We start from the raw sequence: 54,417 nt of genomic DNA, 5'->3' as shown, positions 1-54,417 counted from the left end.
GCTGTGGGGCTCTCACAGGTCCCCTAAGGAAAAGCTAGGTCTCTTCTCTTCTCAGCCGGGGACACTGAGGGGCAGGGAGGACCCGGCCGAGGCTCTCCAGGAACCCCTCCGCTCCAGGACGCTGGAAGCAGGCACTGCCTCTCCGCATGCATCTCCTGTGATCACCAACCCAGTGCTTGTCGCCCCCCCAGGCCTGCTTTCTGAGGTCTGTACCTCGGATGGTCCCCGCCCAGCCCGGGGGGGCGACAGTGCTGACTGGGTTACAGTTCTGAGAGCAAATCCTTCCAGGGAGACCACTGCTAGACACACATTAGTCTCCTGGCCCCGGAGCTCAGCACTGCCAACCGATTCATTCTAAGATGTTATTGCTTATGTGTTGTCGATTCGTCAACTATAATCACCGGGAAGACTGTAGAAAGACCGAGAAAGCTTGCCATCGTGCCACACGGGAATCAATCCTGTGGCTGTCACCTTATATAACTCTGGAGACAAGTGACTGTGGATTATATGAGGACAGACAGAATTAAAATAATTGTGTGAGGGCCGGGAACTGTGATTTCTCCTTCATAAAATATTCTTTAATATTTAATTATCTTTCAGTGTACAGAGTGAACGTTTGCGAGACAATCTGATGAGGAGGATGAGGACTCGTCAGCAGCGAGCCCACACACCGCCTGCCGCCCTCGCTCTGCCCGCCGCGCCTCTGAAAGAGTCAGCTCAGGGGGCTTGGGTCTGCTGCCCCAGGAGGAAGGACCCTACCTGGGTGGGGAGGGGGGAGCAGATGTCACTTGAACAAAGCCCTGGGCTGCTCGGGGAAGCTTACTACCCAGCCCCCGCAGCTGGCTGTCTCTTTGCAGGGCACACACTTCTGGTGGAAGCTATGGGTGAGCTACACGCGTCCCGACACCGCCCTCCTGTGGCAGAGGCCCGACTCCAAAGACAGGAGCCAGAGAAACAGGCCAGAGTGCCCGCAACACCAGCAACTGCTTTTAGGCTTAAAACTAAACCAACAAAGTGTGAGAATGAGTCACACCCAGTATTTACATGTCCTGAGAGATGGGTCCAGCATCTGAAGCAAGACAAACAGTCTGGGTGGGCTGAGTGTCTCAGGAGCAGCAGGAAGTCAAGGCCGGGATCTATCCTAAGTTAGGGTCCACGGACGGAGCCCCAACGGCAGGCGGCGGTACACAGCTCAACGTGGCTTTTCAAAGAGGTATTCCAGATCTGGGGCGCGCAGTCTCTGCTCTTTGTTTTTATTTTTAGCAAAGTCTCTCAGCAGTGCCATGACTTCGTTTTCAAATATTTCTGGGGCTGGTTTTGCTTCTGCAAGAGAGGAATGGGCAGAAAGAATGATGTCAGTTAATCCTCAGGCATAAGGACCCTGACACTTGAAACTCTGGCCTTTGCAAAGAACCAGGAGATATACACACTGTCTCTAGTCTTCCTCTAAAGCACACAGTGGCCTGGAGCGGGAGCGGGTGACCCACGGCTGCCCGCCTGGGTAAACAGCTCTATTGGAACAGCTGCTCCCATCTGTTTACATACTGTCCACAGCCGCTTTTGCACGAGGATGGCAGAGTTGAGTAGCTGCAACAGAGACCATATGGCCACAAGACTGAAATATTTACCGTCTGGCCTTTTATGAACAAGTTGGCTGACCCCCAGGCCGGTCCATACTTGGCAGCACGATTTTGCTCTGCACTCGGTATTTCTGTGTTTTCTGGGTACTGTGTTTCCCCTTCCAGCCTATACGTTTCCCGAGGTGGAAGTCCTTGGTTGTACAAGGCAGACTAGGAGCTCCACTAACTTCAGCAAAAAAGAATTCATTAGAAGACCGTCAGAGGCGCACAAAATGGACATGACCCCGGAGAACCAGATGCGGATGGAGAGGCCCCAAGGGCATGGGCAGCAAAGCTACAGGAGTGTCCTCTTGGGGGTGCGCGAGGGGGCCCCGTATGCCTGCCTACCTCCCACCTCTCTCGCCACCTGGAGGTACTTGCTTAAGATTCCAGTTACAAGCAAAGCCTCCCACCGGGGAAGCTTAGGTAACGTGCTCGAGAAAGACCCTCCTACCAAGACTACAACATTGGGAGAGAGAATTCCTCAAAGCTGAATTCCCCCTCACTCAGCACAGAGCCCAGCATCTAGTGGGCTTGGTGTCGGGTTTTGTTTTGTTTTTGTGATCACTGAAGGCCAGGCAGGAGGTTGAGTGCAAGTTGGAAAGAACACTGGGCTCATCCTAACAAGAAAAGCCAGAAAAACTACAAAGAGCATGACTTTCTGTGAAGTCATCCGAGAACAGAGGTCATGGGGGAACCAAGTAGAATAAAATCTAAGGGAAGAGAAGCTCCCCCACAAAGGAGAAAGTGCACTAGAGCACCTGCCTGCCTGAGACAGGGCCCAGGAAGAAGAGACACCGGATACCACCCAGACAGGTCAGAAGAGTTCGGCTAAAATGTTTAACCAACTGCTACAAGCCAAGTGGGGGCTAGCCACAGACGCCGGGGGAGTGCACGCCCTGCAGGCTGTTCTCAGGAACCTTCCAGAGTGCGCTCCTGACCAAGACTAGTTCAGAGCAAGAGGCGGGAGAAAGTCTCCCTCACCGGTGCAAGCTGGGAGCAGCGGAGTGGCCAACACCGCAAAAAAAAAAAAAAAAAAAAAAAAGAAAGCGCATAAAGCCCAGCCCAGCCCTTCTCCTCAACGAAATAAAAGCCTTAAGAGCCTGGGTGTAGGTCTGCAAATCCTACTTCCTACTTGTTCAAGGACCCATTTGGGATGGTGAAAAGAGAAAAGGGAAGAAAAGAAAAATCTCACCCTGTGGGACAGGCAGGGCCACAGGGACTGAAGGTGAACCGGATAATGGAGAACGCCCTCCCAACCTTCCTTCCCCGAAGTGGAAGCAACAGGAATCTCCTGCTGGGGAAAGGCAGGAGCAGATTCCCTTTGAGGCACAGAAATAGGGGGAAGGCTGAAAAGCTGAGGGGAGAACAGGAACACTGAGAAGTACCTTCCGGAAACTCAGCCCCTCCTGTCCGCGGATGGCAGCAAGAGGCTGGAGGCGCAGGGAAGGGAAGGGGCGCAGGAACAGAATCCAGGCGAGCCTAACTCCTAACTAGACCGACTCAATCCATCCTAGCAACTTACCGGAAGCGCGCCCATTTCTAGGCATAAATACCATTCACTTCCCTCTTTACTGTCCTACTCGTAATGTCCAAGACTCAATTAAAGATTATGAGATACGCATGTGCACAAAAGAAGAAAAACACAACACCCTGTGAAGAGACAAAGCGATCAACAGAAAAAGCCTTGGGGATGACCCAGATGTCAGAACTGTTACGGAATTTAAAGTAACTAATACGTTAGGGGGTCTGGGTGGCTCAGTCATTTCAAAGCATTTACCTCAGTGCAGGTCGTGATCCTGGAGTCCTGGGATCCAGCCCCACACATGGCTCTCTGCTCAGTGAGGAGTCTGCTTCTCTCTCTGCCCTTCCCCCTGCTCACATGCCCCCCTCTCTCTGATAGATAAAATCTTTAAAAAATAACTAAAATATTAAAGACTCTACCAGAAAAAGTAGACAAAATGTAGGAACAAATGAGCAGCTCGACTACAGAGCTGGAAACATAAAAGCCAAATGTAAATGTTAGAACTAAAAACACAGTAGCAAATAAGCAGATTGACCTCAACAAGTTCATCAAGAGACTCAACACTGCAGTGTAGGAAAGAACTGGCAAACTAGAAGACCGATCAGTCTCACCGCTACAAACTCCCCAAACTGATACAGAAAAAGAAAAGAGGGCGCCTGGGTGGCTCAGTGGCTTAAGCCGCTGCCTTCGGCTCGGGTCATGATCTCAGGGTCCTGGGATCGAGTCCCGCATCGGGCTCTCTGCTCAGCAGGGAGCCTGCTTCCTCCTCTCTCTCTCTCTCTGCCTGCCTCTCTGCCTACTTGTGATGTCTCTCTGTCAAATAAATAAATAAAATCTTTTAAATAAATAAATAAATAAATAAAAAGAAAAGAATTAAAGACACAAAACAGAATCTGGAAGCTGGAGGGAACAAGTAAACAGTGTATGGGAGCCTACACGCCTGGAGAACCCAAGCAGGAAAAATACCAAGAGCAAACATCGAGACACATCATATTCAACACCAAAAAACCAAAGATGAAATGGTGTAAACATTCAGGAAGAAAAGAGACATTACGTGCATGGGAATAAAGAGACACAGTAGAGTTCTTGTCAGAACCTACACATACCAGGAAACAGCTCACGGTAATGCTACAGGAATTGGAAGGTGAAGGTACAATACAGGTAACTGAAACAGCAAACCCAGACCCAGGGCCGCTCCTGACCAGACGGCTTCAACCCCGCACACTAACAGCCAACCAAACAGGCCCCTGTAATGTGCTGAAAGAAAATCCCGTGAACCTGTAATTCCACACCCAGTGAAAATATCTTTCAAAAATGACAAAAACAGAGATAATTCATAAGAGCAGACCTGCACTACAAGAAACATTAAAGGAAGTTCTTCAGGCAGAAGGAATAGGATACCAGATAGAAACATGGATCTATACAAAAAAATGAAGATCTCCAGCGATGACTAAAATAAAGGTTAATATAAAATATATTTGATACAGTTATTTATTGTTGTACATATATAAAATATACTATAAAAATTACAATTTATAAAACTATGTATATAAAATATAACATTCTCTACCTTATTTTAAACTGCTCTAAAGATAATTGTCTAGGGTGTCTGGGTGGCTCAGTCGGTTAAGTGTCTGCCTTCGGCTCAGGTCATAATCTCAAGGTCCTGGGATCGAGCCCCGCGTTGGGCTCCCTGCTCAGCGGAGAGCCTGCTTCCCCCTCTCCTTCTGCCAGCCGCTCTGCCGCTTGTACACTACCTCTCTGTCAAATCAATAAATAAAATCTTAAAAAAAAAAAAAAAGACAATTGTCTAAAGTGAAACAAGAGAAATATAGTATAGGCTCACAACGTAAGTAAAAGCAAAAAGTGTGACAACGGCAGGATGGGAGGGAAGAACTGGGAGTATATATTGTAAAGTTCTTGTATCTTATGTGATACAGTAAATATAACTTGAAGAGAGACTAATTCATTACAGACGTATATGGTAAAGCCTAGGGCAATCACTACAAAAAATGATACAGGAAGTATAAACAGTAAACCAACAATGGAGGTCATATGAAATTTAAAATATTCAATTAAAAAAATGGAAATAGAGGAGAAAAGGAAAAAAGAACAGATGGAAGACACAGGAAACAAAAGGACTGCAGATTTTAATTCAACCACATTGCTCAATTAATAAATGCAAATGGCCAAACATATCAATGGAAAGGTAGAGACTCTTAAGACTGAATAAAGAAGAGATGACATATGCTATCTAGAAGAAGCTTGATCTGAGCATAAAGACAAAGATAGGTCAAAAGCAAAGGGATGGTGTGGGGGGCAGATTTGAAGCTGGCCCTCAGTATTTCCCACTCCCCTTGCATACAAGTCCTGCGTAACCCTCAGGACTGTGAACATGACGATGCCGACCGCAATTAGGTTATACGGCACAGCTGACCTCAGCACAAGGAAATTATCCAGGTCGTTCTCACTTCATCACATGTGCCCTTTATTTTATTTGTTTTTTAAGGGAGGAGAGGGAGAGAGAGAGGCTTAAGCAGGTTCCACACCCAGCACGGAGCTCGATCTCACAACCCTGAGATCATGACCTGAGCTGAAATCAAGAGTCAGATGCTTAACTGACGGAGCCACCCAGGCGCCCCACATGTGCTCTTTCAAAGCACTGTTCTCCAGCTGGTGGCAGAAGGAAAGTCAGAGAGATCTGAAGTGTTCAGAGGGATTCCACGTGAGGGAGAATCCCCGTGGCTGGGATGGAAGGAAGCCTGCAGCAAGGACCTGCACGTGGCTTCCCGGAGCTGAAAAAGATCAACAGGGAGCAAGACAATTGTCCTCAAGCCCCTAACCCTAAGCACATGAATTCTAAGAACCTGAATGAGCTTCCGGACAGGAATGCAGAACAGCTGACACCAATTTCAGACTGAGTTCTAGGCCTACGGAACTTCTCACTTATAGAACTATGACTGTATGTCATATGTACATACAGTCATATGTATGTCAAATATGTACGAACCATGCTGTCTAAAATCACTGTTTCTCACAGTTCTTCTAGATTTTATTTATTTATTTGACAAAAAGAGAGAGAGAACACAAGAAGGGAGAGTGGGAAAGGGAGCCTGATGTGGGACTCGATCCCAGGACCCCGGGATCATGACCTGAGCCGAAGGGAGATGCTTAAGGACTGAGCCACCCAGGTGCCCGTTTCTTGTAATTTACTATGTAGCACAGAAAACTAACACAGATGGGAAAAACTGTCGGGGACTGCCTCCGGCCGGGGAAGTCCCCGCCATTACAAGAAGGTGCTTGGCTCACTGCTAGCAAAGTACGCTGCAAGTATACAATGAACTTTCTGGTGAAGCCCGCCTAAAGGAGGACATAGTTATTGGCTGTATCAAATTTAATCAGCATAGTAACAGGACTCTCATTGGCTCTCCCCATTGCTTGACCCCTTATTGGTCACCCTGCTGTATATAAGCTAAGGAAGTTGATTAAATAAACGGAAATGAAGCATTAACACCATACCAGGCTCATTGTCGTCCTTGCGGGCCGAGGGCGACAAATGGTGCTGAGACCCGGGAAATATTAAGAAAAATAGAAAAACCTTGCAAGGGAGAAGTCCGCAGGTAAGCGGGGAAGGGACCATGATCAAAGTGGTGGGAATCTTGTACAAGACCGCAATAAGAAGCGGGGCGGCCTTAGAGCCGGGATTTAATAAGTCCGCAATAAGAAGCGGGGGCGGCCTTAGAGCCGGGATTAAGCAGCGAGTATACATGGGACAGCCATTAGGTTGGGATTCTAATTATGGGTTCTGGACTGTCAAAGTCGAGGTTAGAGGGTTCCCTAAAGGACCTTCTAAAGGCCAATGGCACGCCATTAAAAACGAAAACTGCTAGGACATTCTTGAATACAGTTGAGACAGTGGCGCCTTGGTTTCTGGACGAGGGCTTGCTAAATATCCCCCAATGGGACCAGTTAGGTGAGGATTTTAAGAAGAGGGATAAAAACAAACCATTGCCGCCGGGAACGTTAGTTATATGGACTCTAGTCAGAGGGTGCCTGGGAGGATATAAGCCGAAATGTGATTCAGTTATTCAGGAGGGCGCTGAGGCGCTCGAGGAAGTGAAAGAAGAACGCTCATCTCGTGCTTCGGAAAGGAGTAGTTCTAGCGAAGGGGAAGAAGAAATGTCGGGGGAGGAGCTAGAGTGGAAGTTCAAATTAAAACCAGACCCTCCCTGTTCAGCAGTGACCCCTAGTGCTCCGCCTCCTTACAATCCCCTGGCGGGGGAGATAGCATGTAAATGTCATCCCTCTGCTAATGAGGATTGGAAGACCGCATGGAGGGGGGCCAATAGCAGCTCGATTTTCCCAGTTCTAGAGGACCAAAATCATCAACGGTATCACCAGCCCTTGGACTTTAAATTAGTTAAACAATTAAAGGAAGCGGTCATGCAGTATGGCCCTCAGGCAGCATTTACTATTTCTCTAGTGGAGTCCATAGCAGGCATGAATTTAATCCCCGAAGACTGGGGGAATTTAGCAAGGGCAGCCCTCTCTGGAGGGCAATATTTGGTCTGGAAGACAGCATGGCAAGAGCATTCCCAGGATGTTGCACGGCGTAATGCCGCGGCAGGCAATCCACAATGGAATCTGGATATGCTTATGGGCATGGGGCCATACACTGGTAAACATGACCAACTGCAATACAACCCTGCCGTATACATGCAGATTGCGGCTTCCGCTACCAAAGCATGGAAAACCCTCCAGGGCAGTGGGGACTTGCAGGGTCAACTATCTAAGGTGATACAAGGACCAAATGAAGCATATGCTGATTTTGTTGCAAGATTGATGCAAACAGCTGGGAGAGTATTTGGGGATGTTGACACAGCCATGCCTCTAATTAAACAACTGGCCTATGAGCAAGCCAATAAATGGTGTAAAGAGGCCCTTAGGCCATGGAAGGCTAAAGATTTAAGCACATACATTAAGGTATGCAGGGATATTAATGACAGTGTTATTCAAGGACAAGTACTTGCTTCAGCCATTACTCAAGGCCTTCAGGGCATTCAGCTATCCCAACGTAAGGGCGCTAAAGGAAATTCTGGGGAATGCTACAAATGTGGAGCTCAGGGGCACTTTAAGAGAGAATGTCCTGACAGCAAGGGTCCCCCAACAGTAAAGCAACCTGGCATATGTCCTAGGTGTGGCAAGGGTACACACTAGGCGAATGAATGTCGCTCAGTAAAAGATATTCAAGGTAATCCACTACCCCCAAGGAATTCAAAAAACGGGAAATGGGGCCCATCACCCCAGGGCCCTCAAATGTATGGGGTGCTTCAACAGGTAGCCCGCACGCATTACCCGCCGACGAGCCAAGGCGGGCTACAAAAGGAAGCGCCGGATTGGACATCCGCGCCACCACCAGACTTGTACTAACCCCCGAGATGGGAACCCAGGTGGTGGAATCGGATTTTAAGGGCCCACTGCCTGTGAATACTGTAGGCCTATTATTAGGGCGTAGCTCCACAGCCCTTGCTGGATTAATAGTACACCCCGGAGTAATTGATGCTGATTATACAGGAATAGTCAAAATATTAGTGTCTTCCCCTCGTGGCATTACAGTTATCAGTCCAGGTGATAAAACAGCACAAATTATAGTGTTACCAAGCTGTCATAAACTATTCCCCAACACAGAAATATCCCGTGGAAGAGCAATTTATCTTCACTTTATTCAACAAGCAAAACAATTTCACAAGCTATTTCATGTTAATGCTCTTACTCTCAGACTTAAATTCAACATAACAAAAGCTCAAGCCAGGGACACTGTAGTCTCTTGTAAAAACTGTGTTACCCTCTTGCCATCCCCCTCCTTAGGAGTTAACCCACGAGGCCTGTTACCCAACCATATATGGCAAATGGATGTTACTCACATCCCTGAATTTGGCAAACTGAAATATGTGCATGTTTCCGTGGACACATGTTCTGGTGTCATATTCGCCTCTATCCATGCTGGGGAAAAACCCAAAGATGTTCTTTCCCACTGCCTTCAAGCCTTCGCCGCTTGGGGTAAACCTCGACAAATAAAAACAGACAATGGACCTGCATACACCTCACAAGTATTCCACGGTTTCCTTACTCAACTAAACATTACCCTAAATCATGGTATTCCCTACAATCCTCAAGGACAGGCCATGGTGGAACGTGCCCATTTAACCATCAAACAAACTCTTTTAAAACAAAAAGGGGGAATAGGGGACACGTGCCGGTCCCCTAAAGACAAACTAAATACAACTCTATTTATTTTAAATTTTTTGACGCTCGATAAAAACGGTCAAGCAGCAGCTGAAAGACATTCAGCCCGTATGGATTCTTCCCCCAAGCCCTTAGTTCTTTGGAAGGATATCCTTACAGGACAATGGAAAGGCCCGGATCCTGTATTAATCTGGAGCAGAGGCTCCGTTTGTGTTTTCCCACAGGACAAAGAAGTGCCGATTTGGATTCCAGAGAGATTGGTCCGGAAGGCCCCTGAGAACGAGGATGAGGACAGAGGAAGCCGTGATCCTCCTACTGTCGTGGGGGACTCTGATATTTCTAATTCCCCCGACGGCGACACGTGAATTATGGGCTATACTGAAGGCTTGGCCCTATCCTTTACCTTTAACTAATTCTTCCTTTATCTTCCCCCCATTCTTCACTAGCTGATGTACTGAGTGTTGGTTCTATTGTTCCTTTTTCTGCGCTTTGTGTTGCCCCTGTAAAATTCTCTCAATTTAATAAGGCCAGCAATTCCTCCCAACAGCTCTCTTAGTTTTTGCAGGGTACTTGGTCTGACGATTTTCAAAATTTCACATGAATCCTTCTGGCTGAGATAACTTGAGTAAATAGTATGCGTGTGCAACCAGCTTCCCTTCCAGAGCTATTTCCAACATTCAGCAATATGTTCCAGTTCACCAAACAATGGGCTGGTACAATTGGTCATCTTGTCCTCCTCCTTATTGGCATTCTGCTTCTATTCGGAAACGTTCACCAGTGGAGAACACAGCAGCGAGAGCAGAGCCGAGCTATAGCACAAGCCCCTATGTCAATAGAGGCTGGGACATCTCCCCAGATATGGCTAAGCATGCTAGATCGGTAGTCAAAGACGGGTAAGATCAGTAGAGAAACATACCAACCTAAGACAGGACAGAGATCATCGATATCTTGTGTCTGATGACGGGTAAGGATGTTTTCTGCTACTGACGACCTAAGACAGGCACGATCTCTGCCATAAAACAAAAAAGGGGGAGATGTCGGGGACTGCCTCCAGCCGGGGAAGTCCCTGCCATTACAAGAAGGTGCTTGGCTCACTGCTAGCAAAGTACGCTGCAGTATACAATGAACTTTCTGGTGAAGCCCGCCTAAAGGAGGACATAGTTATTGGCTGTATCAAATTTAATCAGCATAGTAACAGGACTCTCATTGGCTCTCCCCATTGCTTGACCCCTTATTGGTCACCCTGCTGTATATAAGCTAAGGAAGTTGATTAAATAGACGGAAATGAAGCATTAACACCATACCAGGCTCATTGTCGTCCTTGCGGGCCGAGGGCGACAAAAAATATATATCATGCAAACACTAATCAAAAGAAAGCTGGCCTAAATTATTATCTGACACTTCAGAACAAACAATATTATCAGCAGTAAAGAAAGACATTATATATAATGGTAAAGGAGTCAATTCGTCAAGAAGATAGAAACCCCTAAGTATGTTTTCATAAGACAGAGCTTCAGGGGCACCTGGGTGGCTCAGTGGGTTAAAGCCTCTGCCTTCAGCTCAGGTCATGATCCCAGGGTCCTGGGATCAAGTCCCACAACGGGCTCTCTGCTCAGCGGGGAGCCTGCTTCTCCCTCTCTCTGCCTGCCTCTCTGCCTACTTGTGATCTCTGTCTGTGAAATAAATAAATAAATCTTAAAAAAAAAAAAAAAAACAGAGCTTCAAAATATATGAAGGAAAAACAGAGAACTGAAAGGAGTTAATAGACAAATCCACAAGATAACTAGAGATTTCAGCACTTTTCTCTTATTCATCAACAAAGTACAGAGGAAACCGGTCAGAACATCGAGACCAGGAAGAACGGCATCAACCAAGCTGCCTGAGTTGACACTGAAAGCGCACTTCATCCACAGGTGCAGAAGACATGTTATGTTCAAAGAAGGGCACATGAGACATTTATCAAGTGTACGGTCATAGTTCAGGCCATAAAACAAATTTTGAGAAACTTAAAAGAACTGAAACTACACAATCTAAGTTCTGGGGTCCTAATGGAATTAGTAAGTTTCATTCTTTTTTTTTTTTTTTAAGATTATTTATTTATTTGACAGAGAGAGAGAGAGATAGATCAGTAGTGGCAGAGAGAGGGGGAAGCAGGCTCCCTGCTGAGCAAGGAGCCCGATGTGGGGCTCGATCCCAGGACCCTGGGATCATGACCTAAGCCGAAGGCAGAGGCTTAACCCACTGAGCCCCATAAGTTTCATTCAAAATGAATGAACCTGAATGAGCCTGAGGGGCACCTGGGTGGCTCAGCTGTTTGAGTTCCAGGTTCCTGGAATCAAGCCCTGACTCGGGCTCTCTGCTCAGCAGGGAATCTGCTTCTCCCTCTCCCTCTGCTGCTCCCCCTGCTTGTGTCCCCTCACTGTCAAATAAATAAATATTAAAGAAAAAAAAAAAGAAAGAAAGAAACTTCTAAACAACTCATGGGTCAAAGAGGAAGTCAGAAGGGAAATTAGGAATTGAATGAATGAGAAAAATCCATCCAAATTCGCAATGTGACACTAAAGCAGTGCTTAGAGGGAAATTCATAGCATTAAATGCTTACAGTAGAAAAGGAGGTCTCAAATCAATAAGCTCAACTCTCACCTTACAAAACTAAAAAAATAATAGCAAACTAAGCCCAACACAAGGAGGAAAAAAGGAAATAAAGAGCAGACATCAATGAAATTAGAAAAAGAAAAACAGAGCAAAAACAATGTAACCAAAAGCTGGTTCTCTGAAAAATAAATAAAATCGATAAACTTTTAGCTACACTGACCAAGAAAAAAAAAGAAAAAACCCCACAAATTACCAATATTAGAAATAAAGGAGGGACCTTACTACAGCTCTTCAGACATTTAAAGAAAAAGGGAATATGACCATAACTTTATATCCATAGACTTAACGCCTTATGTGATGTGGCCAAATTTCTTTCTTTCTTTTTTTTTTTTTTTTAAAGATTTGTTTTATTTATTTGACAGAGAGAGATTACAAGTAGGCAGAGAGCCAGGCAGAGAGAGAGAGGAGGAAGCAGGCTCCCTGCTGAGCAGAGAGCCCGATGCGGGACTCGTTCCCAGCACCCTGAGATCATGACCTGAGCCGAAGGCAGCGGCTTAACCCACTGAGCCACCCAGGCGCCCATGTGGCCAAATTTCTTAAAGACACACTAATAAACAGACCTCATCTAAGTAAGAAGAAACAGAGAACTTGAATTGTTCCATAGATATTAAAAAAAAAAAAATTAGACTTTACAGTTAAAACCTTCCAAAAGAGAAAACCTCAGATCCAGGAGGCTTCCCTAGCAAATTCTACCAAATATTTAAGTAATACCAACTTTATATACCTTCCCAGAAAATGGAAGAGAAGAACACTTCATAACTCATTTTATGAAGCCAGCATTACCCTGATCAAAACCAGATAACCTGGGACACCTGGGTGGCTCAGTTGGTTGGGCAGCTGCCTTCGGCTCAGGTCATGATCCCAGCGTCCTGGGATTGAGTCCCACATCGGGCTCCTTGCTCTGCAGGGAGCCTGCTTCTCCCTCTGACTCTGCCTTCTACTCTGTCTGCCTGTGCTCGCTCTCGCTCGCTCGCTCGCTCTCTGACAAATAAATAAATAAAATCTTAAAAAAAAAAAAAAAAAAACCAGATAACCTTATAAGACAACTACACACCAGTACCCCATGAAGACAGATACAAAGATCTCCAAAGTACTGGCAAATGAAATCAATCAAGCAAAAGACCAGGTGATGTTTACCACGAGAAGGCCAGGTTGGTTTAATATCTGAAAATCAATAAAAAATTCATCATATCAATAAACTAAGGGGAAAAAAGCATATGACCAAACAAATGACAGTGTCTACAGAAATGCCTAGAAAGCACCTGACAAAATTCAGCATCTATTTATGAAAAAATGCTCTATATACAAATGGAAGGAAATTTTTTCAATCTGATAAAAGGCATTTATGACTAACCTACAGGTAACAGTATATTAATAATGAAAGAGTGAATACTTTCTCCCTAACACTAGGAACAGGTCAAGGGTGCCGCTCTCACTGCTACTACCCAGCATTATACCAGAGATCCTGGACACTGCAATAAAGCAGACTAAAGATACAATGAGCATACAGACTGGAAAAGAAGAAAATCTTCCCTGTTCACAGATGACACAGCTGTCTACACAGAAAATTCCAAAGAATCTACAAAACAGCTTCTAGATCTGAGTATACAGAATACAAAAATCAATTGTATTTATACATTCTACCAACAATGGGAAATTGAAAATTTCTCTTAAAGTACCATTTATAATGGCACAAAAGTATATGAAATACCTAGTTACAAACCCAGCAAAATATCTCCAAAATACGCTTAAACTACAAACACAGATTGTAGCAGTTAGGCTTCTAGATGGCCCCCAAAGACCTGAACCTCTACCGTGCTCTTGCTTGATTCTCATGCCTACTCCCTGCCCTGGGCTGGACCTAACAACTTGATTCTAACCAACAGAACACAGCAAGGACAATACAATGTCACTTCCGTGACTAGGTTACAAACCACGGAGACTTCCTTCCTGCTAGGAGACTCCTCTCTTGCCTTCTCGGCTTGAATGTTTTGAAGAAGCAAGCTTCCAAGCAGGAGAGGCCCTTGTGACAAGGAACAGAAGGCAGCCTCTAGGAAACAGCCAGCAAAGAACTTGGGCCTGCAGGTGGGGAACCTGTGAGGAACTTAACTGTGCCAACACCAGAGAGAACTTAAAGCAGATCCTCCCCTGACTGAGCCTCCAGATGAACTCCCAGACCCTAGGCTGACACCTTGATTGAAACTTTGTGACAGAGTAGAGCACAGCACCCAACTAAGCCATGACTGGATTCTAGATCCACAGAAAGGCTGAGATAATAAGGGCGGGTTTATTTAAAGCCAGTAAGTTTTGGGGTAATTTGTTATACAACAATAGATAACATGCTAATTAAAGAAGTCAAAGACCTGAGAGCGCCTGGGTGGCTCAGTTGGTGAAGCATCTGCCTTCTTTTTTTTTTTTTTAAAGATTTTATTTATTTATTTGACAGGCAGAGATTACAAGTAGGCTGAGAGGCAGGCAGAGAGAAAGGAGGAAGCAGACTCCCCGCTGAGCAGAGAGCCCGATGCGGGGCTCGATCCCAGGACTCTGGGATCACGACCCGAGCCGAAGGCAGAGGCTTTAACCCACTGAGCCACCCAGGCGCCCCGAAGCATCTGCCTTCTGCTCAGGTCATGATCCCAGGGTCCTGGGATCGAGCCCTGCATGGGGCTCCCTGCTCAGCAGGAAGTCTCCTTCTCCCTCTCCCTCCGTCCCTCTTTCCAGTTCATGTGCTCACTCTCTATCTGAGAAAAATAAAATTTTAAGATATTAAATGTAAAAAAGAGAGTCAATAATCTAAATAAATGGAGATACAGAATGTGAGAGATTAGACAATTCTCAATGCTAGAAGAATTTGATCTGTTGTTCTAACACAACTCCAATCAAAACCCAAGTAGGTTTTTGTTTTTCTGGTTGTTTTTTTGTTTGTTTGTTTGTTTTTTGAGAAACTCAAGAGGTGATTCTAAAACTATAAAATTCCGAGAAGAAAAACAGAGAAAATCTTTGTGACTTTTGGATAAAACAGATTCTTAGACACAGTATCAAAAGCGCGATCCACTAACATACCAAAGAAAACACTGTACTTCACCAAAATTAAAAACTGCTCTGTGAAAGACAACGTTAAGAAAATGCAAAGACAAACCATAAGCAAGGAAAAAGAAATTTCCAAGACACGTACCTGATAAGGAATTTCAATCTGACACAACAAACACTCAAACCTCAATTAGAAAATGAACCAACCCAAGGTAAAAACAAAGGTGGGGTAAGTCCTGAAGAGACATAAGAGCAAAGATGTAGGAATGGCAAAGAAGCACTTAAAAAAGATCCTCAATATCCTTAATCATCAGGGCCAGGCCAATTCACTACAGTGAAATATCACTGTCTATTTCTTAAAATGGCTAAAAACAAAAACAAAATCCTGCTATCACCAAGTGCTGGTAAGGACGGGGAACTTCACATCTAGTCCCTGACAACGACGAATTTGTCTTCTGCCCCTATAGTTTTGCCCTTTCCCAGAACATCATAAAAATGGCATCATAAAGTACGTATGGCCAGACTTTGAGTCTGGCCTCTTTCACTTAACAGAGGAGTCAGCAAACTATGGCCTGCTGCCTGTTTTTGTATGGCCTGTGCGCTAAGAATGACTTTTAAATGGTTCAGGAAAAAAGTCAAAAGGGTATTTTGTGACAGATGAAAACCCTATGAAATTTAAAGTTCAAGGTCTGTCAATAAAATGTTATTGCAACACTGTAGCAATGGCAGCCTGTGGGCTCCAATGGCAGGAGTGGAAGACTCAAGACAAGGACCGTATGGTCTGCACGGGACCTAAATATTTACTCCCTTTTCCATTATAGAAAAAGTTTGTCTTAACTCTTACCATATGACTCAGTGACCCTTCTCCTGGGTTTTTAACCCAAGAAAAACTACAACCTACACCCACAAAAAGCTATATGCAAACATTTATAGTGGCTTTACTCATAATCGCCTAAAACAGGAAACACCCTGATGTCCCTCCCCTGGTCAACGGATAAACAAACAGTGGGGCAAATTCATTTGATGGAATTTTACTCAACAACACTACGGGAGTGCAGAGTAAATATTTACACTTTGTGGGCTTTCCAATCTCTATATAAGTCTCAAGACTGTATTATCACACTTTATGCTCAGAACCTACAGAATGGTTTCTATTTATGACTCAAATCTGGGCTGGAAACTTAAAACCAGAAGAGCCGGGAGTGTGAAAGAAATGGAGGAGATGTCCGTTAATATCCATTCTCTCATTTTTCCTTGATAACAGAACCCCCAATGTAACTGGATGCATGAAACAGACTATATTATTTTTTCATCCTGACCAGAAATCATCATGTGACTGAAACTGTGGGCAATGGAAAACTAGGGAGAGTGTGGAGCATAATCTTCTGAGGACTCATAAAAAGTAAGGCGTGAGCTTCTACACACTCTCTCCTGGCTGAAACATAAGCCATGACAGACAGAGCCGCAGCAACCACCTTCAACCATGAGGTAGACAGCACATGACAGCCATCTGGGGGATCTGTACAGCATGACTTCTGAATGGAATGCCTACCTCTGGACTGCTGTTATGAGAGAGAAATACAGTCCTGATTTATTTAAGCTATTTGTTTGTGTGTTTTTTCTGACAGCCAAAGCTAATCCTAACTATAAACAGTAAGAACTGTTCTTCCCAAAGGTAGTGCTGTTTTTAGACTATCAAGGAACACTTGCTACACAGCCTTTAGAGCTATCGGGTTCCACACCATTCCCCCTTCCCAGCCTAGTTTTTCTGTAACTCTGCCTTTCCACACCATTCCATTAAACTCCCTTTTTGCTTATGTCAGACGGGTTTCTGTTGCTTGCAAACAAAGAACTTTAATAAAACCATTTTGCACGCTTTGAAAAATTTGGAGAGTGCTGGGGTTGAGTGTTGACTGCATGAACAAAAGAAAAAAATTGCCAAGGACACAAAATCCAGACTCAATCAGAGTGCATCATCCTACTTTTCACATCATGCCCAGTACCTGTGGCCCAGTAGTAAATATCCCAGTCATTACTGGGCTCATTAATCAGACGATCATAGAGGTTCAGCTGCTTCTCAGTCATGTGGTGCAGATATTCTTTAGCAAAGAGGCTAAAACGAGAAAGAGAGAAAACAAAGATGAAAAAGCCATCTCCAGTAAAAAAGAAAGTGAAACCAAGTCTCATATTTCCCTACCTAAGCAGAATACAGTTTTCCAACATTCCCCTTTTTCTGCTCTCATAGAGCAGCCGGGCTCTTTTGGTTTCTATGGACTCATCAGTTCGCTCCTGCCACGGAGGCAAAGGGATTTCAATCATGTCTTTTTGGGAATCTGTTGGGCTGTCACCTCTGTAGCAACGGCTGAATGATGGTGCACCAAGCAAAGGAGACACTAGATGGCGCCTTGACAGAGCAAGCATCTGAAATAAACCACAAACACCTTTATAAGGACTAACATCACTGGCATTCACTCAACACTTACTAGGTGCTAAATGCATTCAATCTCATTTAGTTCTTACGAAATTATGTTGATACTGTCCCCACTTTATTACACAGGAAGCTGAGTCTCAGGAGGTTAAATAACTTACCAAGTTCACCCAGATCGTAAATGCAGTTAGGACTGGAGCCCAGCCCTAACTGCAAATGTATTCTTAACTTAATACCCTTCCAGAAATTCTCCAGCAGAAATATTTTCTCCTTCCTTTATATTCCCTTAAGATTCTTTTTTTTTTTTTTAAGATTTTATTTATTTATTTGACAGACAGAGATCACAAGTAGGCAGAGAGGCAGGCAGAGAGAGGAGGAAGCAAGCTCCCTGCCAAGCAGAGAGCCCGATGTGGGGCTCAATCCCAGGACCCTGGGACCATGACCTGAGCTGAAGGCAGAGGCTTTAACCCACTGAGCCACCCAGGTGCCCCTCCCTTAAGATTCTTATGGAATGGTATATATTAGTCACTTGCTTGTGTTGCATTCTGAGCATACAGTGACGGCATGGTTCCTAATCCTCCACAGGCTCCCAATTTGGAGAAGGTCAAAACCTATCAAAATGCAATGAGAAGGTAGTGACACCAGCAAGATGACTGAACAGGAAGCCTCACACTCTCCTTTTCTCACAGAGACACCAACTGAACAATACATGGACCAACTCCCTCTAAGAGAAGTCCAGAAACCAGGTAAGAGATTCCTGAAAAAAAGAAGCCAGCAAATCCTTCCAAATGGGAATTCACATGCATAAGCCTAGAGAAGACCTATCCATGCAAGAAGTCTGACAGGCTCCTGGAATCTCTAGCCAAGCTGACTGGTGAAGGTCTTTTCTTCTACAAAGCCAGTCCACAAAGACTTAGGAGAGGTAACTTTTTTCAGAAGTGTGGATCTGACAGAGAGTTGCAAGGGACATGAAGAAACAGGAATACATGGCCCAGTCAAGGGAAGAAAATAAATCTCTAGAAGCTGGCCCTAAAAAAACAGAGGCATATGAATTACCTGACAAAGTATTCAAAACAACGGTCATCAAAATGTTCGATGAGCTTAAAAAAAAAAAAAAAAAAGCATGAACAGAATATCAACAAGAAGAAATATTAAAAAGAACCAAACAAATTTTGGAACTGAAGAATAGAATAACCAAATGAAAAAAATTCACTATGGGGCTTAACCAGCAGACTTGATCAAGCAGAAGAAATAATCAGTGAACTCAAAGACAGGTCATTTGAAATTTCCTAATCAGAGGAAGAAAAAAAAGAATGAAAAAGATTGAAATGTGCCCAAGGGACTTAGGACATCATCAAGCAAACCAATATAAATATTATAGGTAAAGATAAATATGTGACAAATATAGAATATTATAATAGTGGTACGTAAATCACTTTTAATTCTGGTATAAAAGTTGAAATAGAAAACCATAAGCTAATGGATATACAACACAAAAATATGTAATTGTAGGGGTGCCTGGATGGTGCAGTTGGGTAAGCGACCGACTCTTGATTTCTGCTTGGGTCTTGATCTCAGGGTCCTGAATTCCAACGCTGTGGTGGGGCTCTGCACACAGTTCAGAGTCTGCTTGGGACCCTCTCGCTCTGCCCCTTCCTTTCCACTCACCCCACCTCTGTACACATGTGCGTTCTCTAGCAAATAAATAAATCTTTTAAAAATAAATAAATCGAATAAATCTTTTAAAAAGTACATATAGAGAGAGGCGCCTAGTGGCTCAGTGGGTTAAGCCTCTGCCTGCTACTCAGGTCATGATCTCAGGGTCCTGGGATCGAGCCCTGCATCCGGCTTTCTGCACAGCCTGCCTCTCTGCCTTCTTGTACACACTCTCTCTGTCAAATTAATAAAATCTTTTTAAAAAATACATATGTAATTATGACATCAATAATGTAAACAGGGTGAAGTACAAGGGTAGGTTTTTTGGTATGTAATTGAAGTTAAATTATTATCAGCTTAAAATAGATTATTATATTTTATGTAAGCCCCATGGGAACCAAGAATAAACATTTGTAGAAGATACATAATAGAAAATGAGAAAGGGGTCGGGGCGCCTGTGTGCCTCAGTGGGTTAAAGCCTCTGCCTTCAGCTCAGGTCATGGTCCCAGGGTCCTGAGATTGAGCCCCACATTGGGCTCTCTGCTCAGCGGGGAGCCTGCTTCCCTTCCTCTCTCTCTGCCTACCTGTGATCTCTGTCTGTCAAATAAATAAATAAAATCTTAAGAAAAAAAAGAAAATGTGAATGGGGTTAAAGGTAGTCTCCACGGGGGCGGGGGGAGACAATGAAACATAAACGGTAACAGGAAGTGAGGAAAAAAGGGACACAGGAGCTACATGACGGATAGAAAATGATGAACAAAATGGCAATAAGTTCTCCATCAGTAATTATTTCACACACGAAATAAACTCCAACCAAAACACTAGAGTGGCTAAATGGATTAAAAGACAGGATCCAACTATATGATGTTACTACAGACTTCTTTTAGATGGAAGAACACACAAGTTGAATGCAAAAGGATGAAAAAGATATCCCATACAAATGGTAACCAAAGAGCAAAGATGGCCCTCCTTATGTCAATCAAAACAGGCTTTAAGGGGCGCCTGGGTGGCTCAGAGGGTTGAAGCCTCTGCCTTTGGCTCAGGTGATGATCCCGGGGTCCTGGGATCGGGCTCCACATCGGGCTCTTTGCTTGGGGGAGCCTGCTTCCCCCCTCTCTCTGCCTGCCTCTCTGCCTGGTTGTGATCTCTCTCTGTTAAATAAATAAAATCTTTAAAAAACAACAACAACAAAAACAGCCTTTAAGTCAAAAACTACCAGGAGAGATACGGGACATTATCATATAATGATAAGAGTAGGGGTAACAGAATAAATGCACCAGGAATATAAATCAATTATAAATATATATGCAACCAACATCAGAGCACTCAAACATATGAAACAAACTGACAGAACTGAAAGGGGAGATAAACAGCAATACAATAAAAAAAGATTTCAATATTCCACACTCAGTAATGGATAGAGCATCTAGACCGAATATCAATAAAGAGAAGACCTGAATAACAATATAGATTAAATGGACCAAAACGGACATGTACAGAACATTTCACCCAACAGCTGCAGAATACATTATTTTCAAGCACCCTTGAGTGGGAATACTCTCCAAGACTGATCACCTTATCCATCTATTTATCTATCTAGGGTTGCAAAACAAGCCTTACCAAATTTAAAACGATTAAAATGACACAAATGATCACACTGACATGAAACTTGAAATCAACATCAGAAGGAAAACTGGAAAATTCACAAATATGTGAAAATTAAACAACACACTCGAGCTCATGAATAACCAATAGTTCAAATGGGTCAAAGAAGAAATCGAAAGGGGAACTCGAAAAGAGGAACTCGTACTCGAAAATATCTTGAAACGAAAACGCAACGCACACAAAAGTTATGAGAAGCAGCCAAAGAGTAGTACTAAGAGGTTACCACGTGAAAAGTCTACAATAAAAAAATTATCTTAACATGTGAAATATCTCTAACAGGTATTAGACAAAAGAACAGCCTGAAGAACACCGAGAGGTGGTGCAGCCAGCTCCACCTGGGGAACAGGTGAAATCTGAACTGGGTCTCGCACGAGACAGGCACACAGTGAGCTAAGAAAAGGATGGATGTGACCTGGATCTCCTGTTGCAAGGCGGATCTCTCCTTGGTTCTGCCCTTGCCCTGGGCTAGCAGGCAGCTGGATGCTCCTCGCAGTCTTCATGACTGCGCTGGTGGACGAGACACAGTCCCCACTATAGCACCCGGGACCCTAAAATCTCTACGCTCCTTACCCGTGGCAGAACCTGAAACGTGCAGACCACCGCCATCCTTCCCGACCCACACCGGAAGCCTACGGTCAGGTCACTTCCGGGAATTTCCGGACGCCTGAAGTGCGGTCTTCAACGCTGAAGTGCCTGAGCCGGAAGATGCGTCCCTGCGTCTTGCGGAAGTGGCTGTGCGTGTGACGCCAGCGGCGGGGGGGGGGCGGGACCTGGGGCCGAGAGCGGTTCGCGCGCTTCGGGCCTAGTCCGGACTCGCCGCCGCCGCCGCCATATTCCCGGTAACGGGGGCGCGCGGCCGTGGGCCGGCTGGGCCGGAAGAGGGCTCGGGGCCAGCGCTGAGACTGGGAGGGGGTCGGTTGAGTTTGGGGTAGCCGGAGTCGGCGGGCGGGGGGAGGTGCGGGCCTTTGAGGGAGGAGGCCGAGGGCGCCGGGCCGAGTCTGTGGGGAGGGAGCGGGGCGGGCCTAGTTGGGGGCGAGGACTAGGCCTGGGTGGGCAGCGGAGGCGGCTGGAGCTCCACGACCCGCGGGGACTCTAGCCGGGACCGCTTTGGAGCCTAGGCAGGTGCAGCGGGCTGGGGCTGCGGGCTTTGCCGCCGTCGTTCTTCCCAGCGCCGTCCCAGGGCCCCTAGGAGCAGAGGCCTGGACTTTGCCGTCGCGCCACGGGCAGCTGCGGCGCAACTCGGGTCGGGCCCGAGGGTGATGGGCAGCGAGCCCCGCGAGCCCCGGCGGCCTGGGAGAGCGAGGGGCGGCGCGAGGCCGGGGGCGGGGCGGAGCGGAGCGGGTGGACCGAGCTTGGGCTGCCGGGATGCTGCGTCTCTGGAGACGGGAGGTTGGCAACCATTGCTCTCCTCCTAGCCCGGGACCCTCATGCTTTCTAACTCTTGCCTCTTTCAGGATACCGCAGTGGCATCTTCCTTACTTTGTCCGTTCTCCGGGCTCGCGATCTTCCTTCCGGAGCCATGTCAGAAGGAGTGGACTTGATTGATATATATGCTGACGAGGAGTTCAATCAGGTGAGGGGTCATCGGGAGCGTTGGGATTTTCCTGGATCTGCTGAAGAATCACTTTCGTCAAACTTGCAGTGGTTCCAAGCCGCGGCAGGCCTTGCTAGGCCTGAACATCCCTCTATCGGGTCTAAAATTTTACTCTGTCACAGACTTTCAAGACGTTTGATCATTCCGCTTATGTTAATTTTAAGCTCCCAAGGCTTAATTTTACAGGCTTTAAAAGCAAATAAAAATTAGGTTTAATAGAATGGTGAATCAACCTGTGGAACTTGCTCCCCCAGGAGGCCAAACTTGGGTGTCAGTCTCCTCAAAGACTAACCACACTTAAAAATCACACATAAGTTTGCTGTAGTATTCATGAGGACAGTGTTGATACCTGTTCCTTTGCGGACTTTTTTTTTTTTTTTTCCCCTTTTGTGAGGGAGAGGTGGGAAGAGGGGGAGAGACTCTTAAGTGCTCCTTGCCCAGTGCAGAGCTGAGATCACAACCCTGAGGTCACGACCTATGCTGAAATCAAGAGGAGGCTTAATGCCCTGAGCCACCCAGGCATCCCCGTTTGCGATGCTTTGAAAGGGCAGCTGGAGAAATTTGGTCCTCTTCTCCATAAGATGGTGCAAAAACACAGTAGAAGACGTACTTTAGCATTTAATCGCAGCTTCATTCTGACTGTTTTGGGTCTGTCTTCCTTCTCTAAGTAGTTTGATTCTAATCTTAAGAGGTACATAGGCATTTTGGTGAAATAAATTTTATTGGTGAATCCAGTTGTTTTGAGGATAGAGGTAAAGGTATTGGATAAACCAGTTAAAAAGCACTGGTAGACCCCCTTATATACCCTGGGTTTGTTGGTTGCTCTTTGTTATGTTAAGGAACATTATGTAATGATTTCCTTTGAAATGATAATCTAACATATTGAGGTCAATCTCAAGAATGTTCCATAGTCTCTTTAAAACTTAATAATTATCTTGCTCAGATTGTTTTCAGTCCCATTTTTACTTGATTAAACTGGTTCTTCCCATTAGGATCTTTCAGTGGGTATACATAAGGACCTGGAAAGAGGATAAAAAGATTAGAGAAAGAAAGTCCCCTGGTTAGACCCTGACTTTTATACAAGGCAACAGAGGTTTTATACATATCATTTTCTTTACTTGGCAGAAGTATACATTTAACAAAAAACACATTGTCCTGTTTTAACGTGGAGATTTTAGAACACAAAAGTAGGACAGTATAGTGAGCTTGTACTCACCAGCGTCACCAGTTAATTTGTTTAATTGCCATTTTCCAGGTCTCCTCAGGTAAACTGAGTCCTCTACATGTGACTACCAGTTGACCTAAAAGTTACTACCGTGTGACTACCAGTTGACCTAAACTCAGTTTACCTGAGGAGACCTGGGAAAATGCAGAAAAAAACTTAAGTTCAAACAAGTCAAGTAATTATGGATGAAAAGAAAGATTTAGTATAGGAGTGTAGTTACACACCATTGTTTTCCGTTTACTTTGAATCAGATCTTTATTACTCTTTACAAGTTGTGGGTTGCTTTTGTTTTGTTTTTAATACAAGACAGGAAGAAAAGAAGGAGGTTCTCATAGTATTTATTAATAATAAAAACCCTTCTTCCTCCTTAATTTCCTTCTCTGGGTTGATAACAATGCTGCTGATTCATTTTGAGAAACGGGCAGAATGGTGCAGGTCTAGCCACATTTGGTCTGAAAGAATGGAAGTCCATAATTTCTTAAGCAGTGTAAGTTGGAGGTTCTAGTCAAGGCGCAGGCCTTGTCTAGTGGTTACTGTTTTGTGAGGATAGAAGTCATTGGCCTCAACTGGTTTTATCTCTTCAGTTAGAAAAGGCTTTTTTGTGAGTTTAAGATAGGCTAAAGATGGCATGTGGAATCTAGTAGACATTTATACTGAACAGACGATATTTAATGCTTGGCACGGTGAAAGAAGTATAGATTTTGAATGTTTTATGTCCATTGTGGAAGGAGGGGTGTCGCCCACTGCCCACCCCCCATCGCCCTCAGTGAATTAATTTTTGGTAAAGCTGGATTTAGTGTAGTTTGGAGGCTGCTAAAGAAATGATTAAAGTTCTCTTTGGCGGGGATTGTTAAAAGCAAGGTTAGACTGAAGGCAGCCAGTACAGATTGTATTTTAGAATGTTTTAGGAATATTAAGGATTCATCCCAAGCCGACCCATGCACGAGAACCCTGTCACATGTACTCTGCTCCCCAAGCAAAATAAACACAGTCCCTGGATGGAACCTGTGGTTCTGGCTCCCTGATCTCTTATGACATAGGCTGTAAAAGCCTCTTTTGCAGAGCTGCTTTACTCCTGTCACACTGGGAGTTGAAATTCACAGCTGCTCTCTTGGACTGGGGAGAAGCACTCTGAAAAAGTGAGACCTGCCACTTTACTGAGTGTTTAGCCTCTTAAGGGAGACGCTTTGCACATTGCCCAATTCTGTTTGCCACTTCCATCAATGAGTGCTTATTGAGCAATTTCTGTTAGTGTCAGGACTAGTGAGCGAACAGGGACGAAATGGATCCCTGTGTTCAAAAGAGGTTCCATTCCTGGTAGTTGAGGACAGTGGATAGCAGGGAAGGAGGGCATATGGTGAGGACTAGACATAGTCATTATCAAGCCAAAAACTTTTTTAGAGCTTTTGTTACAATTAGAAGAACAATGGTATCAAATAGGTGGTTTTGAGAACAATAAGTCTTAGCTTTTCTTACTTCCCTCAGATATCAGGAAAAGGTGGTTGGAGGGTAGAAACACTGAGCATACAGGTGGAGAAGTTCTTATTTAAATTCAAAATCACACAAGTTCTTTTGTATCTAAAAAGTTTCAGAGACCTAATTCTTTCTATGCTATTAAGCAAAATTTTTCTTGAGATTTTCATTTAGTTTTAAATACATACTTACTTTTTAATCTCCCTGGAATGAAACCTTCAGCATCAATGCATGTAAAACATTGTATTTTTCATTTAATTTGTAGAATTAGATTTTGCTTTAATCTAATCCAACACTGCATAATCACCAGCTCATATATGGTAATCAGAAAAACCTCAGGCCCTTAACCTGTTTTTCTGTTTTACCAGCTGAAGAAGTTAAAATGCATTGGTGTTGCTAGTAGATTTAAATCCAAACAGAACTTGATACGTTGTTTCTTCAACAGACTCCTCAACAGGCCTGCTCTGTGCATCAGAACAGTTCCCACCAACTTTTTTGAACCGAGGTTCTATGGCCCAGAGAAACCATTTGAATCTTGTGACAATTTTGGATTCATTGAATCCTTTTGTGCTTCTTAAAGTGGTAAGGTAATCCGTATACAAGGTTTTTCAGGACTTGAGTCTTTCATGCTCTCTAAGGGTTCCTGAAAGAGTAGATTGTTGGCGTAGGCTTGCAGTATGGGAGATTTCCTGGTGATGTGTGTGGTCTCTGAGCTGTCCGATCTGCGTGTTAGTTCACTGCCCAATTATCAGTGGTAATTTTGGTATTATAAATTTTAGACACACATCTCTGAATCCCAGATACTGCCTGGAAGGAATTCCAGTTTGGTTCCACTGAGTATCCAGAATGGTCTGTTTCTTTATTCCCCTTTATGTTTTACTTCAGAATCCTTGATTTAAATTTAAAAAGTGCCCTGGAGTGAAGTAGTGCTCTCTAAGGATTAGAACATCAGAGAGGATCCAGTGGTTTCCCTCTTTTTCCTTTACCTTGACCCATAAGGCATATCCCCATCCATGTATATGTATGTATACATCCATATATATGTATATATACATATAGTATATGAATAAGTGAATAAATGATTTTGTTTAAAGTTGCAGTTCTTTGAGACAAAAGGGCTATGAAGTATTTTACACATTGTATTTGTCAAGTTTTTAGCACTTCACTTAATTTATTATCCATCCTGTGCTCTCTGATGTTCTCTTCTCTTCCTGTTCTTTACATACCCCTTTTTTTTTTATCCAAGATGCTTGCTTATTTGTAATTTGACTACATAGAACAGTCTTTCTGTGCTCACTTGTCTTCATTCCTTTTCTTGTTTGATTTTTTTTAAGATTTTAGTTTTTTAATTTTAGAGGGAGAGAGCACATGAGCAGGGGAGGGTCAGAGGGAGAGGGAGACAATCTCAGTTAGACTCCACGCTGGGTGTAGAGCCCATGGGGCTCGATTCCACAACCTGAGATCACGACCTGAGTGGAAGCCAGGAGTCTAACTCTTAACCGACGGAGCCACCTGGGTTCCACACTGCCCCCACTTTCTTGTTTTTAAATTCCCTCTAAAAAGTCTCTTTTGCCATTCCCTCTGATATTTTTACAAGGTATAAACTCTTCTCTTGTGGGGTTTTTTAGAGTATTTGTAGTATTTGAAATTATTTTTTTGCCTCAGGAAGTAGAATCCTTCCCCCTTTCCTGTCAGAACAGTGATAATGCTATTTTTGTGTGTATGTTCTTCCATTGTACTTGAGATGAACTGAGAAACTAAAGATGGTTTCCAGAAGTTTGTGATGTTATATAGGTCTAGGAATGAATTTTTTAGTGAGTCCCCTCTCTAGTCTCACTTTAGAATCTACAGTTCTTACAATGGAATTGAACAGAGAAAGTTACTGGAGCTTCCCGTCTTGAGTTGCATTGGAGGAAGTGCTCCCTTTCTTCAGGGAACTAGACAAGTTACTTAATGTAGGTTTTTCCTTTATTCCTTTTTTAAAAATACAGCAATGATGTGAATGAGCTATAGTTCCCTTAAAACACTTTGAACATCTGTCTCTGTCATTTTGGCAGCATCATCTTTAGCACTGTTGGGATGTTTTAGAATATTACCTGAAAAAATACTCTCGATCCTTAACATAAAAAGAGCTCCTTGAGATAACATCACAAATCTGAAACATAAGATTTCCTGGTAGTAGCTCTTATGGTTTTAGGACTTGGGGTATATGGTGTTAATTTGGCTGCTATAAGAAAATACCAAAAACTGAGTGGCTCATAAACAACAGATTTACTTGTCGTAGTTCTGGGGACTGGAAGGTTGAAGTCAGGTTTGAATGGCAGAGAGGGCCCTCTTCGGGTTGCAGAATGCCAGCTTGTATCCTCATGGATACAGAGCAGAGCAAACAAGCTCTTGGCTTGATGAGGTTCCACCCTCAAAACCTGGTCTAATTGTAATTATTTCTCAGAGACCCCACCTCCTGATACCATCACATTGGGGAATAGATTTCAACATAGCATTTTTGTGGGAACAGGCAAATTCAGCCCATGATAGCAATAAACAAGTAAACATAACACATAAAGTATACTTCACATTATGTTTTTGGAGTACATGTTCATGTTGTAAATGCTTACTGTGACATAGCTTATGGTGTGGGTGTTTGTCCTTTCTTCTGACCCTTAGATTTGAGAGAACTTCACTGTTTTTGTGTATCCTTGAACATCTCTGGTGTTGCTCCGAAAAGTCTCTTATTTATTAAAAGAGTCACAGTAATGTATTGGAGCTGCATTATCATCCGAGAAATAGTAAGGGAAAATCTCCCAGAGTATTCTTTTCTCTTTTTAAGAAATGTTTCTTTGATGGTTACTAGAAAGATGGGTTGTTGAGTTTTAGAGCTTCTCTGAGTCATTTGTGTAAATCTGAAAGTTTAAACCAGTAGCTCTGATTGTTTTTTTTGCATTCTGGGTTCTCACTTTAATATGCTGTTCCCCTGCTTTTTATTTCGAGATGAATATATTTTTATTAAATAGAGTAGTAAGTTTTCTGTAACTCTTGATTTTGGAAATAGCACAAGATGTGGAAAATAAGTTTTCGTTAATCTTAGATGTGGCCGTTCAGAAGCTGACCTCATTGACAACAGTAGCAGGTGCATCTTTATGCATTCTTAATTTGTTTTTGTAATCATCATGTACCTTTTGATTCTTACAGTTGGCTGAAGCTGGAAACATTGCAGACTACTAACAGGGTCTTGAGAGAAAAACCTACAGAAGCACAATTCAATGAAATGGTTTTAAGTGAAAAATTACTCTTACCTAGTTTCCTAGAGTAGAACAGGGAAGTTTTTGTATGTTTTATCAAGTATTTGTGGATTCTAAGTAAGCTAGAATGAAACAGAATAAATCCAGTGGAAGGTCTGCAAACCCACCTTTGCCAACCCATCTCTTAGGACCCAGAGTTCAACAATACAGATCAGATTGACCTCTATGATGACGTGTTGACAGCCACCTCACAGCCCTCAGATGATAGAAGCAGCAGCACTGAGCCACCTCCTCCTGTTCGCCAGGAGCCGTCTCCCAAGCCCAATAACAAGAGTCCTGCGATCCTGTACACGTACAGCGGCCTCCGCAATAGGCGAGCTGCTGTCTACGTGGGCAGCTTCTCCTGGGTGAGCATGGGGAACCAAAAAGCCTTCTGGGTAGGCTGGAGGGAGAGCGCTGGGAGGTGATGGCATTTTCAAAAACCACTGTTGCACTGTTTTGTGCTCTGATGGGGTTGGATTTCTTTTTCCTGGGATCAGGTTGGATTGATCTCTGAAAGAGAACTATCCTGAGGACGTACTGGTGCCGAAGAAAGCAATAAGTGGGTAGTTGCTTTTTCTGCCATCTTGTTAATGCCCCTGACCCTGGGGCTTTATGTCTAGCAGGGTCATCTGTGGGATGAGATTTCAGAGTGAACACCTTGAACTCTTGGTGGTCATTCGATGGTCCTTTGATAACGATGGGTGACAGGGATCAAAGATCTTGATAGTTCTAGTATATTCAGGGTAGGTGGCGATTGTTGTTTTGCAAAAGTTCTTTCGTGACAGACATGTTTTGGGGCTGGTGGAGGGAGGGCCCAAATTAGGAAATGTACATACTGAGGGAAAAGTCCTGACAGTGGTCAAACTGTAGCCTGCTAGGTCTCTCACTAAAAGCTGTTAGTAATCATTGTTTTAACTCATGACGAGGCAGCCCAAATGGCGGTCAGAGTTAAAATAGGTTTTAATTTTCTTAATCTCAAAAGATGGGGATTAGGAAGGGAGTGGGGGGCTTTGGAATTCTGGGTGGGTGAGGGTAATCAGAAAAGCCTTCACTAATTGAACTGTTGATGGGCTCTTGGGTTTCTGTGGGAGGTCATGGCTAGAATCCTAGGTTTGGGGAAAGGGTTTGGGACATTCTAGGTGGGGAGGGGGTGTAGCTCTTGACATTTCTTCCTTTTCCATCTTGCCGGCCCCAGTGGACCACAGACCAGCAGCTGATCCAGGTTATTCGCTCTATAGGAGTCTATGATGTGGTGGAGTTGAAATTTGCAGAGAATCGAGCAAATGGCCAGTCCAAAGGGTGAGGTCTGGATTTGAGAAGTCCCTTTTAGTTTGTCATCATTAGGATAACAGATCTATGATGTATTTTGGCCCTGGATTTTAATCCCTCTGACCCCTGGCCCAGGTTACTGCCTTGGTTTTGACAGACCACCTTAGAACGGGGACCTGGCTGCAGTGTAACAATGTCCATCCATTGAGGGGCAAAAAACTAATTTCTGATTCCAAATAATAGGAAGATACAGACTGACACCTTTTCATTGGTGCTAGTTTTGTGTATGTTGTATTAGCAAGGAATTTTTGCTTTACCCGTTTTCACTAAAAGTGGAAGAGAGTGTCTTTGTTCCTCTCTTGCTTGGCTGGTAGATCTCACTCATTTTTAATTTTTCTTCCCCAAGGTATGCTGAGGTGGTGGTAGCCTCTGAAAACTCTGTCCACAAATTGTTGGAACTCCTTCCAGGAAAAGTTCTTAATGGAGAAAAAGTGGACGTGAGGCCGGCCACCCGGCAAAACCTGTCACAGTTTGAGGCACAGGCTCGGAAACGTGAGTGCGTCCGAGTCCCAAGAGGGGGTACGTGGAGACCATCTGTATGAAGGGGGCAATTTCGTGGGTTTGTTTTCTGTGTGCGGGTTTGTTTTCTGTGGCGTGGGCTCTGCCTCCAGTGTGGAGGAGTTGGGGGGAAGGGGTGGGGGTGGGGAGGGTGGGGGTGGGGGGGTGGGGGGGGGTGGTTGGTAGCAGGGCAATTAGTAGACCCAGAAATGAGGCTGTGTACAAAAAAGTGCCCTGCGCTGAGAGGTAGGTTCCGGTTATAGTCTGGTTCTGCCACTGACTCATTGTGTCACCTTGGGGAAGTCACTGTACTGCTTAGGGCCTCTTCCCCTCTCTGAAATAGATACATGATGTTTAAAGTTCCTGTCAACTTTAAATTATGTGGTTTTGTGTAAAAAATCAGTGTATAAGTGAATGGGCTTAACTGTAACATGTGTTCTTTATAAATTAACAAGCAGCCGCCCTAACGTGCAGGTAATATTTGTAAAGATGGCTATAATCTTATCATAAACATGTGCTGGAAGGGTGCTTTGTAAGAAAGCAATCAAAAGGCATGTTGGAAAAGAAGAGTTTAACAGTATTTCTCCAGCACTGTCCAGGGGACAGGGTGCCCATTCAGTTACCTGATGTTTTAATCTGCTTGGCAAGTATTTCCTACTAATAAAGCTGCATTACACGACCTTAGCTTGATGATAGTTTCCCTGAGTTCACCTTACTCCCTTTGTTCTGATTCTGTACTCACCAAGCCACCTTCTGATACTAATTTGGTTTCCCAACTAGGCTCTCCTACTGGGAAGAGAATGCGCTGACCAGCCGACACAAGTATTCCGGTCTGCTTGGCAGTTATATTTCTCATTGTAAATTAATAAATTGGCATTCTGGTTTATGAATCAGTCTCTTGTGAGTTTGGTTAGCGTGAATCAATTTTCTAGGGTACAGTAACCCCTGGGTGAACTTCTAAAGTCGAGTTTCTGAATCTGCAAAACCTGAGGACCAGACCTTGGACTTTCCTGACCTCACAAGGTGCAGCCACCCTGCAAGGCCTTGCCCGAAGCAGCCAACTGTCTTTTCTTTCTTTTCTGACAGTGAGGGTGACGGGTGGGGGTCGTGGGGAAAGTGTCATCACTTGGATTCTGTCATTTCTTAGGTTCTGCTCTCAAAATAGTGCTTTGTATTGATCGGGTGGTCCACTGGGATCTTGTATCGATTGATTGAAGGTGGAGATAGGCCACGTCTCTCTTGCATAGGAACAACTGTTCTTCTGACTGGATTGAGCGCCTAGATGGTTATAGTGTGAACTCCCATTGCTCTGGGTTAAAAGGCACATACTTTTCTTCTTTAACAGCTTGAATTTTCAAGTTCTTCTGTTTCAGAGCTTTTGTATGATTTGACCCTTTTCTGACTTTCCTAAGCTGCATAAATGTACAGTTGCCTTAGGGATGGCATTCCTACTTGTGCTTAGCTGTTTACTCCTCGGTGTTCCCTTTCTTTGCTGAAATGATGGCAGTGACTGAGTGGTGGTTTTCTGCTCTGTCGCATAGTACAGTACTAAGTACAGCTGGTGGACTTCTCTGCTTAAAAATGGTTGCTCCTCTTGGGATTGTAGCCATAGATACAAAACAGAACCCTTGCACAAGTAGGAAGAGTAGCTAGGAAGATGGCTAACTTTCAGAGGATCCCACTTGCTAATACCTCTTTCTTTGGTTTGAAAGAACTCAGGGAAAAAACAGGTTGCTGTGTGGATGAGACATGAAGCACAAGTGTGCCATGACCGGCACCAGTGATAAACCAGAGGACAAAGCGAGATGGTTGCTGAGATGATGGGTCCCCCCCATGCCGGAAACTGGAGTTGGGTTTACCAGCAAGTATAGTTTTAGGAGCACTCACCTTTCTGTCCACATTTGACTGCCAACAGCATCTCTCTGCTTCCAAGACTCCTAAGGCCATGGGATTATGTTCTGTTGGATTCCACATGAACCAGGCTTGGAGTACACTGTTAAATTGGCGAGAGTGAACAAGTTTAACTGAGTGACTTGACAATGGCCAGCCATATCCCCAGCTGTAAACAAGCATGTGTGAGCCCCTCTTGTGCCCAGCACCATACCGGCATGCTGTGGTGATCCTCCTGTGGGGTACAGTGTTGGGCCATTGAAATACAGTGGGAGTTTCCCCAAATAGGAGGCTTTTTTTTTTAACTAAACTTTTACTAGGAGTCCCTGCTGTCGGCTGTGCCATCTGCTCCGTCTGTGGGCACATCTTATCTTGGCTTACCTCCCATTTTCTCTCTACTTCTCACTTGACCTCTAGTCTTCTGTGGCATATGTCTCTTCCCCATCCCAGTGACAGTTTGGTATGTGGATGGGGGAAGTATCTATTATCTGCCCTTCTCTCACTTATCCCAAATTCCCTGCAAAGAGAAAATTCCCAGGTGCCCAGGTAGGATAGTACTGATCTCAGGTCAACTAGTACTGGTCAAAGGAGAGAGGCCCTGAACCTCTTGATCAGGGACGGGTGATTTCACATCTGCTTGAATCCGCCAGAAATGTAATGAACATACTTCCCAACAGTGTCATTTTCTCATGGGTTAATTAGGATCCTGCATTTAGAAATAGAAAACAAATCGAAGATAAATTAAGTGGTGAAGCACAAAGTTCTAGATAAAGAGCATTCTTTGATAGAATTTGGTGATAACTGCTTTCTGGGTTTATGAATTAACTAACTTGCCTCTGCCCTTTCTTTCTGAGGCCAAAGAAAAAGGAGTAGATGATTTTACCTTCTTCCTCAGGTGCCTGTCGCCTTCTTCAGTATGGTGTCAGAGGACTGTGGCTGAAGGATCTGGTTCCATGGGTACATGTAAAGGTTTGGGCAGTAACGTTAGTTCTGTTTTCCTTCATAGGAATACCTCCACGGGCCCATTCCCGGGATTCTAGTGATTCTGCTGATGGACGGGCCACACCCTCTGAGAACCTTGTACCCTCATCAGCCCGTGTGGATAAGCCCCCCAGTGTGCTACCCTACTTCAATCGCCCTCCTTCAGCCCTCCCCCTGATGGGTTTGCCCCCACCCCCAATTCCACCCCCTCCTCCACTCTCCTCAAGCTTTGGGGTCCCTCCTCCTCCTCCTGGCATCCACTACCAGCATCTCATGCCCCCTCCTCCTCGATTACCTCCTCATCTGGCTGTACCTCCCCCTGGGGCCATCCCGCCTGCCCTTCACCTCAATCCAGCCTTCTTCCCCCCACCAAATGCTACAGTGGGGCCTCCACCAGATACTTACATGAAGGCCTCCGCACCCTATAACCACCATGGCAGGTAAGGACTATCTTGTTCCTTTCAGATCTGAGCCAGGTATAGTAGGGTATACCGTGTGTTAAGCATTTTATTCTCCCTGAGGAAGTGAGTGTGAATTCTTGTGTTCTCCCTTGTGGAAACTCTCTTGTCATAGTATTGAGTCCTGGGAAATAGTTAACCATCTGTTAGATAATGTTTTTTATTTGGTGTTTCATTTGCATCTAAGTCTCTTGACCCAAACCATGTCTTCCACATCCCTTTTTAAGGAGCTTGATTAAATCAAGTGCTGTATGTGGCTGTTAGGGTTTCTGTGAATGTCTGGCTCTATCAGGTCACACCAGAATTACAAAAGAATATGTTGTAAATGCTGTCCTTGAAGAGAATGTGAACACATAAAACGTGAGCAGGCTGAGAAGCGTGTAAGACATTATATAGGAGAGCATGATTAATACTGTATGGTAGGATCTAGTAAAGATAATAAGAAGTGTGGGCAATCAGGAATGGTGTTATTTCTGTGCAGCCGAGATTCGGGCCCTCCGCCCTCTACAGTGAGTGAAGCAGAATTTGAAGAGATCATGAAGCGAAATAGAGCAATTTCCAGCAGTGCCATTTCCAAAGCGGTAGCTGGAGCCAGTGCAGGTAACTCACCCTTAACCTTTGCCATTTTCTCCTTACCTTTAGTTTTTCCATGTTTTGTCATTTCCATTGGCAAGAAGTTCAGCAGGATAAAATTGGAGCACTGTTAGATTCTCTAGAGTGGCACATTTTGGGTAATATATAACCTGCTTGAACGGCTTTGGGGAAGCTCTAGTGGTGTTAGTCTGTATCCAGACCTGCCCCATGAAGACAAACTTAGTGACTAGATTATAAATAACTAATAGTATCTGATTGTAGTTTTTGTTGTAGAATGAAATGCCTGGCCTTGTGGAGATCTCAGTGGTTCATCAGTGGACCTAGTGTCTTCGTAGTACCTAGTATAGATGCCAGGTTTTTTAGGACTGATACCCCAACTAGATGTGGTTTGATATGGGAATCTCTTTATATATTTGGGGTCTAGACAGAACTGTTGGCCTCTCTGTAGCCTAATCCTAGAAAGAGGCAAGTCTGTTAGGTGTCATCATAAGACATAGGATGCCCTTACAGCTAACTTCTGCCCTGCTGTCAGTACTAAGTGGGCAGAACCAGAAGCTGTGACTCTCATGCCAGAGCCCTGGCATGGAATCTTTGGTTCTTTATAGGGTTCTGGTCCAAGTTTCACATTATGATATGAGTCATACTCGCTTCCTTCTTGTGAGTTTCCCACATTAATGTAAATGTAGACTGTCAGATCTCCTAAGAAGTAAGTTAACACTAAATATTACCATCTGTTTTCTGTAATTTCTCATCTTTGGCTGCAAAATTTGAATCCACAGAGTAGGTTAAAGACAGGAAATACATGTATTCTCTCTCTTTTTTTTTTCCCCTCCAGAAAACTTTCATTGACATCTGAAGGAATTTTTTAATTAGAAAGTAAAGTCTGTGCTCATTTTAAACAAGTCCAATATACAAAGGAGTATAAAGGAAATAGTCATTGTACTTCCTTATCAACTCCTTCACTTAGAGAAATCAGTAATTGAATCTCTATCTCCTTCCTTTTGTTCTCATTTAAGTCATTCAAAACCACAAATACTTAATGAATGCCTACAAAATAAGCAGAAATTGCCCCATCCCAGGAGAGCTGACATCCTGGTGTTCCTGGACCGCCACAGAATCAAAGTTCCTCCACAGTTTCTGATTCTTTTCTCACGGCCCCGCACAGAGGAGGCTGCCAGTCCTCATCCCTGGACCCCTGTCTGGTTTCATGCTTTCCTCACATTATCTTCTGTCTGGATGTGCTAGTTTAGCTTGGGAAAGCATTCTGCAAGTACCCAGCCCCTGACCACGTCCCTGAGCCAGGCACTTGCTCACCTTTGGGGAATGAAGGGGCTAGTTCTTGATGGCAGCAATAATTTAAAAATACATACGTATGAATACACTCCGCATATAGACGTGTTAGATATACGTTACATATACATGTGTACACATCTGATTATAGATTCAAAATAATTCAGACTTAGAAACGTGCTGTGATAATTAATAAAAGTCTATACAAGGACCACCACCAAAACCACCTTCTACAATTTAGTGTCTGTCCCTCATATTTTTTTTTTCTGTGCATATGACAACATACATAGAAATTTTTATTCTTTTTAGAAAAACGGAATATTGTTTTTGCAGATTTTTAGAAATTAATATATTCTGGACATCTGTCAATATATAATAATAACCTAATGTTTATCGAGCCCTTACTGTGTGCCTGGCACTGTGCTAAGCGCTTTACGTGGATTACTTTGTTTACCTGTAGATGTATTGTGTGCTTTTTAACAACTGTAGTATTTTATAAAACCAACATCCCATAATTTATATAGCACCCTACTGAGGGAACTTTTAGGTTATGTCTAATTTTTTGATAAAGTAATGCTGAAACAACATTGTTAAGCATACATACTTGTGAACAGAAGTAAAATATTCTTAGAATTGCTGGGTCAGAAAGTATGCACATTGTTTATTGTAATGGCTATTGTCAGATCACCCTCAGACCACCCTGCTCTGGTTTGTACATCCACTAGCAACATCCGAGAATCTCTGTCTGATTGCAAACCGGTGGAATATAGGTGCCGCCTACTCTTCTACCTGCCACCTAAGCCTCATCCATCTTAACCATGGTTCTGTGGGACAACTAGTTACTCTTGCTTTGTGTCCCGCCTGGAGTTCTCCTTTCGGTCCAGTTAGTTTACTGCCTCTGCTCATCCTTGGCCTTTCCCATCCGTCCCCTGTCAGGGGATTACAGTGACGGCGATTGAGACGCTGCTCACAGCCATTGCTGTTATCAACAGTCCCGGGGTCGCCAATGATGAGCGTTGCCGTGTCCTCATCTCCTCTCTTAAGGACTGTCTTCATGGCATTGAAGCCAAGTCCTACAGTGTGGGTGCCAGCGGGAGCTCGTCCAGGTGAGTTGTTGGTTGCTTCAGCAGCCTGCTAGCCGCAAGCAGCCTCTTCCAGGGATTGGCAAGGGGGGAAGGAGAGAGCCCAGGGGGTCTGGCAAGGCCCTGGCTGGAAGAGCCGGCCTCGCCCTGGTGTCTTTAAGGGGACGGAATTAATCAAGCATCTGCATCAACACATGTCGTAACGTCTGCAGTCCGTGTTGTCACCCAACACGGTGAGGCGCAGCGGGCTGTTAGGAATATAGACTGGTGGATAGTTAAGAACATGGGCTTTGAAGCCATACGTGCTGGGATTCAGATCTAGTTTTGCTCCCAAGTACGTTGGATGGCTTGAGTATAGCAGTCAGTCAGCTTTCCAAACACTCTTCTCGTCTTGGAAAAGGGACAACAGCAGTACTTTTCTTACAGATCTATTGTAGAGATTAGGTGAGATAAGCATGTAAAGCTCCTAGCACTGTGCCTGATGCATTAGTAAGATCTCAACACATTTGACTGCTACTATTTTCCAAAAAAAGACTAGCAGTCCTCAAAGGCTAACATTCTCAGACATTGGGCCCATAGTAGAAAAGTGGTTCAAATACCGGGAAAGACACGAAAACACAACACTCTTGGAAGGCATGTGGTAGGTTCTCCGAGTGAGGCTGAAGGATCTTTCTAATAGGAAAAGACATCGGTCCCGAGAGAGGTCACCTAGCCGGTCCCGGGAGAGCAGCAGGAGGCATCGGGACCTGCTTCATAACGAAGATCGGCATGATGAGTATTTCCAAGAAAGGAACCGGGAGCACGAGAGACACCGGGATAGAGAACGGGACCGGCACCACTGAGCAAGGTGGGACGAAGCCCACGCTGCTGGGCTGGTGGGCGATCTTATAAAGGAAAAAATACTGATCATGAAGAGTCTGCTCTTTTTGAAAGCAAATTAAGAGAAAGGGAGGGACTTTTTGACTTAGGTAACAGAAAATTGAGGAGGGCAGATTTCCTGCTCTTCCTGCTTGTTTGGAGAAGTCTCACCCTGAAATGGACCTGAGATTGAGCTGGTTTTGTCTCTTGTCTGCCTTAACTGGTATCTGAGAGACAGTTTGGCGTCCGGGCTGAGAACACAGTGTCTGCTGGCCGTGTTGCTTTGTTCTTCAGTTTCCTCATTTGTAAGTGAAGATAGCACGAGCAGCTGTCTCCCTGAATTCAGTGAGACAATCCGTCTGGAGCATTAGCACTCCTGGTACTCGTCACATACCAAGTTCTCAGTAGACGATATCCAGTTATATCTTCACCCCACTAAACTTGCAAGGTGTTTTCAGGAAATTGACCAGGACAGAAAAGTAAGACCACTGCCTACTTGTAGGTTTTTGTGGCGCTACATGAATGATTTTTAAGAATTAAGATCTATTAAAAGGATATTGAAACTCAGGATGCTTTAGGAGAAAGCTGATCTGGAAAAATAATCATGTTTAATAATATAGAGAATGTGTGGAGGGTAGTTCAAATGGAAGGATATATTTGTTTAGGGAACAAGAAAAACCAAAAGCAGAAGAGTTATAAGTGGAACTATATTAACTCAGGTTATGGAGAAGTTGAGTTAGGCTTGGCTGGGTTCGGGGGCTCCAGCTGTGTCCTCAGGACTTAACCCCTCCGCATCCCTCAGCTCTGCTCTTTCTCTGTCTTCATCCTCAGACAGGCCTCAGTGGTTGGGGTGAGGGAGGGGTGGGGGGAAGGCACCACAGCCCCAACATTCTATCCCACCGATTTAGCTATCCCAACTGAAAGCTCCCAACAAAATTTGTTTCTAGTATATAAGCAAGCAAGAGTGGTTTTGATTCTGTTTCTCTGGAGACCTTTAAAAGCAGTCTAGACTCTGGCTAGGATGATCTGGTTTTGGTTCTTGGAAGCTACTGCGTGACCCAGATGACTTTAGTATCTCATCTTGACTTTGGTTCCACATCAGGTGTGTTATGAAAATGTCCTTGTGTGTGTGTGTGTGCTTTTTGCAGTTTGGTTGAGCTGAAGAGATAGTGACTGGCAGGAGGGTGAGGTTCGAGAATGGCTCTCCACCATGCCTTTGGGGTGGCTAGACGGGTGAATGGATGAAGACAGGAAGAGAGACCCTTCCACTCCCTGGGAAGGCCAGGGCAGTTCACCAGCAGTAGCCGGACTGTAAACAGAAAGTGCAGTGTTTGGCCTACTGACAGCGTCCTAACAAGAAAAGAGTTCTGTCCTGTTTTCCTTCCGCCCTCTACTTTGTTGTTTGGCATTATCTGCCATTAATATAAGCAGTTAGAGCTGGAAATTTCTTTTTACCTTCTTTAGGTAAGAATGAGTGGGAAATGAGAAGTTAACATTTTTTACCTGCCTGCCTTCTCTGTTCTTAAACCACTCGTTTATTCCACAAAATTTTAGAATGCTTGATGTCATGGAAATCTAAGCTAATCCATATAAAATCAACAGACTGTGCGTTCTAGATACTTCTTTCTAGGTTTTGCAAACAGGTTGAGATTGGGGAGGTACCCATGTATCTCCAGGGCTCTAGGGCGAGTGGAGCTCACAAAAAGCTCTGGCCTAATTCGGCCTCGGGTTGGGTGGGAGGGTGAGCATCAGGGTAAACCTCTGTTCCTGTCTCATCCCTTCTGTGGCACCAGCAGCGTTTCCCTGCTCTTGTTTGAGCCGGCACAGTTGCTAGTGTTGCTGTGGGTCTGGGGCCACCCCTTCCTTAATCCTGCTGCTCACAGTGTGGGTCCTTCTGAGTGGAAGAGACTAGAATAGTGACCAGGGAGGTATTTGTCCGTGCAGAGCATGAATTACAGTCTCCGGGGCCACTTTCCCTTTAGCAGTTAGAACATAGAACTGCATGTCACAGTTCCTGGCAGCTTTGCTTCTAATAGCCTTTTGACAGAAGTTGTGAGATCCACTGACAATTAGTATTTTGGGGACTGAACATCTGAACCTGAAACAGGAGCCATCATTTTGCTTCATTTTTTCTGCCTGTAAATGGGCTTTTTTTTTTCCATTATGAGGGTGACGCACTTTGGATAACTCTGAAAAACCTACAACCCAGTAGTTCCCAGAAAACAGTCCCTTTGGCTGGTACAGGCCTATGACAAGAGGAGGAAAAGGAAACTCTGAAACAGGTTTCTGGGTCCCCATGTTTTAATCCTGTAGATATGTTGCTCATTCCTTCCAAATAACTAGTCAAAAGAATTGCATCAGGCACCCCAAAAATGTCATTTTCCTCACATCTCATCTTAAGGACTCTGCATTCTATCTGCAGTCACCAGGTCCTGACATAGGACGTCTCATGTTGAGGAGATGGTGCCTGGGCCCATTTAGCTGGAGAACTGTGCAAGCTCTGTGTACGACATGTTTTAGTTAGAAATACTAGTGTTCATATTGTATGGACAGTGTTCCTGAGAGCCAAAAGGGTGTGTCTGTCTGGAGGCAGCAGTACAGACAGCAAACTTTTCTGTCCCTCTGCCTCAGGGTGGACACCACCACTAGGACACAGTCTCATTGGCCACTGGGCTTCTGCCTGCATCCAGACATTACCACCTTATGTATCCACAGGCTCTAAAAACTGGTGCTACAGTTGACTTTTCTTGATGTACTAGTTATCCTGTGTTTTGTTTTGTGTGGACCGTTCCCAAACTACATCTGTTTTCAGGTATATGTGTGTATGCCTTGGAATTTGAGGATATCCTTAGGTAATATGTGGCTTTGGCTTCAACTTCTCGTGGTTCTTGGCTCTTGGCTCATTATTTGGAGATATTATCCTACTTAAGATATGATCATTCTCACCTCATTCCTTTCCTCCTGGTCCAAGGAAAACTAAACATTCTGTTCAGTTTGATCCAGTGCAAAGATTGAGAAAACACAGATGGGGTGGAGTGGAGAGGCACAGAGGGTTTCGGTTTTCCCTCACAGGAAATGAGACAGGTGCCTGCAGTATAGGTGTTTAGAGAAGCCGGAAGGCAGTGGCCTCTGTAACAGATTCTGGGAATCCGAAGCGGAAATCTTGCCATTTCAGAACATCAAAGGATTGGGCAGCTTGTGGATTCTCCCCCCACCCCCTTGGATAGCTCCCCCAGGTTACAGAAGAGCACCCCATAAAGTGAGCATTTGTGTGTAGGCCATGTTGTGGGTTTGGCCTTTAGCGGAAGTCCCAAGCTTGAATTTAATCTCCCATTCTCTTGTTACTTATGACTTCTGTTTTATGCAGTCAGATTAGACCAGGCCGCTTCCCAGCTTACTGATGCAAAGGGCTGGGCGTACCAGTGACCTTAAGTTTGGTAGACATGTAGTGAGTGGCTTTAACAGTGTCTTAATGTTTGGCAGAAGTTCTTAATTGTGCTTTTAGGTTTCTTGAATGGGGACTACTGGTTCTTTCATCTCCATGCTCTGCTTTCTGTTCCAGCCTGGCCAGATAACTCTTGTATTAGGCTGTTTCTTGGTCCCTCACTCAAAGCTGTTGTCTGGGGAAACACGTAGAATCCCTTGAGCTTTAGTACAGGTTAGAAGATCCCCGGCCCCTTACGTGTATGCACGCACATGTACTTGCAAGAACACTGTTTGGAGTCTGTTTTAAACAGGGCTTCTTGGAGAGGAAAAGTTTAGTAGGAGTTTCCTGTGTAAGTACATGCTCCCAGCTAGGGCCTCTAGGGTGTTTGGGGTGAACGGATTTGGTTATGTGCACACTTATTTTCTTACCATTGTACCTCCCATTTCCCAGATTTTTACCCCCTCCCCTTAAGGTAAGCTCTGACTTGCTCAGAACAGATTTTCTGAAATGGTATTTCAGTTCCCCATATTTCCTTATCGCAACTCTCCTTGGATTGTTGAAGTTTCCATACTTCTCTGGGCAAAGCCTCCTTTTTCAGTCAAACTGCTTTGAAACTTCGTTTCATTGTCTGTTCTCCCCTAACCTTAAAGTGAGATGTCCTACTGCTTTTTTTCTCTACTCACTGTAGCTCCTGCAACCGTTCCTGCACTGCGCACAGTGCCAGACACCCCCAGACAATCCTGCTTTCTTTCCTTCACTTTCCCAGGCTTGTGTTCTGTCTGTGTATATACCCTACTTCATACATTGTAACGTCAGAGGAAGCCAGTGTAACTCGCGTAAGCCCATCAGTCGGAAGGTAACCGCTAACGTGTGTTTTCTTTTCTTCTGATGTTCTCATTGCAGGAGTCTGGTTGGAAGCAAATGTTTTTTTAATGGACTTGCATCTCCTCACCTTGATCAGGACTAAAGGACGGGAGGCCACTCCACCCCTCCCCCTTCCTCCAAACCCCTCACCCCCTTCAGACACCCAGGGAATACCCTCTGCCCTACAGGACTGAAGACTGCCTGGCAGCCCTCCCAGTCCCACCCCTCCTGTTTGTCAGGGGAAGGAACCTGAAGACTTTGTGTGGTTGGGAGGGCTGGCAGACAGGAAGAAAACCTGTCAGGCCCCTGGTCTCCACAGAGAATGGTGCTTTGTCCAAGAAAACGTAGGAGTTTCTGATTCTCCAGGAGCAGTTCAGTGGTGAGGGCTGATAGGAAGACTTTCTTCCCAAAGAAAAACAGATCCATGCAGGATCTGGGAGAGTGACTGGGTGGTGCCAAATATACCCAGGCTCCTGCCCTCCGCGCGAGGCCTTGGTGGGGCCAAGAGGGTCCAAACCCCTTGCTAACATACCACTTCTTTGTTTAACCTCCTTTACCTTCCCAGCCCTTTGAGGAGGGACTCTGAGAACAGAAATTCCCTACGAGAAGCTTCTCCTGTTCTTTGCTTTTCCCTCTTACATATTGACGGTTCGTTTCCCTGACCTCCCAGAGGGCTGAACCTTCCCACCTCCCTGCTGCCCGGCCGCCTCAGTGGACTTGACCCTCCTAAGTAGAGAAGGCCCCTGAGGTTGCTTGCTGCTGGGGAGCCTGGCAGAGCCAGTTACCACCCTCTGCTGCTTCGTGCTTGGTTGCCTCTTGGAAGAACCCGCCGTACTAGGTGTTCCCTTTCCTGGGGCTTTTTTCATTTCACACGTGGAGCCCCTCCCCAAGAAGGCTGCTTCCTGTTTTAGAGGAAGCTACTGCCCTTGGGAGACGGGGACATCGGACCTCAGCAGTGAAGAACCCTTGCGAACTCCAGGAGCGGGAGGACGGAGGCAGGTTGGCAGGCTGTGGCCTACTTCCATAGAGGCTTTCATTTTTCAGGTTCGATGTGAGCATGGCTTGCATCCCCAGGTACATACCTATTTTACTCACTGTGGGAGAACCTGGGCACTAGCAGGCAGGTGAAGTCACAGATTTGGTGTCTTTTCCACCTTTTGACTGTTGTATTAATAGTTCCCCTCGCTCAGTGTGGAGGTGCTTCCTACCTCTGATGAGCGAGGAGGAAGTGGGGCCTGACTCAGGTGAGCTCAGCTCAGAGTTCTAAGGACCACCACTCCGGGGGCCATGTTCTACACGGGCAAATGGAATTCCTTTTCCCAGAACATCCAAGTTGTGCTGTGGTTGCCTGCCGCCGACAGCTGCAGCAGCAGAGTCCTGCGGTACCCGTGGGGTGATGGCTGCTGCCTCTGCGTGCATGTACGGGGCACATGACATCTAACGGGAGAAGAGACGTGGCATGTGAGACGCAGGGTCCCCCGAGACCCTCTGGCTCAGAGGGGAGAGACTGAGTTGGACCGGAAACCCTTCCTCTTCCCCTGCACGTTTCTGACGTAGCCCTCAGTCCGTCAGTGAGGGGGTCCCCCCAGGGTTGGAGAGGCACATTCCCTTGGGACAGAGGCTACATGTTTGTAGCTTTTTCCCCTTGTCCCCAACCCCATCCCCACCTCCACTTCAGAACATGGCCCCCCGCCCGGCTGGCCAAGTGTTAAGTGATGCGCTTATCCTCGAGAGCAGCTCCGGGTGTCTTTTTAAAATGTAGAGAAACCAAGTAAGGTGACAGTTTAAGGAAAAAAAAAATATATAGAATACCAGAAAAGCCGTTTACCCGGAGAATTTTTTCTCCCCATTTTTGTTCTGTTTTTACTCAATGACACAAATTTTAGTTCTATTTCCTGATAGCAAAAGGAAAAAAAAAAAAAAAAACCCCAGCCCTCAAAAAGGCCAAGGCCCCGTCCCCCTGTTGTCGTGTGATTTGTTTGTCTTTCTGATAGGTTGAAAATTGTGTAATAAACTTGATGACGCTGTCAATCTTTTATACTGCATTGTATTTTTTTCCTTTTGTAACAAAATATTTTTAAATAATAAATGGGGTGTGAGCTGTTTTATGGATTCTGCATTGAATAGCTTTGTTGAGGTATTTGGGACCTGGGCCGGGGCTGACGTTGAGGCTCTGGGATGGCACTGAAGCCCCGAGTTCGGAGCTGGTAGCGCCGGCCAGGCGTGTGGCAGCCTGCGCGACTCTAAGGGGCCTGGAGCGCAGGTCTTTGAAGCGCCCCTTGAGGGTTAGCTTGCTTCCTTCACCAGCTAAGCTAAGGGAAGAAAAATTCCAAGTTGTCCTTTGTCCTTCAGGATTCCTAAGGTTTGTTCTCCGAGTAAATGCCCTCCCTTTACAGTTCGCTTCTGATGTTCTCAAGTTCAGGAAGGGAAGGCTCCTCTGCTCGGAGTCTGGAAGTATGCCTGCCAGTGCCCGCTGTGAGCTGAGTACCAGGGCTGTCCTGCCTTTCACGCAGTGGTGTTTTAAGAATCCAAGAGAACAACGTGAACATGTTTTGGAAACTGTAATGCTGTCTAAACTTTAGGAAGTACAGATTAGAAAGTTTAGCAGAGTGTTGTGTGTGGGCTCCTTGGAATTAGAGAAAGCTTCCAGCTTTTCAAAGAGCCAGATGAACCAAGACAAGTGTTACATGTACAAAAAGATGAACAAGAGACCAGGTGGTACATAATGTGTACTGGGACCTGCGAAGGCAAGATCAGCAAAAAAACAAGAAACTTTTTGGGGAAGGGAGAACCCCAGAAGCTCTCTGACAACGCATAGCATGAGGGAAACAGGAGTGGGCTCTCAAGGCAGGTTCCGTGGTCCCGTGCTGCCTGTTCCAGCAAGCCCCACTTCTAAGTGAAGTCTAGAAATCTGCTGCTTATGTCCAAGATGACATTCGTGTAAACTAAAGCATGAGGACCGGTAAGTTAGAGAAGTAGACCCATTCTTCATCAAAGCACTACCACGGTGGAACAGAAAGGGAATGACTTTGGGGTTCCTGTTGCTTCAAATCCCAACTCTTACTTAAGCTAAATGCCCTCAGACAGGAGGTGACTTAACATTTGAGTTGATTTTCTTCTGCCTCACAGGATCATAGTACGGATTAAATCTACTCTGCCAGGCACTGGATGAGTTATTAGTCTCCTATACATTGCTGTCATGGTATAGAGCCACAAACCCGAATCTGCGTATGCCGAGTGCTTCCTGAACTGGGCCAGACCTCAGCCTCTAGGGATGGCCACTGCAGTCACCTGACCTGGCCACGCGTGTGATAAATATCTGAGCAGGTCTCTCCCCGCCCCTGTGACCAAGGCGTACTCCTTCACTCAGGTCCTCTCCACTGTTCCAGAATGTTGATCCTGCAGGTCTAGACAGGCGGCTCAGTGACTTCCCCTTGGCATTCGAATACAAAATCCGACCACGTTAACCCCGAAAGACTGGCTATGCTCATTCCCACCCCCTGCTGCCTCAGTTTCAGTTATGACATTCTGTTGTGTGACTACACCTGCACGTGTGGTTCCAGCAAGCCGCAGGAAGAATGAAGCTCCGTGGAGCCGGCCCCAGGAAGCACAGTGCAAGAGGCTCGCAGAGAACCAGCAGATGAGTGAGGACTTCCTGCTCTAATCCCATCCCCACTTCCAACTACTCATCCTCCTCAAGTGGTACTTGTGGAGGAGGAGAATTTACTTGATCTAGACAGACTGCTAAGACAAGATTTCTAGATCCAACTGCTAGTAGCCGGTTGTGGGATGCTGGGCTGTTCCCTTCTCATCTCTTAAGTCTCCAAAGTGGGAGTTTAGATTCCTTTCTAAGGCTCCTTTTAGTTATAAGCCACCTCTAAACTTCCAAATGAGCCTTTCATTCATTTATCTGTGTTGCCAGGAGAATGACCTTAACCACTGAACCTTTAGAAGAAATGGGGAGGCCCTGGAGAACCAGTTCCTGTCTAGCTTGATGTCAACAACTTCTTCAAAGCACAGCTAGAGAAAGCAGCAGTGCAAGCAACAGGCCGGGGGTTGGGGGGGTCTGTGACTGAAATATCAAAGAGGTTCCAAGATTTTTTGTTACTGTTTCATGGTGGATTAGGCCTGTTTACTACAGTTTTTGGATAGACTCCAAAAGCCGCCAGGAAGCAAGGACACACAAGGGGTAGGAAACAAGATAAATCATCAGTGCTTCTGGACAGTGGAGACCTTCACAGAATGAGAAGGAGCGCGATCACGGGAAATAAGCAGAATTAAAAGCCAGCATAGAAATGCTTAAAGACCAATTAACTTTGACTTTGAGCAAGAGCAGATATTCTAGGATTCATCTGACAGCAGAGGGGCCATATGGCTTGAGGTTTCCTAAAGTGGATTCTGTCATGGCTCCTGGCGGCTTCTTGGGGGAAAGAGAAAAAAAAAAGCCACTACTGAGTTAGATGAGAAAATTTTAAAGACTTGGAAAAAGGAATGATATACGCATGTAAGGCAATATTTCTCCAGTTTAAAAAAAAAAAGTGTATTTCCTTTTATGTTAATTTGGAATTTTAAAATAAACAACTGGAAAATGCTGCCTTTTGACTATGCTTCTTCCAAGTATTCCTGCCTCACTCTGGTAAGAAGCTGACCATGACCTGTAAGAGGAGTGAGAGAAAAGATGCTGGCTCTGGGGCGGAGGTGAAGTGTATGAGCAGTCTGTCACAGGACGACAGGCCTGAGGAAGATACGGAAGCTGACGGTGCCTTTCGGCGTTAATTTAAGCTAGAGCTGGGGGAAGAAAATCACCATTGCCTTCGTGTCCACACAGGACCAGTGAGCACAGCCTGGGAACAACCACTGGGACAAAGCCTACCTTCCCTTGGGGCGGATGAAATTCTAGGGACAGGTGCCATAAGGAAAAGGCTGCAACTCCCATGACAGAAAATATACGTTTATTACAAAATAATGTTTGTATCATGATGAGAGTAGAAAAATAACACTATGAGCCACTAAAAAAATTCCGGAGCTCAGTCTCTGGGGAAGGACGTGAGAGGCTTGCGCGTCACCCTGGGAGCAGACCGTCCCAAGGTTCTTTGTGCTCACGGGGAGTATGTGGCTCCGGTCCTGCTGGAAGCCCAAGGAGCCCACGTGGGCCACACAAGATGCTCTGGCCATGAGGATCAAAGAGAACCGGAGCTCAGCAGGGAGCCGGCTCTGAGCCAGGCCAGGATGGGACAGCCTCGCCCCTCCCTATGCTGGAGTGTAGCACAGTCTCTTAGGCTGATGGTCCTAGTTTAGAAGATGATGCCCAGTGGCTTCATGCTCGAATGTCTGTACTGAGGAAGAGCTGCAACCCTTCCCAGTACAACTTGACCCAGTTCTCACTGGTGTGGCTGAAGACCAGAAGAACCTGTGGTCTCAGCCCATGAGGGCTGCTGGCTGAAATGTCTGTACTTCAAATCCTGTCCATACTGATGGCAGAAAGAAAGAAAAAAGGTTAAAAGACCAGTGAACAAGAGCAGCTGGCCTGAACTGTTCTATCTTCCAAGCCTCTTGGACCCAGAGAACAAGGAGAATCTCTTCCCTGAGTAACTGTCTACCATAAATAGGAAAAGCAATCCCCTAGGCACCCTTTTTCCCCCTGAAAGTGCTTCAGACCCCTCAGGCTTCAGAAGAACAATGAGTCCCTCCCTAGGAGGAGATGGGAACCCAACCCTCAGGTGACAGGAAATGGTCCCTCAGCAGCGGTACCTGGAGAAAGCCGTCAGGGTGAGCACCTCAAGCAGCAGCTCTGAACCACAGAAGAAGAGCAAGATGCTGTTCATGATGGCTTCCAGGCGGAGCACGTAGGTCTGCAGCAGCAGGTAATAGGAGGCCATCATGGCAGATGGGAAGGTCAAGGCCACACTAATACCAAGTGGCATCTTTCGCTGGCAGAGGTTTCCCTTTGTACCTGTCAGACACAGCCCATGGAATCACCTCGAAGTGACCTGCTTTCCCTGGGCTCAGAGGAAAGGTTGGGGGGATGGGAAGGAGAGCCTGGCAAGGCAGAGAAAAATGATCCCAAATGGGGATGGGCAGATTTATAAATGGGGTCCCACTGCGCTCAAAATGCGAGGCTCCGGAGGTGCCACAGGATGGAGTCGTTCACACCAAAGGTCCTGCTTCAAGTCTGCTTCCCACTCAAGGGACAGCGACTTATTTGCTTGGGGGGAATATTTTTTTAACTATAATATATAATCACTGAAAACTTTTCAACTAATATAAATACAGAAAATAATTTTAGAAAATATGGAAACTGAAAGGCCCCAGGACTGCCCAGTGGAGACAACCATTATTACAGAACAATGTATATACTGCTGCAGATTTTTTTATGTGTGTATACTTACATATTACTATTTATTTATTCATTCATTCATTCATTCATTTATTTATTTATTTTTAAGAATTTTTATTTATTTATTTGACAGAGAGAGATCACAAGTAGGCAGAGAGGCAGGCAGAGAGAGAGGAAGGGAAGCAGGCTCCCTGCTGAGCAGAGAGCCTGATGCGGGACTCGATCCCAGCACCCTGAGATCATGACCTGAGCCGAAGGCAGCGGCTTAACCCACTGAGCCACCCAGGCGCCCCATATTACTATTTATTATTATAAAAATAGGATCATACTCTACATACTGTTTTCCATTTATTTTTTCCCATTTAATGTAAGTTAGACACCTTTCCACGTATAACTACCTAATTCTCTTTTTAATGGCTATGAGCGATTTCATTGAGGCAATTCTATAATTCATTTAACTAATCCTGTATTGGCAGATGTTTAGGTTGCTTCCAGTTTTTTTAAGATTTTATTAGAGAGAGAGTACTATCGGGGGGAGGGGAACAGGGAGAGGGAGAAGCAGACTCCCATTGAGTAGGGAGCCCAATGTGGGGCTAGATCCCAGGACCCTGAGATCATGACTTGACCTGAAGTCAGAAACTTAACCAACTGAGCCACCCAGGCACCCCTCTAATTTTGTTTTAATTAGTTTTATTTTTTAAGTAATCTCTACCCAGCATGGGGCTTGGACTTACAACCCAGAGATCAAGAGTGGCACGCTTGACGACGGAGCCGGCCAGGGGCCCCTCTAATGTTTTGATGTTACAAAATATGTGGCCATAAGCTTTCTCCAATAGGTACCTTTACATATCTGTGGAATTACTTGGGTTTTTTCAATGAGTTTTAGATGTGTAATTGTCAGGATGAAGAATACAAATTTTAGGGGCACGGGGGTGACTCGGTCCTTTGAGCTTATGACTCTTGATTTCAGCCCAGGTCATGAGCTCAGAATTGTGAAATCAAGCCCTGCATCAGGCTCTGCTCAGTGGGGAGTCCGCTTGAGATTCTCTCCCTCTGCCCCTCAGCCCCACTCATGTGCGTTCTCTCTCTCAAATAAATAAAATCATTTAAAAAAAAAAAATACAGGGTGCCTGGGTGGCTCAGTGGGTTGAGCCTCTGCCTTTGGCTCGGGTCGTGATCTTGGGGTCCTTGGATCGAGTCCCGCATTGGGCTCTCTGCTCAGCAGGGAGCCTGTTTCCCCCCTGCCCAAACTCTGCCTGCCTCTCTTGCCTACTTGTGATCTCTATCTCTGTCCAATAAACAAATAAAAATCTTAAAGAAAAAAATACATATTTTACATGGCAAAACTATTAGCAAAACAATTGTTCTAATTTATATTCCCAAAGAGTGTGGGAATAGAGAGGCCTGGTCTTCACATCCATTCCAATACTGAGTATTTGGAAATCTTTTAAATATGATGGATGAAATTGTTACTTTGTTTGTTCAATCTGTTTTTTATTAATGAGTTTGGGCATTTTATCATGATTACTGATCCTCTGTAATTATTCTTGTATGAATTGCCTATTAGTGTCCCTTACCAATTTTTAAAATTAGGTCATCTTTTCTTTAGTGATTTACGTGAGCCTTCTTTATCCTTTGTTACATGTGCTGCAAATACTGTTTCTTCTCAGCTTCTGTTTTAACACTGTTTTCTGGGATAAGATATTCTAACTAGTAAGGAATTTGCTCTGGATCTGTGAGGATAAAAAACTTGTCCTAAGGGCACCTGGGTGGCTCAGTTGGTTAAGCATCAGCCTTTGGCTCAGGTCATGATCTCAGGGTCCTGGGATTGAGCCCTGTGTGAGGTTCCCTGCTCAGTGGAGAGCCTGCTTCTCCCTCTCCCTCTGCTGCTCTCTCGACTTCTGCTCTGTCTCCCTGTCTTGCTCTGTCAAATAAATAAATAAAATCTTTTTTAAAAATGTCCTAAGAGGGACACCTGGGTGGCTCAGTTGGTTAAGCGGCTGCCTTCAGATCAGGTCATGATCCCAGCGTCCTGGGATCGAGTCCCACATCGGGCTCCTTGCTCAGCAGGGAGCCTGCTTCTCTCTCTGTCTCTTCCTGCCACTCTGTCTGCATGTGCTCGTGCTCTCTCTCTCTCTCTCTCTGACAAATAAATAAATAAAATCTTAAAAAAAAAAAAAATGTCCTAAGAAATCCGTGTTCAGAGAGAAGAGGGGACCTTAATACTAATGTGACATATATGGCCTTGAACATGGAGTTACAGTCAAATCTATTCTCCCAAGCAAGCCAGGGGAGGAACCAGGCTCTCCTAGCACTTAGGAAATTAGGAAGGAACTATCTAAAATGCTACTGCCCACCTCTGGCCCTACAGAGCAACAAACAAGTAAAGCTTGACCCAAAATATGAAGCAGCTTGAAACTTCCGAGAGGGAGTAATGGGACTTTCCACCAGATCCAATCTCTTATTGTGAGACCAGGTCATGTACTTGTTCTTGTTAATCAAGTTACAGAGAGCAGTCTGTCTGAGAAGAATGGAAATATCCTCTGGACAAAACTCACCAAAAAACAGTCGAATTACTTCAATTCCAAGGTAAAGGAGAAGCATCACCACATCGAGTACTAGGTTGGCTGTTGGATATGGTAGCAGGAGAGCTGCCAACAGAAAAGCCAGGGTTTGCAAGCCTATAACAGCACCCACAAGAGCTCCCCCACACCTGGGGATAAAGAGGGCATGCATCTTATCAGCTTTCCATGAACTAGTTAGCAAGATGTGGGCAGGATCTATTAACCTGCTGCAGGATACGTTAACTCGCAGTGTGACTGTGTCTGTTAGAGGCCAGCTCGTTATTAGGGGATTTCACCCCAAACTCCAAGAGTCTGTGAGGCCTCCACTATCCAAAATGATTGGATCTACATAGGTATACTGGCCCCTGAACAGTTTCTGAGGGTCACCAATGAGCTTAGTGGGGCTCAGCGGAGAGGTGATGAGGGAGAGTAAGGACAGAGAAGTCCACATTTCCCAAACTGAGGAAATGCCTGCTGAGGGGCTTCCTAGTGAATCATTCTCGAAGAAGCCATAAAATGAAGAAGTGAGGGGGAGCTACAGAAAAGCAGGCTCTTGATGGGAGTTGGCTCTGGACTGACGTGGGGAAGGGATGTTGGGGCAACGGTAGTCAAGCCCCACGCCTTACCTTTGTACAGAAATATGAAGAGTTCCAGCAGAAAATAGGTAGCATAATACCACCCGTTCAGAAAGAACAGGATTTCCAGGGGGGTGGAGGACAGCCGTTTACCTGGAAAGACGAGCACAAATAAGAGGGATGGGCCGGACGGCACCTCAATCTCCGTTCTTTGAATGGTTCTGTGCCTAACTTGGAAGAAAACACGAGGTCGCAGCTAGTGGAAAAGGCCACCTGGGGTACCTCTGACTGCGGATAATGAGAGGGCGTGTGCGCGCGTCTGGGCGTGTGCGCGCGTCTGTGCGTGTGTGTAGGGGGCTTCCCTTAACCCCCCTCATTCCCCGGAATTACAGTCAAACCCGACTCTTGTCTCCTGGGTGAAAGTCAAGGCCTCTCTAAGATCTAACCTGGTCACTATTCGGGCCATTGGGGCGCAAAGGCCAGCACTGGCCTGTTTGAGGCCACACGGCAAATTCGTAACTGAGCCGGCCTAGAAGAGGCCCAGCCCAGGATCTGGGGGCTTCTAGACCTGCACCTGGAGACCTTCAGGCATTCCGGGAGGGTGGGGCTGCGAAACCCCACTCTAGCGAGCGGGGAGCAATGTCCCTAGCCCCGAGAATGATGAGTTTAGGTCGAGCTCTAACGGGGGCGAGAGGGACACTGAAGGCATCAGGACCAGAGACTCACACACCTCCGAAATCTCACCTCGCGGCGCCATCTTCAGTCCCCATGGAAACTGCGCACGCCGCTACAGCCCCTCCCAGAGCAGCGAGGCGCGGCCGGAAGCGGGGGATGGAGCGACCCCGGCTTCTGGCCTCTCTGTCCGCCCGCGGCACTCTATGGTTTCCAGGGCCCGGCCACGCGTGCGCGGGGAGGAGCGCGGGCTGACAGCCTTTGGTGGGATTTCGGCTGCTGAGCGTGGAGGAACAGTGACGGGGGCAAAGCTGTCGCCCGAGGGGCCCCGGGGCAGTGGCAGTTCTCAGACTCCCCCCGACCCCAGGTGGCCATGCATTGGTCTAAATGGTCAGCCGTGTGGCACCGTGACCACAGGATTAGTAAATGGGCCCTAGCCCGAAGATTCTCTTTTCTAACAAGGGACTTCCGATGAGAAGCCGCTTGCACGACCGTGCTCTGCGAACGCCGCGTGGGGGTTAGCATCGGCCTGTAGTGTGGCCGACTTAGGTGTCAGGTAGTTAGCGGACCCCACAACGGGTCAGAAACAGAGCCCCCCTCCAAGAAGCACAGAGAAGACACAAAGATGAAACGTGATCACCACGTGACCCAGAACAGGAGGGGAGTTGAGAGGCCAAAATACTCCTCGGCGGGAACTGAAAGAAGTTGCCAAGGGATGGCCTGTGAACTGGGTTCTGAAGTCTGAATACCATTTGGAGTAATAAAAGTGTGTCGCTTCCCGCAGAGGAGTGGAAAGATAAAGGGTTTTCAGTGGACCCAGGCTGACATGCCCGTTAACCCGCAGTCGGTCCTGGCAGGGCAGGAAACAGGTAATTTGAATAGAGTGACTAACCTTTAAGGACGGCAATGTACTCCTCACTAGTGGGAATGGAGGTGGGCGGTAATTCTTTTCTTCTGGGCATAAAGGGGAAGGAGCAGAAGCGATTCCATGCACCTGGAGAGGGGTATGAAGAAGCCCTCCCACCAGGCCCTGACAGTCCGAGAAGCCTGGTGGGTACATAACCAACCTTGTTTCCCTCCGCTCTCCTCTGCCTTTCTATCTCTACTTGTGCCTCCCATTGGCAGAACTTTCTGCAAGCTGAAGGTTTTCTTTAGCAACCGTGAGCAAAGCACAGAGGAAGGTGGGGAACGGTGGAAAGCGATCTGGTGGCACAGGGCCGTCTTTACCTCCACTGCCTGCTCCATACAGACGTTAGGCAGGTTCCGGCTTTGAGTCTCAGGTGTCCCATCTCTAAAAGGAAGGTGGACCAGCTGCTCGCTCTTGTACTTAAAGTTAGCAGGTTGACAGGGTGTGATGGTGGCGAAACACAGCCGCACCCACTCGTTTACATATTGTGTACCGCTTCTCTCAGGCGACAGTGGTTAAGCTGAGTCCTCTCCAGCAGAAACAATGTGGCCTGCAGCCTTGAAAACTTAACCACCTGGCCCTATTCACCCCTGTCATAAAGGATGGCAAGGAGTAAACGTACCACAGGTTAAAGTAGATGGTAAGACGGAACTGCTCCTGGCACAGCAGGCAGCAAGAATGGCAGCATGGCAGACTGGGTCCCCTGCACCCAGGTCCTTTGAGTGACAATGAGCCCAGATAGTGGGGCACACGAAGCACAAAGCCCCATCCGAGGATCCCAGGGTAAGGGCTCAGCACCTTTTTAAACAAGTAGCTAGAAAGCCAGTGCCCCTGGCAGGAGGGTGCAATTACAGTGTAGTCGTATATACAATAAGGGGTTAATATCTAAAATACATAGAGAACTTATACACTCAATAACAAAACAAAACAACAGTCTGCTTAAGAAATGGGCAGATGCCACGAACAGACATTTTACTGAAGAACACATCCAGATGGCCAACAGACACATGAAAAGGTGCTCGACATCTCTCATCATCATGGGAATGCACATCAAAATCAGTGAGAAAAAAGAAATCACCGTAGTGCCTGGGTGGCTCAGTGGTTTGAGCCTCTGCCTTCGGCTCAGGTCATGATCTCAGGGTCTTGGGATTGAGCCCCGCATCGGGCTCTCTGCTCAGAGAGGAGCCTACTTCCCCCTCTCTCTCTGCCTGCCTCTCTTCCTGCTTGTGATCTCTACCATATAAATAAATAAATCTTTTTTTTTAATTTTAAAGAATTTATTTATTTATTTGACAGAGAGATCAGAAGTAGGCAGGCTGTCAGAGATGTGCATGTGGGGGACATCCAGCGTGCTCTGTCCCAGCTGTGTGCCCAGAGTGGAGGGACCCGCAGCAATCTGTTAACTTCAGCCCAGGTTTGGTGACTGCCTTGCCACAGCCTCATCCGGGCAGCGCACTGGATCCCTCTGGAGCCTGCCCACCGGCCCCAGCTTGCTGCACCCCAAGGGATGTTTCCCAGAGCTTTCCTGATATGGACCCCAGAGGCTCCAGATCTCGCCCTACAGTAGCGCCCTGACTCCTCTGCATCTCCTCCTGCCGGCCTTGGCTCACCCACACCCACACCCCGGGGCCCTCCCAGCAGAGACGCCATGGACACCGTGCGCTCGGTACAACATCGCCTCTGAGCAAGACCCT

At 45.6% G+C, this 54,417-nt stretch overlaps 3 protein-coding genes and 1 long non-coding RNA gene across 8 annotated transcripts; 1 reads left to right on the top strand and 3 right to left on the bottom strand.

The window, feature by feature from the left end:
• Nucleotides 1-551: 551 nt before the first annotated feature.
• Nucleotides 552-21,541, bottom strand: SDHAF2 (succinate dehydrogenase complex assembly factor 2). The gene is made up of 4 exons (XM_032356925.1): nucleotides 21,395-21,541; nucleotides 17,273-17,496; nucleotides 17,079-17,188; nucleotides 552-1,323 (listed from the first exon to the last, which is right to left on the bottom strand). Exons 1-4 carry the CDS (start codon nucleotides 21,428-21,430, stop codon nucleotides 1,193-1,195), a joined length of 501 nt encoding a protein of 166 aa, XP_032212816.1. The 5' UTR covers nucleotides 21,431-21,541; the 3' UTR covers nucleotides 552-1,192.
• Nucleotides 21,542-21,557: 16 nt separating this feature from the next.
• Nucleotides 21,558-43,773, top strand: CPSF7 (cleavage and polyadenylation specific factor 7). Its single transcript, XM_032356917.1, is given in 11 exon segments — nucleotides 21,558-21,663; nucleotides 22,279-22,397; nucleotides 28,544-28,762; nucleotides 29,593-29,696; nucleotides 30,073-30,218; nucleotides 33,121-33,535; nucleotides 34,035-34,153; nucleotides 36,374-36,387; nucleotides 36,389-36,543; nucleotides 37,199-37,366; nucleotides 41,708-43,773. Coding segments are annotated over 9 exon segments (1,389 nt in total). The 5' UTR covers nucleotides 21,558-21,663; nucleotides 22,279-22,343; the 3' UTR covers nucleotides 37,362-37,366; nucleotides 41,708-43,773.
• On the bottom strand, nucleotides 23,126-33,126 carry LOC116598306. Its single transcript, XR_004289029.1, has 3 exons — nucleotides 32,998-33,126; nucleotides 32,112-32,820; nucleotides 23,126-23,437 (listed from the first exon to the last, which is right to left on the bottom strand). It is a non-coding gene; the product is annotated as an uncharacterized LOC116598306 (long non-coding RNA).
• Nucleotides 43,774-44,577: 804 nt separating the features above from the next.
• On the bottom strand, nucleotides 44,578-53,146 carry TMEM216 (transmembrane protein 216). 5 transcript variants are annotated; one of them, XM_032356920.1, is made up of 6 exons: nucleotides 53,044-53,145; nucleotides 52,709-52,863; nucleotides 51,196-51,297; nucleotides 50,564-50,656; nucleotides 47,420-47,621; nucleotides 44,578-46,323 (listed from the first exon to the last, which is right to left on the bottom strand). In XM_032356920.1, the coding sequence occupies exons 1-6, from the start codon at nucleotides 53,103-53,105 to the stop codon at nucleotides 46,224-46,226; spliced, it is 714 nt and encodes a 237-aa protein (XP_032212811.1). In that variant the 5' UTR covers nucleotides 53,106-53,145; the 3' UTR covers nucleotides 44,578-46,223. The 5 variants fall into 5 exon arrangements, with proteins under 5 accessions (XP_032212811.1, XP_032212815.1, XP_032212814.1 ...); XM_032356924.1 differs by lacking the exon at nucleotides 52,709-52,863 and having other exon boundaries at nucleotides 53,044-53,146; XM_032356923.1 differs by lacking the exons at nucleotides 52,709-52,863; nucleotides 53,044-53,145 and adding an exon at nucleotides 51,875-51,996.
• Nucleotides 53,147-54,417: the final 1,271 nt, after the last annotated feature.

The sequence above is a fragment of the Mustela erminea genome, chromosome 9 (genome assembly GCF_009829155.1).
Source record: "Mustela erminea isolate mMusErm1 chromosome 9, mMusErm1.Pri, whole genome shotgun sequence".
Classification (NCBI taxonomy): domain Eukaryota; kingdom Metazoa; phylum Chordata; class Mammalia; order Carnivora; family Mustelidae; genus Mustela; species Mustela erminea.
Note: the sequence above shows the minus strand (reverse complement) of the source record. Positions and strands in the feature narration are given on the sequence as shown.

Excerpts from the sequence above, each read along its gene's own strand:
- SDHAF2 (XM_032356925.1), bottom strand. The coding sequence starts at position 21,430 with ATGGCGGTGGTCTGCACGTTTCAGGTTCTGCCACGG. Across the intron at positions 17,497-21,394 it reads CGTTTCAGGTTCTGCCACGG|ATGCTTGCTCTGTCAAGGCG; the intron begins GTAAGGAGCGTA and ends GGTTTATTTCAG. Across the intron at positions 17,189-17,272 it reads GAAAACTGTATTCTGCTTAG|CCTCTTTGCTAAAGAATATC; the intron begins GTAGGGAAATAT and ends TTCTCGTTTTAG.
- TMEM216 (XM_032356920.1), bottom strand. The coding sequence starts at position 53,105 with ATGGGACACCTGAGACTCAAAGCCGGAACCTGCCTAACGTCTGTATGG. Across the intron at positions 51,298-52,708 it reads GTACATTGCCGTCCTTAAAG|GTAAACGGCTGTCCTCCACC; the intron begins GTTAGTCACTCT and ends TCGTCTTTCCAG. Across the intron at positions 47,622-50,563 it reads AGTAATTCGACTGTTTTTTG|GTACAAAGGGAAACCTCTGC; the intron begins GTGAGTTTTGTC and ends TGTGTCTGACAG.